This window comes from Watersipora subatra, chromosome 2 (genome assembly GCF_963576615.1).
Source record: "Watersipora subatra chromosome 2, tzWatSuba1.1, whole genome shotgun sequence".
In the NCBI taxonomy this organism is placed as follows: Eukaryota; Metazoa; Bryozoa; class Gymnolaemata; order Cheilostomatida; family Watersiporidae; genus Watersipora; species Watersipora subatra.
In genome coordinates this window covers 38,524,253-38,591,473 of record NC_088709.1, presented here as the reverse complement: position 1 = coordinate 38,591,473, position 67,221 = coordinate 38,524,253, and the positions used below count along the sequence as shown (strand labels likewise).

Here is a 67,221-nt window from a genome sequence, read left to right as displayed (position 1 = left end):
CTGGGAGGGAGCTGAGTCTATTTTCCATAGTATCAGGTTGCTAAAACAGAAATGTCGGCTAATAGAAATTAGCTGTCATATCTTATCGGGATAATGACACCCGAGTAGACATAAATGAGATGAGACTATTGGTTTCTAGGTACATGTAGAACAAGTACAGAGAGAGGTAAGAGCAGGTGCTCTGGGGAATTATACCTATAGCTGACTTACCAAACAGTCAAATGATGCAATAGCTGTCATTAAAATAGGTTTATGATATTGCGCTAGCAATGCTAGCTGGTGGAAACAGGAACTCAAAGTAATCAATAATGACACTGCATGTAATCATATGATTGCTGTCTAACTACTTTGATCATAGCATAGCCTTAGATAGACGGGGAAGTCTGAACAGTACATTGAAATGCCCTAAGGCTGAGGAGCATGCTTAATCCACGTAAACCAGTACTAGTGTGCTGAAGCCATTCAGGAAACTCTTTTGTTGATCGTAGCGGCGACACTACTTGACACAATTGTATGGGCTGCAAAATACATGCTATTTTGTGCATTTGGACTTGTGTGCGCGTTGAGTTACCGTGTGATATGCATTTCGATAGACATGCACAGGTTGCGACTTAACGCAAACAGTCTAGTAAAAGAATAAGGAATTCTTCGTGAGAGATAGCGTTGCACTTCTGTCTCGTTTAGCAGCATACTTTCGACATAAGAACGGCTGACGCGTAGAAAATGTTTAAAATGGAACAGCTTACACGACGTTTTTTTGTGCAACATTCGCGAATGCCGTTTTCATCGTTCACAAGCGTAAAACATTCGTTAAAAATTTGGCAGTAGCAAAGTCGCTTGACTCGCTGGTTTTGTCATTTCCACGTCGCGGACCATGCAAACTCGCTGATTAACCGTGTCTTGGAAACATAGTGAATGTCCGGCATATCAACTTCAGTTGTCAAATTGCTCAGGAGTGATTTGACAACGGGATTGGCAGCCGTCTCTCACTTGCCAACACGACTTGTTTAAAAAATATCTCACAATTAGATGACGGAGTAAATCGTCTATATGATGCATAAGCCTATGCTTAGTGTTTCAAAGGAGTTGACCTCAAGTGGAGGGTGATTGTCAGTGAAGGTAGATGTGAACTGTGAGAGCTCCTGCTCCAAGTTACTGGAGGGTGTACCTCCTTAGAAGATCTTATCAAGCTGATCATGTGCACCGCAAACGCCCTCAAACAAGAGTCTAAGAATAGTCTCTACTATTTGTTCTGGAAGGTTCCGGGAATGTTGCTATCCCCTGTTTCAACATCATTAAAGTGTTTGGAAGAGATAACATGATTAATCTTGACTGAGCCCACTTTCAGAATGCTAAACATGCAGGTCTATAAACTAAAACAATGATAAACTCTAGAATGCCAACAAGGTAAAATGTTGCTCTAATTAATGGTTACTACTTACACTATATACACTACCTACACTATATACACTACCTACACTATATACACTACCTACACTATATACACTACCCACACTATATACACTACCTACACTATATACACTACCTACACTATATACACTACCTACACTATATACACTACCTACACTATATACAATACCTACACTATATACACTACCTACACTATATACACTACCTACACTATATACACTACCTACACTATATACACTACCTACACTATATACACTACCTACACTATATACACTACCTACACTATATACACTACCTACACTATATACAATACCTACACTATATACACTACCTACACTATATACACTACCTACACTATATACACTACCTACACTATATACACTACCTACACTATATACACTATATACACTACCTACACTATATACACTACCTACACTATATACACTACCTACACTATATACACTACCCACACTATATACACTACCTACACTATATACACTACCTACACTATATACACTACCTACACTATATACACTACCTACACTATATACAATACCTACACTATATACACTACCTACACTATATACACTACCTACACTATATACACTACCTACACTATATACAATACCTACACTATATACACTACCTACACTATATACACTACCTACACTATATACACTACCTACACTATATACACTACCTACACTATATACACTACCTACACTATATACACTACCTACACTATATACACTATATACACTACCTACACTATATACACTACCTACACTATATACACTACCTACACTATATACACTACCTACACTATATACACTACCTACACTATATACACTACCTACACTATATACACTACCTACACTATATACACTACCTACACTATATACACTACCTACACTATATACACTACCTACACTATATACACTACCTACACTATATTTCAGATTGTCAAGTGTTTTAATTATTAGAGGTATGTTATCTCTGTGTCCATGACGACTACCCATACAGCCTTATCATCCATCAAGGTCAATACTAAAAACTGAACCATAAATGTTTACAACATTCACCATATCTCAAAGTAGTATTTGCACAGAAAGTATTTATGATGCTCCAGTCAGCTATATCCAACAAACATTCCTCCAATCAGTGTTATCAATCGAACTCAATGTGTCGCATTCCTCCAATCAGTGTTATCAATCAAACTCAATGTGCTTTTATGTAATAGCACTAGAAATCGATGTCATTTCAGCATTTGACTTGCTGCATCTACTCAGACGCAGCCACCTTGTTACTGACTCAAGGAGCGTGGGACACAGGTAGGCTACTCATTAAATGCGTGTGCAATCATCACCCGGGCCGAGCTACTTTGAAGTGAAAGGTAAGGTTGTTTAACTCTTGGCTAATTTTGTTAAACCATAACTGTCACGTACAACTTTTATCGTAGTTTCTAGGTAAATCAGACACGCCGATTCCGATTTTGTATTCAAAATAAAGATTGGTCCGCTAACCTTCAGTCATTTAGGTTTTTTACAGCATTTCACTATCCGTTTCGAAAACAACAGAATCGGCATTACAAGCTCCGCCCATAAGTATGTGACGAAACCTAGCTTTGTCAGGAACGGAAGTTAGGAATGTTTAGTCCGATTTAGAATAATAGAGATGGGTGTCTTAAAACCCATTATTATCTAAATCCAGCCTATAAAATAATCGCAGTCTTTGATGAAAGGTATATAAACTATTTAAAATTGCTCGTAGCTTGTTACATGATGTTTAAATAGACTGAATGCCGAGAAAAATGAGCTCAAAAAGCGCGGTTTTATCACGAGCTAGCGTTGTTATCGCGCTTTTTTAAATATGCAATGTTAAAAAGCTTATCTACCTTTCAAAAAAGACTGAGATTATTTTTAAGGCTGAACTTAGATATTAATATATTTTAAAACACCCATCTCTATTTTTCTAAGGTGATCTAAACATCTCTACGTAACTTCTGTTTCTAAAAAGCTAGGTTACGTCACGTATTTATGGGCGGAGCTTGTTGTGCCGATCGTGTTGTTTTCGAGACCGATATTAAAACGCTGTAAAAAAGCCTTCGTTACACTGAAAGTTAGTGGACTAATCTTTATTTTGAGTACAAAATCAGAATCAGCGTGTCTGATTTACCTAGTAAATACAATAAAAGTTGTAAGTAACAGTTATGGTTTAAGTTATGGTTAATGCTGACAGCACGATGTGTATTAATCATCTCTACTCATCTCTACTATTGTAGAACTATATAATTAGTATTTGAGGTTTATCACCTTCCATTCAAAATATATGATTCCATTTTACAATTGACTGACACATGAAAATTCTTTAGGATCACGCTCGGACTATAGGACCCTCTGTCTGCATGTTTAGATCCTTGAATCTATAGGACCCTCTGTCTGCGTTTTTAGATCCTTGAATCTATAGCAACCTCTGTCTGCATGTTTAGATCCTTGAATCTATAGCACCCTCTATCTGCATGTTTAGATCCTTGAATCTATAGCAACCTCTGTCTGCATGTTTAGACCCTTGAATCTATAGGACCCTCTGTCTGCATGTTTAGATCCTTGAATCTATAGCAACCTCTGTATGTTTAGATGCTTCGCCAGTGGCCTTCGTCAATATTAATTTGAGGCCAGTTTCATTCATGCAAATCCTACCCCTGTGAAAGACCATTAATATGTAATTCCAACATACTTTACAACCATAGCGTGTGATTTTCTTCCTATCAGAGTGAAATACTCATTATTCTTATTAACTGGCCCGCTAACTAAAAGCAACAATCTGTGAGAAACATGCAAACCTTTGTGTTGAGTATAGTTGACTATTTGTTTAGGTTCAGAGACAAATGCAGCATTTTTATGAAAGTGATGTACTAGCAATTCTGGGCCTTATGCAATTAATATGACCTGAAATAAAAGGGCTAGATAAAAGGAAAACGCCGCCATAGTCAACCACCGACGAAGCGGAAAGAATGTGGATCAGACAGTATTGACCCGGTAATTAGCCTTTGTTTGTTCTGGCATCAGACTAATTTACTGACACCCTTCAGGCTTCAAGCAATCGATTACTCCAACTATGGATGTTATATAATTAGCCTGTGAAAATATAGAGAGAGATCCAGTTGAAACCTTTCTACACAGTCGAACAGGAAGGATTTATAGTTTAGCTTTCACACACCACATGTCAGTTGTGCACCAGTTTACAAATCTCACCTCATAAATCTCATTATATAAAGAGTATAAGCACATGCTCTGCACGCATGTGATAGATGTCTATGTATATATGAGTATAAACACATGCTCTGCACGCATGCGATAGATGTCTATGTATATATGAGTATAAACACATGCTCTGCACGCATGTAATAGATGTCTATGTATATATGAGTATAAACACTAACTGCCAGCAATTGTCAAATTGTTAACCTTGACTGTAGCCAAGTGACTCAAACTTGCTCGGATTTGTCTCTCCCTTCCCAAACCATGCACCCGAGTTGGTTAGCAATTAAGATTTCCACAAGGCAGCGTTGATTATACCAAAGCCATGCAATTGTTGAACAAGCATGCAAAAGCAGCAAACGAAACAAGTTGTTACTCTTAAAAAGGCCTTGGAGCGCAGTCTACATTTATCTGCGTTTAATTGTGGTTATGATGGCGAATCTATTTTGGCATTTTGTTGAATTGTTTGTTTTAAAGAAGCTCGCATATAGGTAATTTAGTTGAGTGCTGAGCTTACTCAATACCTCACTTATCCACACTTGACTTATTGGAAGAAATTAAAGCCATGAATTATTTGCTGCAGGAAAGTTTAGGAGTTGTTATTGAGAAGGCAATTTCAAGTTAATATTGTTTTCTTAACTTACATGGCGGAGCATGTAAGTTAAGAAAACAATGGCGGAGCTATAAGATTTATTATTTTATAATTATTTTTCAATTTTTTCAATACTGACACAATGGGCTGTTGTTGAACTTGTTTGGTGGAGGCCATTACGTTTGCTTATTGAGATCAATGTTTTCACCCTGAAAGATCTGCAAAGCAACAAACAACCACTCTACACACATATAACATGCTGATAACAACCAATCCACACACACATAACATGCTGATAACAATCAATCCATACACATATAACATGCTAATAACAACCAATCCACACACATATAACATGCTGATAACAACCAATCCACACACACACATAACATGCTGATAACAACCAATCCACACACATATAACATGCTGATAACAACCAATCCACACACATATAACACGCTGATAACAACCAATCCACACACATATAACATGCTGATAACAACCAATCCACACACATATAACATGCTGATAACAACCAATCCACACACATATAACATGCTGATAACAACCAATCCACACACATATAACATGCTGATAAAACATGCCAACATTTCACTTATCATGTTTGATTGGAGATATTCAGCACTTATATTCCTGTTCTCAAGGCTAGCTTTTCCTAACCCGTTTTAGCCTTTGAATCTAGTCAAGATGCATGTGATGCAAGCGGGCTAGTGCTTGTAGCCTTCTCTGTAATAGTTGACTGTAAAATTAAAAATATGATTAGAAGAGAAACTAACGTTCAGTGAATATTAGCTTGTGATCTATTCAACCATATTTATCACTTTAATTTGTTACTCCGTAATTTAACTTTGAATGTTTTTTTATTTTTAAGTTTAAAAGCTATTTTTAAGTTTTTATAAACTTGAATGAACGTACAGTAGATGCTCCTACAAAGTAAAAAATCCGACTCAGAAACGTTTACGTTATAAGGATTTTATGTTATATGAACAGTAAAATCCATGTAAATTGCCAAATCCGCTCCAAGACCTTTTCAAACTCAGCCCTTTGGGCGTACAAAAAGAAAAAGACTAGACTAAACTTGTTCATTTGTTTGCTGTATCGTAACTGTAATAATAGGTTTGCTGTATCGTAACTGTAATAATAGGTTTGCTGTATCGTAACTGTAATAATATCAGTTTGCATCGACAACTTGTCTTATCTTTTTAATAAATTTTATAGGTTTTATAAACTATGATTGCCACAATTTTTTAGTAAGGTGATGGGGATTTAGGACGTTCGCTTACAACGAATTGTTCATTTTTTCTAGACAGCAAAGTCTATTCTGGAAATAAAACTAATAACAAATATTTTATGCGTCTACAATAAATAAATAAAGCTAACCAAAAATATATTTGACTCAAAAAAGAGCGGTGTCTACCTGTTCTTTTTCTATCTGTATCTAGGAGTCAAGCTTAGGATAATCTGTATCTAGGAGTCAAGCTTAGGATAATCTGTATCTAGGAGTCAAGCTTAGGATAAAAAATAACTTTTGTCTGTACTCCCAACTTGTCACATTTCAGAGTAGACCGACACTGTATACCTGCCCCGATCGATCGCCTTTAAGTATTTATTAATAATTGTGCAGCTATCCTATTCTCTGTTTTGTTGACACATCTGACGATCTATCCCGACAAACTAAAATGTCATGGAAGTTGAATATAATAAATATAGCGATATATGTACATCGTTTTTTTCACAGGTGGGGCGAGATATGCTGCCATTCAAACCGAATTTGGGGAGTTACCCCTACTTGTCACTTTGTTATATGGAATTTTTTACGTAGTACAAAGCAAAAACTTTGCGTAAATTCTTTACGGTATTTGGAATTTACATTGTAGGGGTACACGTTATAAGAGCCTCTACTGTATACGTGAGAGCGTGTGTGTACATGTGTGAGTGCGTGTGCATGCGTGAGTGCGTGTGCATGCGTGCGTAAGTGTGTGTGAATGCGTGAGTATGTGTGCATGCATGGGTGTGTGTGTGTGTGCGCATGCGTGTGTGGGTGTACATGCGTGCACACGCACTCACTCATACGTGTGGGTGTGTACATTTGTGTAGTTTGCAATGGAGAAGACAACTCTCAAGTGAATAATTGTTTCCTCAGTTTGCGTACTGCAGCTTTACTAACCCCAGAGTATATTTCTGTAACTGATAGCCTGCTGCAGTTTCTCACAGCATCATAAACATAGGAATACTTTAGGTAGGCTAGGACAGGGTCAGACTTTATTGCATCATAAAATGTCTGGTTTATACCCACATTCACAGGCTTTATTTGCTGCGGGATGAGCCAGATCATGAACTGATTATGTTTGTGTTGAAATCATTGCGTGTCTAGTCTATGGCAAAGTTAGAGAAGTTTAGAAAAGGTCAAAAAGGTGCTGCTGTTCCATCACGGTGCTGCTTGGGGTGAGAAGGAGACACCCCTTACACAGTCTGATTAGACATACATGTATGTACCAACAGGTCCTCTGCAAACTCTACATTCACAAATCAGCAGCAAGAGAACATAGTGGCCACAGAGTAATAACAAGTCACATATAGTAAAGCTGCTACCACAGCAAACTCTTTGCTGAGACAGTATCAAATTCGATTTCCAAATAAATACTGTACTGACATTGTATTAGTGAGCTGAAAGATTGGTTGATATGATTTTGTGAAACAATATATAATCTTTAGCTATAGGTGACTAAATCTTCAGGTATAGGTGACTAAATCTTCAGCTGTAGGTGACTAAATCTTCAGCTGTAGGTGACTAAATCTTTAGTATAGGTGACTAAATCTTTAGCTATAGGTGACTAAATCTTCAGCTATAGGTGACTAAATCTTCAGCTATAGGTGACTAAATCTTCAGCTGTAGGGAACTAAATCTTCGGCTGTAGGTGACTAAATCTTCAGCTATAGGTGACTAAATCTTCAGCTATAGGTGACTAAATCTTCAGCTATAGGTGACTAAATCTTCAGCTGTAGGGGACTAAATCTTCAGCGGTAGGTGACTAAATCTTCAGCTATTATATATATATATATATAATAGGTGACGAAATCTTCAGCTATAGGTGAGTAAATCTTCAGCTGTAGGTGACTAAATCTTCAGCTATAGGTGACTAAATCTTCAGCTATAGGTGAGTAAATCTTCAGCTGTAGGTGACTAAATCTTCAGCTGTAGGTGACTAAATCTTCAGCTGTAGGTGACTAAATCTTCAGCTGTAGGTGACTAAATCTTCAGCTGTAGGTGACTAAATCTTCAGCTATAGGTGACTAAATCTTCAGCTGTAGGTGACTAAATCTTCAGCTGTAGGTGACTAAATCTTCAGCTGCGAGTGACTACTAGTATTACTTCTTCATTGACCTAATTTTATCAACCCAATCAGCTGACCAGTGGAATGCTGTTGCAACTAATTTAGAATAATTTATTGATGTCAATAATGAATCATTTCCTGGTATTGCATATCTTCTAATAATTGTTAGGTTATCTTGGTCCTGTTACGGCTGGTAAATGAAAAAACCATTAGCAGAACCGCCCTGCAAATCAAGTTACTCTTATCCAAGGTTGTTTTTATGCTGAATGATGCAAGTACAGATCATGAAATGTTAGCGCTGTAAAAATGTTGAACATTTCTGTCTTGGATGGTTAGTGTCGCATGCGTTTATACTAATTCTATAAAACTGCTGTAAAATGTAAATGATGCTGTTGCCCTGCTTCATGTATATTTAGGAAAAGAAGAGTATATATATTGTAATCTTGTGCCAACCAGGAACAGTCAAAACTTAACTTACACATGAGTTTTCTAACGTACAATGTAAAATAGTTGATCTTACATGCAGAGCAATTTACAACATACAATATTCGAGGTTTTATGACGTGATGAGCATGACGAAATTTAGAGCACAATGCGTCAAGAAACAATTTGTTTGTTTTCATTTTGTGTTCAGGGGTTTACTGTATTAGAGCTATGGTGAGGTCTTGTTCTCCATGACAGAATTCGGAGTAGTATTGCAGGAGTTCGGCAGCCTCCCAGGTCAAAGGTTGAAATCTCAAGGTCGGTTATCACAATAGACATGCCAACCATGCAGCCTCTGACCTGAGGTGCCATGTTAATGCCTGGTAGGCCTTCATAATGTATGCTTTGTGACTCTGTCCATTGGTTAAGCACCGAAGACTATCATATATTCTTTATGGCAATGTTCACATGCACATTTCTGTCAGCTTCCTGTCAGATCGACCAATGAATGACAAGTAATGTGACTCATTTGTAACCAATCTGCCATGGTAATGATGACAAGTTCACAAAAAGCTTTCGATGTAGCCCTTAATGAAAATTATTGATTTAAGGTATGATATCGTAACAGGTATGAATTATGTACAGCTACTAATATAGTTTATTGAAAATATAGAGAAAAGAAAATTAAAATAAATTTTAAAGAAGTGTTTGATGTGACATGTAATTTTGAAAATGTGACGTTCTTGATATTTATAATCTCATCTGCCAACTTACTAATATGGAAAGTCATCAGGTATGACTACAGAACAAAGTTTATAAAAATATATGAATAATATGATATATTTATTGTTCGGTGTAATCATCCATCCCGTTTTACGTATGCACTCCCATAAGCCCTGGCTTCCCTTGATGAAATGGCTTGTCCATCTAGCCGTGAATTGAAACTCCGAGCGGGTTACCTTTTTTCTTCTAGTAGGGGATTAGCTAACGTTACGCTTTGTATTGGTTTACTATTGATTCAGATGGTTAGAGGGCTGCATTTCGCTAGTGGCTAGTTAGAAGGATACGAAGTAAGTGCTACATGTACAGCAAAACTAAAAGCCGCTATCGACTGTTTGTTCGACTACCGGTATGCTACTGTAACAGACAGACGTATTCTAGTCTTGTTAGCTTTTGTCGATTGAACTGTTAAAATTGAGAAATACTTTAATGCTCTCTGGCAGCAACGATATGGGGGGGGGGGGGTATGTATATCATTGCTGGCAGTTTAAACGCATTAGAAATCTTGTTTCTTGAAAGGGATTTCAACTTGCTAAGTATTCTTTAACATTTTGGTCTAACATGTGAAACATTCTAGTCGGTAGGTTTATTAATGCTTTGGCTCTTGATATTTTGCCAGATCTCAGCTATCTATGATTTTAAGCTGATATTATTCACGCTGCATAAACACGCATTAGATTAACTCTTTCGGCAATATCGGCAAATATTCGATACGACAATGAACTTTATACTTGAAGTGATACATATAAAGCTGACGCTTAAATGGAGAAACACTTTGATCTTGCTAGCGAGGGGGTATTGAATGCAATTTGTGCCAGTTGTTGCTGCTTTTTAATCTTTGTAATCTAACTGCTCAGCTATGAAGGACTATTGTTTGACTATACTATATTAGCTAGCAATGCCAGTACATCTAGTGTAGTTGCTAGTACTTAGCTGCTAGTACATCACTGAAAGTGACGAGCTTTCCTAAAGTTAGTTTAGAACAATATGTTAAATAATTTGTTCATTTCATTTCTACTAGTCAAGGTTGTAAGATGAAAGAGAAGTGAGAAAGGAAGGAAAGTGATTGGCATAATTTGTGGAATATTGGATTACTAGCTTCATGCCTGCTTCACTAGACACTCTGGATTGTGAATCGTTAAACTCTAGCCTCAGCTCACCCCCATCTCCGGGTAGCCCTGTGTCACCCACACATAGTCTTCACAAGCTAGATAGAAAAGGCTCAGTTCGGCCATACGAGAGCAAGGATGCATATCTTCATGCAATGAAAGAAGACCTCGCGGTTTGGTTCAATGATCTCTACAACACTTCGCTCACAGCTGACAATCTACTACCTAGCCTCCAAGATGGTACATTCCTTTGTCATCATGCAAACAACGTCAAGTCTTATATCGAAGCTTCTAGCCATAAACAGCCTTCAAATATTCCAGACATACTTTACAGGTAAGTTTGCCAAAAGCAAATGGGGTGGCTTGCTCTGTGCCAGATCAAAGGCTGTTTCACACTATATCACCATGTCGGAATTGTCCTCTCAGCTATTATTCGTCCACTAATCGCACCGTAAACCGATGACATCATCGAGGCAACGCGGGCACATCAGGGAAAGATTACATCGTCAAACTTTCTCGATAGTTCGCCGAGCAATGACGACCACAGGTGTCCTTTAGCTGGATACTGCCGAAGCCGAGGCTGGGCCGTAGTCTACACAACCAAAAAATCAACAAAGGTCCACGTAGTTATGAGCAAAAACAAGGATCCTCCCAAATATCTCACCAATCCGATGAGCAGCACACACAAAAACCAAACCACTCGACAGAGCTACCCATCATGTCAAAATATTCCAAGTTTCAAGTCATGTCTTGAACAACTCACCTTATGGTTTCTCAAAACTTGTACCAAAGTCCCTATTAATTTGAGACTGTCCGATTGCTGTTTTAGAAATGGTCGCCGCTAGCCTAACCTAACGTCCTAATTCAACATCTCACTAACTATCAGGGCATTGCTAAAAGAGGGAACCACAAAGTTCGGTAGCACTCAGCAATGCCCCGATAGTTATTTGTGTGTGTAGACTACGGCCCGGCCTCGGCTTGGGCAATATCCCGCTAAAGGACACCTGTGATGATGACAGCCTGTGCAATGTGAACCACGTAGGCTATGGTGACAGCCTGTGCAATGTGCACCACTTAGGCAATGGTGATTGGCTGTCGTGGATTGCTTTATCTATTTTTTTTATGACAGTCGCTGCGGGACTAGTATTTCATCATTTCCACGATCAGATTGTATAATGAGAATGCTATGGCCATGGATCACTCCTGATGTAATCGCGGATGGATTTGTGATAGTGTGAACATAGACAATCGTCAAAGTATTTTGGGATTAACACCGACATACGGCGGGCTAGTGTGAACGAGCCTTCTGAACCAAAACATCCTAGCAGAGAAATGTTTCGGTTAAGAAGTACGCCTGAGAGGCCATGTAACAAAATTTTGACAAAATATCTATTATCGAAGGACTATGCCATAAGCATTAATTTAGTCCGTTGTGTCTCGTTAACTTGGAGTTATCTCTTGCATACCGTTTCAGCATTAAGTTAACCTATTAACTTCACTACCGCAGACTCGTGAACCAATACAATAATATATTACAATAGGACACTTTTATTTCGCTAGAATTTAGTTTCGTGAGTAGCACACAGAGTAAAATTTTGCTGCAACTTAATTTTGCGGCTCTGATGAGTGTGAAAATATAGTGATGTGAAAATAAATGCAGTAGAACAAACATTACATTCCTCAGGTCCAGTTCGCTAATAAGAAAAAAGTTCAATTTGGGACTAGTTCGTATTTGTAAACCGCAGGTTGAAATGTGTGTGTGAGATCGATAATTCAATTTGATTACCTGCTGCCATTTGTTTCTTGGACTATTAATGACGTCTAGATCCCTCCCACCGTGACTTTCACATGTCTTTCACACTCAAGTCCCAAGAAGAAGAAAATAGATAACAGCCAACTTCACAACCAAAACAGTATAACATGGTTGGACCTGGTGAGGGTTGATATTGTTTTTGGTTGGTAATAGAATTAATCACTACAATAATTATTATTCCATTTTACGACTTCACCTACCAGGCTTTCATCCTCATCAGTTACAAATTCGGTAACTAAACTTGCCATGCTGCTCAGTCGGTGTATTAGCTATAATGAGTTTACCAGAAATTTCCCATTGAGCCCAACCACACACGAAACTTGCCTGCATTTCTAATATGAAGATTTTATTGTGGATATCAATGAATAAAGCTATTTAACTTCGCGTTTTTGCTCGTTCGTTATTATAGTTTAGTTTCGCTCATGAAATTTTCGTGAGAGGATGACTCCGCGAAAATGCGAAAGTTAGATGACGCGAATACATAAATGTCCTAGGGTACTAGCATAAACCTAATGCATTTGTTATAAGGCAAGCTTTCGGATATCGTAACTCGGAAACGTGAAAATATTTATAAAGATAATGGGCCATCTCTTGCTCTGATGCATTGCCCCGATGATGATCGAATAGACCCAGGAATGGTCTTTGGTATGAATAGAATAGAGCGAGGAATGGTCTGAATAGATTGTTGTGGACTCTTGTGTGCCCCATTAAAGGCACAAACTATCATATTTTACCTCAATTTTAGAGGAATACTCTATTGAATCCGTATGCCTCATGCGTGCTTCTTGCGTAAAACTGTAGGAATACGAAGGCACCATAAGAATGAGATATGATTCTATAACGTGCTTAGAAGTGCTGAGCTTTTGTATAATAAATATTGAAAAGTTGCAAATAGCGAACTAGGGTGATCAATACCTTTTTTGACTCCATAAAGCGGTGTTGAATAACATGTTGTCGGAGAAGTTGGTTGAACCATTTATGTGGCAGTGAAATTTCATATGACGAGGAGACAACTTGCTCTATACTAAACATTTACTGATACTCATGGTCTGTCTGGTGTATAGCTTGGTTCACTGATGCTCATGGCCTGTCTGGTGTATAGCTTGGTTCACTGATACTCATTGTCTGTCTGGTGTACAGCTTGGTTCATTGATGCGCATGGCCTGTCTGGTGTACAGCTTGGTTCACTGATGCTCGTGGCCTGTCTGGTGTATAGCTTGGTTCACTGATGCTCATTGTCTGTCTGGTGTATAGCTTGGTTCACTGATACTCATTGTCTGTCTGGTGTATAGCTTGGTTCACTGATGCTCATGGTCTGTCTGGTGTATTGCTTGGTTCACTGATGCTCAAGGTCTGTCTGGTGTACAGCTTGGTTCACTGATGCTCATGGTCTGTCTGGTGTATTGCTTGGTTCATTGATGCTCATGGTCTGTCTGGTGTACAGCTTGGTTCACTGATGCTCAAGGTCTGTCTGGTGTATAGCTTGGTTCACTGATGCTCATGGCCTGTCTGGTGTATAGCTTGGTTCACTGATGCTCATGGCCTGTCTGGTGTACAGCTTGGTTCACTGATGCTCAAGGTCTGTCTGGTGTACAGCTTGGTTCACTGATGCTCATGGTCTGTCAGGTGTACAGCTTGGTTCACTGATGCTCATGGTCTGTCTGGTGTATAGCTTGGTTCACTGATGCTCGTGGCCTGTCTGGTGTATAGCTTGGTTCACTGATGCTCATGGTCTGTCTGGTGTACAGCTTGGTTCACTGATGCTCATGGTCTGTCTGGTGTATAGCTTGGTTCACTGATGCTCATGGTCTGTCTGGTGTATTGCTTGGTTCATTGATGTGCATGGCCTGTCTGGTGTACAGCTTGGTTCACTGATGCTCGTGGCCTGTCTGGTGTATAGCTTGGTTCACTGATGCTCATTGTCTGTCTGGTGTATAGCTTGGTTCACTGATACTCATTGTCTGTCTGGTGTATAGCTTGGTTCACTGATGCTCATGGTCTGTCTGGTGTATTGCTTGGTTCACTGATGCTCAAGGTCTGTCTGGTGTACAGCTTGGTTCACTGATGCTCATGGTCTGTCTGGTGTATAGCTTGGTTCACTGATGCTCATGGTCTGTCTGGTGTATTGCTTGGTTCATTGATGCGCATGGCCTGTCTGGTGTACAGCTTGGTTCACTGATGCTCGTGGCCTGTCTGGTGTATAGCTTGGTTCACTGATGCTCATGGCCTGTCTGGTGTATAGCTTGGTTCACTGATGCTCATGGTCTGTCTGGTGTACAGCTTGGTTCACTGATGCTCATGGTCTGTCTGGTGTATAGGTTGGTTCACTGATGCTCATTGTCTGTCTGATGTATAGCTTGGTTCACTGATGCTCATGGCCTGCCTGGTGTATAGCTTGGTTCACTGATTGATGCTCATTGTCTGTCTGATGTATAGCTTGGTTCACTGATGCTCATGGCCTGCCTGGTGTATAGCTTGGTTCACTGATGCTCATGGCCTGTCTGGTGTATAGCTTGGTTCACTGATGCTCATGGTCTGTCTGGTGTATAGCTTGGTTCACTGATGCTCATGGTCTGTCTGATGTACAGCTTGGTTCACTGATGCTCATTGTCTGTCTGGTGTATAGCTTGGTTCATTGATGCGCATGGCCTGTCTGGTGTACAGCTTGGTTCACTGATGCTCGTGGCCTGTCTGGTGTATAGTTTGGTTCACTGATGCTCATGGCCTGTCTGGTGTATAGCTTGGTTCACTGATGCTCATGGTCTGTCTGGTGTATAGCTTGGTTCACTGATGCTCATGGTTTGTCTGGTGTATAGCTTGGTTCACTGATGCTCAAGGTCTGTCTGGTGTATAGCTTGGTTCACTGATGCTCAAGGTCTGTCTGGTGTATAGCTTGGTTCACTGATGCTCATGGTCTGTCTGGTGTATAGCTTGGTTCACTGATGCTCGTGGCCTGTCTGGTGTATAGCTTGGTTCACTGATGCTCAAGGTCTGTCTGGTGTATAGCTTGGTTCACTGATGCTCATGGTCTGTCTGATGTACAGCTTGGTTCACTGATGCTCATTGTCTGTCTGGTGTATAGCTTGGTTCATTGATGCGTATGGCCTGTCTGGTGTATAGCTTGGTTCACTGATGCTCACGGTCCATCTGGTGTATAGCTTGGTTCACTGATGCTCATGGTCTGTCTGGTGTATAGCTTGGTTCACTGATGCTCGTGGCCTGTCTGGTGTATAGCTTGGTTCACTGATGCTCATGGCCTGTCTGGTGTATAGCTTGGTTCACTGATGCTCATGGTCTGTCTGATGTACAGCTTGGTTCACTGATGCTCATTGTCTGTCTGGTGTACAGCTTGGTTCACTGATGCTCATTGTCTGTCTGGTGTATAGCTTGGTTCACTGATGCTCATGGTCTGTCTGGTGTATAGCTTGGCTCACTGATGCTCATGGCCTGCCTGGTGTATAGCTTGGTTCAGTCTGACTCATGTACAATCGTCAAGAGACGCATATAATCAATGAAAAAAGTCATGCTCCTTTTCTATTCTTTTCAATGATGTCATCATAAGGTATAAAGGTTACCTACGCACAACTTTCACATGACGATCTTTGACCAGACTTGCTCTAGGTTTCACTGCAACAGCTCACAAAAAGTCGTGAATAAATTTTCCTATTTTTAGTAGCTAAGGGCTTTTCATGTTCTTTTCAAACTGGTTCTTTGAGAACACGCGCTGTACAAACACAGTGCTTGGCGGACTTTACTATGTGGGAACTATTAAATTTGCAACAAAATAACTACAAACCGTAGTAACATACCCTATGGCTCAACCATAACATGCATTTATCTATGAACACTGCATTTCCATAGCGCCTACAATTGCTATCAAGTGGTAAAGGTCGCTCCATTTGAAGATTCCATGTACCATGCATTGAACATGCTAATGCACGCTTATCTAGGTCAAAATGGCAAGATTTGATTCACTCCATTTTGTTACACATATTCACTACAATTCCTCTAAACTAAAATTATTAACCAACGTAACAATTTACTATTAACATTCCCCAAACACACAAATCAAATTTTCATAAAATATGTATCATGCAGTATGAACAGAGTAGTAAACGTTATTTTGCATGGAATCATGTTCTTATTGGTAGTAATGGTCAAAGTGCCCAAAACTACGAAAGTATGAAATGTTCGCAGAACGTCTTAGGCAATTGAAACTATTAGTGCTAGAACTAAGGCTAAACACATCAGTTTGTTAATGGGGTTCCTCAAGGACAGCATTTTTCTAGTCGTTATTGTTGCTAAGCCCCGTACAGGGTGATCCCGCAATTCATCATTTTGAATTAAACTAAGGCTCAAAACAATGAAAAACAAACAGATATTTGTAATATATGAAAACAATATGTTGTTGGAAGGGGAGTAGCATTTTCATACGATAGCAACATAAAAACAACTAATTTTATTATCTTTGTATTTGTCCTGCCTTTTTGCCTCATCAAAACGTGCTTCCTTGTGGGTGAGTTGAATGCGCAGATCATTTTCAGGATTGATAGAATTACGATACTTACTTTTGATAAATTTATAAAAAAATATGACAATCCAGATTCACATAGGCACGTTGTTGCGACGGTAGATACACTGTTCTATTTTCTTTTTATTCTTGCACCCTTGCGAACCACAGCTTACAACCCATGGTAAGCCGTGCTCTATGACCAGATAGCATATAGACTGTCTTGACAAACTGTTGTTTTTGGGGAGTTGTCCTCGTCGAGCGGAGCGAGCAAAACAACGGCTTGTCGCAATACACACTGCGCCTGATGCATCAGCTGCACTGAAAGGGAGTTGTTCTCTTCCGTTTATGCGGCTTTGCTGCGATGTTATGTCGGTCGCTCCATTGGTAATCATAACGGATTTAGCCCAAAGATTTATGTAGAAAAAATTACGATAAAAGCGTTTTACCGGAGACCATTCTCTGCTGTAAACTTTAGTAGAACTTGAGAACTTAGGCAACAACAGCAATTAAACATGTTGTCATTTGTGCGCTCAGTCAGTTTTATTTCTATTTTTGTATCAGTCAGTTTTACTTTTTCTTATTTATTATATTTTTAATTTATTTTATTCTTAAGTTCTACTCTTAAGTTCTATGCTATCTGGTCATTGAGCACGGCTCACCATTGGTTGTAAGTTGTGGTTCGCAAGGGTGCAAGAACAAAAAGAAGGTAGAACAGTGTATCTAGCGTCGAAACAACGTGCCTATGTGAATCTAGATTGTCATATTTTTTTATAAATTTATCAAAAGTAAGTGTTGTAACTCTATCAATCCTGAAAATGATCTGCGCATTCAACTCACCCACAAGGAAAGGTTTAAAAAAGGTAGACAATTGTATGCTATAAGTTAATAATTAACGACCCAGTTAGCGACGCACGTGTTAGCGACGCAAACACGTGAAACTCGATCTAAAAAGGACGATGGAAGTATTGAACATGTTTAAAATTGAATAGCTGGCTCGGTATTTTAGTTCTGATAGTGTAGCCTAGTGGAGTTCTGATGATTGTCACAATCAATCTTCTCAAGTAAGCTGTCACTAAAATCATGGCAACCACTACATCTATAACAAAATGATTAATCATTTTTTATGTAACCGAATCATTATTAGTACGATTTCGTAGACACTTTTCTACTGATCACTTGCTATTATGGGTTCATAAAGATCAAAAAATGTAGCGGGCAAATAAAGGTGGTGTTCAATTAAAGGGTGGCGTTGTATTTTTCAACCTTTCTATAGTGGCGTTCTATTAGAGGTCTGCCGTTCAAATAAAGATGGCATTCACATGAAGGTTTTACTGTAGTTATTCTCCGCACTCTGTTGATCTCTCATGGCACACAAGATTGCCTGGTTACTAGCAATATTAGTAAAACAAACCAATTGTCAACAAAAGTGAATTATACAATAAAAGACAGTCGTATTTTATGCAATTTCCACATAGGACAAAAGAGATAGGTGAAAAGAGATATCTAGGTAAAAACTACATGTATCAGTATTTTAAGGGCAGACAACTTTTTTTTACTTGTTAGTCATGTAAAACTAGCTTTATTTTAGCTTGTGATATCTTGGGGTAGTTTTATTTTAGTAGTAGGCATTGCTGAGATATCTCATTCACAGTCCATTCTTTTGCAAACACTGCTTCCAAATTATCTCAGGCTACTCCATTGAGACGTTAACGTCTCCTACATATCTGTAGACACATTCTACTGGCTAGAAATATTTAGAGTTGCGAAAATTGGTGATGTGTTTTAGAAATTCTTTTAAATTGATTAACATTCCTAGGTCATTCCTATGTCAGATCTAGCCAACCTAGCCTCTGGTTTAATTACAGGACTGGGGTGAAGGCTGGCAGTTTTCAGGCTAGAGATAACCTTGCCAACTTCATAGCCTGGGTGCGGCATCATCTTGGAGTAAATGATGTGCTACTTTTCGAGTCAGATGATCTTGTCATGATGAAGAATGAGAAGAATGTCATTTTGTGTATCCTGGAGGTAAGAGTATGGAGTTGTCTTTCCTACCAGCTCTATGTTTCCATTGACTTGTGTAAGAGTATTGAGCTGTCTTTCCTACCAGCTCTATGTTTCCATTGACTTGTGTAAGAGTATTGAGCTGTCTTTCGTACCAGCTGTATGTTTCCATTGACTTGTGTAAGAGTATTGAGCTGTCTTTCCTACCAGCTCTATGTTTCCATTGACTTGTGTAAGAGTATTGAGCTGTCTTTCCTACCAGCTCTATGTTTCCATTGACTTGTGTAAGAGTATTGAGCTGTCTTTCGTACCAGCTCTATGTTTCCATTGACTGTTTGATGTTTGGTAGGTAGTTGTTGACAGGAAACTAGTAGAATACCTATTACTAAGTTCCTATACAGAGATAGTGTAGTGACACCTGGGTGCACCAGTGCCAAAGGGCACGCTGGGCCAACAAGCAGACGATCATGTTTTATAGGGTGTCATAGTAGAGGCATGGTTGTGTGATGCCTTGTGTCAATGCATGTCTGCATATGAAGCGCCAGAAAAGAAAGACCTATATGTGCACACAAGTGCGACACCATTGGTCGTTAAGACTGTTTCCTTGACCCAAAGATGGCGTATCCTACGGGTGTTTCGCTTCCCAACCAGCTACTCTAAATATGATAGAATGAGAGCGATACTGCCGTTTCTATGATGACATTGCATCGCCACACGGGGGGTGTGTTGCTCCGCTAGCACCGTAAAGTAACTTGGTGTAGGCCTGTGTGAACATGGGCGGAAAGCCACGATATGCACAGAAATGCTTGGTTAAACCCTGTTACCCAGCGTGCACGATGTGAACCATCTGCCGTGCGAGCACCCAATGTGGAAACAGGTTTAATTAGCAAATACTCTCGCATGCGTTAGTCTTGTTAATAAGATTTCTGCTCCTATCTTGGTGCTAATCTACCTGAAAGGGTGATTCACAGGCTATTATACACATTGACAGTTTTTCCTGAAGGTCCTTGTCGAGTTGAAAAGAAAATTGATGGGTCCTGTGATAGGAACTATGAGATCTGATAATAGTATAGATGCCTTTTATATCCGAGCCATATTTCCTGGAAGGAAAACCGTGTAACAATTATAACTAGATATATGTGTATTTAGCTTCATCATTGGCCATCATGCAGTTCCCTTTTATTAGCTGTTTTGCTGACCTAGTGGCAGCTGACTCAGCCTACGTGTAGGCCTATAACATCCGACTATTGACGTCAGCTACTAATGGCCGCCGTCCCTTAGGAGTAACAATTATTAATGCTTTTCTGGTCTTGTCGCTCTGTGATCTTCCACGCTAGATACATGGCTATGCATACCCTTTGCATCGCTACACTAACACATGCGCGAGAGATGAACCCATCGCATAGTTCAGTATCCTTGTTCATTGTGATTTCTTAAAAGAATAATAGCATTATTTGTAATAACAAAACCCGATGAAGGAAAATAGCAACAGCTACTTTCAATTAAATCGTTGAGGGGTAACATCTGCACATTGAGTTCATCTGCACAATTCAAACAACTTTCTAGCATATTTAGCGATTTGTAAATTCTTGAACTAAAGTGTTTACTGGAACTCAACATTTTTTAAGAATTTTCAGTTTCAAATAATTAGTTTTAAGGCTTCCGTCACTACCTAGTATAACATCCTTTGTATCTGTAGGAATACAAGTTTATAATTGGACAAGTCGGGAGGATTGTTTGTATCTGCCAGTAGAAGTATCAGACTGGCTAAGAGCCGCTATGATTATGCCTTTATGTACACATGTTAATGGAGCTTATCTCCGTCTTCGCATCTCCGTCTGTCAAAGCGATACATAGTCCTGCAGCCTGTCACGAATGATAATGTAAGCGTTTGAGGGCGCAAGACCAGAGGTTTAAAGAGATGTACCCCCTGTGACACTAGTACACTAGTTGTAACAGCCCTGGCCTTTTAATTGCCGATATGTCCAAAAGGCAAGCATGTACTAGATGCTTTGTTAACCAATATTCTTTATCCATGAATGAATGAAAGGCAGCAGGTCTAGCATTTAGAAAGCATTAGTCATCAGCTGTGTGATACGAGTATCTATGATTCAATCTGCCATCAGCTAGAATATCACACCTGACTGCGTCATTTCCTGATCCTGATAAATCCGTGAATCATTGTGCTCAAGACTGGCTCCCTCCCATATAGACTTCCAGCGCCGGCGAAACGCTTGTCTGACTATCGTGATGGAATGGGAACTGATGCTGTTTCGTGTACCGTTGCTGGCGGTGGCGGAAGTGTTGAACGCTGTTCAACTTTTTGCAAGCGAGCTGCGAATGAAACCTTCCCAAAATGCATTGATCGGGCGGAGGCTGCTGCAGTATCGCTGTCAAATTGGGAACCTTGTTAAGTTGCTTATAAACTTCTGTTTTCTGATGCAAACGGCCATGTTCTGAATAGCCCTAAATTTTCTAAGTAGCTTGCCCGTGTGATCACCACTGACACAGCTTTTGTTAACATAAGCTGTCGGGCCTCGTACTGCATGTTCACAAGCTGCCGAGCCTCGTACTGCATGTTCACAAGCTGCCGAGCCTCGTACTGCATGTTTCGCCATGTGAAATTGCTGCCAGACCGACATTGGAATGAAATATAGCAGTGAGAAATGTGAAAGTATAGCTCCTCATCCATAGCCGTGGTTCCTTACTCTGAGTCTTATTGCTAGGTGGCAAGGAGGGGTGCTCGCTATGGCATGCTCGCACCAATGCTTGTTCAACTTGAGCAGGAGATAGATGAGATGGAGGAGAAGATAAAGAGAGTAGAAGGAAGACGTAATAGTCAAGGATTCATGCACACTGATGCTGCCACAGTCAGTGACACTGACAGCGACAAGGCTAGCCTAGATGAATGGGTAACATCTCTATCTTAGTTTCTTAAAGAATCAGAATCAAATTGCATTACTTGATGCCTCAGTGAACTCCTTCGATAATATGTGGGAGATTGCTCTCTCTCCCTCGGGAATCTTCCTCTTTATAGAATTAGGCTATTCAACTGTCTTAGTGTTCGTGAGATTAGATTCTTCCTCAGATTCGCTAGCAAGTAATTTGTTCATGCCATGAGGTTCAGCTGAGGGTAACCAGAGTTCAACTGTAGTATGTTCATGGTAAAGCCTGGTTTCCATACAACAGCGCAAGGTGCGCAAGACGTCGTACGTAGGCCAGCTGTAATGTGGAAACCTCATCACACGACGAACGCACGTCGAACACGCGATGATCGCAAGGATTTAACCGAATGGATCCTTGCGACGGGTGCGTGCAATGATGTATCCCACAATACAGGGATCGACCTTTCCAACCTATCCCACAATGCAAACGGAGGGATGTTTTAGTCTGTTCTAGTTTACATCACAAAAAAATCGGTCTTCCGTACTAAAGAGTGAGCGGAAATTACCCACCATGTCCGATGCAAGCATGGCGCCTGTGCGTGCTATGGAAATACTGCATCGCAGCCGACGCAATGCATTGCGCACAGTCACTGCGCCGCGCACGATCATTACGCTGCTATGTGGAAACCAGGCTTTAGAGTGTGATGTTCAGTTCAGGGTAACCAGAGTTCAACCATAGGATGTTCATGGTAAGAGTAATCCGCCTTTCTTAGAGATGCTCAAGCTAGTCTGCACGCTGAGTCGTCCCCTCGTGCTGCATTACTGCGTTGTACATCTAGGACCAGACAGCCTAGGTAATAACTCAGGAATTAGAATGCATGTTTCCATTGCGCATGATATGGAATGGGAGTTGTGCGCACATTTAGTTACTATGCGATAAGTATTTCAATGGATATTTGCATGTTGTGGATTAACGTGGGCGCTTTGTTGAAAAAATAAGGAACTCTATACCAGAGGCTATAACTCCGCACTCCTGTCTGGCGAAATTGAAATGAGATGACTGTAGTTGAAAAATATTTAAAATAGAATGGCGTACGCGGCATTTTCTTACGCATAACTCACGAGGGATGCTTCTGGCAGGCGTGAAATATTCGACAGAAGTTTGCGAGTGACAAAACTCGCTGCACTTCCAGGTTTCTACCGTTTCCATCTCGCAGATGAGGCTGACATGCGAGTTATCAGTACCATGGAAACATAGGGAATGTGATGAGAGCGGTAACACTACTAAGCACTATACATACATATGCCTCTCGAGCTGGTGTATAGATGACAAAGGCTATCAGCCTATCACTCATCACTGTCATTTAAAGCGTGTTGGGAAAACCAGGGATTAATGAATATGATTTTAAGATCTGCTTGCTAGCGCTTTTCCATAGAAAAGTCAAGATAGTGTGAAACTGTGAAACTGTGAAACTACTCCGTTCATAGAGTGTTGTAATGCTCGTCTAGCCTGTGAAGTAAACAAATGACCTTCATATAGAATGGGCAGGTGTGCCACCTCACCGCACATTTTAATACACTGTTTCCATGCCGAGGTTAGTCCCCTAGTTTGCATGTGAATGTACATTGAACCATTTATCGCATGGTAATTCAACGTGTGCACAACTCCCAATCCATATCATCCTCACGACGGAAACAAACATTATGTTTCCAGGATGCGCAGTACTTCGGGGTTGCGCTCTCTCCGAATCATGGAAACGGCGTCTTCGCACTGAAATCACTGCGCAGTGATCAGTGCGAAGCCAGTGCAAATTCGCAGCAAGGAAATGGCAGTTGCGCAGTGGTTGCGCATAGCTCTCTTGCTGTGGAGGCAGATTCATCGAGGGCCATAAACTAGTACAAAAGTTATCCCGCTAATCTTGTTTTTTTTCTATTCTTCCGATTTTCTTTCACTTAAATTTAATTACGGTCTGCACCCATGAGGATCATGAGGTGATTACATTCCTGGACCTTGTTATCGATGCCAACAGTAACAGGAAAGTCCTACAGTAACCTTTAATTAATATATTACTTAAAAATACCTATTAGAAATATATTACTTTGTAAAAATTGTAAAACCCTGTGAATGTGTATTGTAAATACAAGTATTATGACGACAGGAGCATAAAAAGACCGTTTCTGAAGTTCGGTATCTATGATCAATGTATGTCTCCATCCGGCGATTCGATTTATCCAATTTCTCTTTTCTGGCTAATTTGTTGAAAATCACTGCGCAGCGTGTAAACATACAATTCCCTCGACTTTAGAGGGGGCTGCATCGCAGTACTGCGCATCATGGAAACATAGTGATAGAGTATAGTGTAGTTGCCTAGGTAGGAGGTTTTCAAACAGCCTGCCAGTAGCCAGAGCAATACAGATCTTATCTCTATTATGCTCCCTTCAATGGCACCAAAATATTAACTGCAAACTGCATTAAACACTGATCGACTGATCGCTGTAACGCATACCTGAGGTGGTCACATAAATAGCTTATTATCTTACAATACAATACTACTCCTACCCTACCGGCTATTGCCTGCTAGATAATCATCTAGCAGGCAATTGTTCATTGCCATTTGGACTATCCCTTCAAACCTACCCATTTATACCGAGAGTGTGATTGTTTAACTGAGGCGGCTGTCCTCTAGAAGATATGAGTAGGAATGGAGGGACATTCCATTAACTGGCAGCACTCTGGTTTATTCTCTCAACTGATTCTACTTCAGCTTTGTAGCTTTTTGTGCTGCGCTTTTTTATTGCTTTTCCAAAAAGAAAACCCACATTTGTGTGCTGCGCCACAAAATGAAATCCAGCGTATTTGTAAGCCCAGTGCTCTCAAATATAATGTTTCTAATGCAAAGCCCTTTTGATGCGAAGAGAAATCCTCATCACCTCTTGTTGTTGCCCTATATTACCCTCTCAACAGGACATCATATTTTACCCTCTTGATGATGTGATTGCGTCAAATTTCAGTCGAGTTTAATAGAAAGTATCGATTTTTTTCTATCAGTTGAGATGTTGCTTGTTGTTTTAGGCGATCTCATTGTCAAGATATTTGAAGATTAACATCGACAAAAATTGACGCGGTAAAACGCTAAAAAAAAAGATGGGCCCAGACTTACCCGAAATGATGTATATAGTGAGACAACCTGTCTCTATCTCTCGTATTCACATCAGCTATTGCAATAAAAGTCTAGTCCTACGCGGCTATATTGGCATATATTTTATTTTGTATTTGCTGATGTTGGCTAGAATAAAATATTAAATTTAGCTACAGATACATTATTATGAATGTTTCAGACGCCTCAAATAAGCGAAATTAAAAATTTGTGATATTAGTTTCTTCTAAATTTTGTGTAAACATTCGAGTACCGACTACGATTAATTAATAATTAGGTTGTCGAGTTAACTTATTTCATCGGGGCCTTTGTATCAGTGAAGTTTTCGGGTGCTACCCACACCGGAACCTAGTTACTAAATAATATAAGCAAGCCGCATCTTTGAAAAGCATACGTTCAAATTTATGGCGAAACTAACTGCATTCCTTAAACAGTCATGTATAGTCAAAATTATCTAGTCATTATTAGTATCAATTTGTAGAAAAGAATTTACTGGTAACATTTGAATAGTTAATTCCAGTACAAAACAAATGGTTTTATGAGTTGACCGAAATAGTGAACGCAAAACAACGTAAATTTCTTTGAAATCAGTTAACCCACCGATTCTGGCAGAGGGGTAATAAAGCCATTGTTGCACCTGGTTGGCGGTTTGTGGACTCACCTGTCTACCTGTTTTCACTTAAGTGTGTGGAGCATAAAATTTTCTTTGCTCTAAATATTTGGTTCGTTGGAATTGAGACAAGTTATGGAAAAGTACCTGTCAATACAGCTCTGATTACACTTCATACATTCATCTATCAAACAAGATTTCAGCACAGGTGGCAACGAGGCTATGATGTATTCAATGTTCTGCAAATCGTGTTTTGCAAAACAACATCTTCAACATTATTATTTTATTATATAATTTTAACAAGCCATAAAATTTCATCTCAGCAAATGGTTTTTAAACAAAGCTGCCAAAGAAAATTTGAAGCAAATATTATAGCTAGGTGAAACGATAAAAAAGTTATGAAACAATGATTGGTGACAGCAAAAAGTTAGAATTTTATTAATTAGTAAATGTATTCATGAGTAGTAAAACTATTTATTACCTTTAGTTTAGTATGCATATATAGGAGACTCAAAGTTAAAAGTAAATTTACCCCCATTCTTATATCTTACGCCTGTCAGCTCTAATCATAAGCTGTCTGCCTTAATCTTTAACCACCTGATGCTCAGAAAATTCTGAGTCACCTTCGCTGGAACTGGAAGCATTGTTACAATTCTGTTGTTCAGTAAATTCAGTAAAGAACGCTGTCGATGCGCGATCTAGTAATTGAGTAAAATCCCTAATGATGAGAATCTTCGAGATCACAGACAACGCATTTTAAATCCTTAAAGGTTGACTTGCAACAAAATTCACATTACAGTTATTTGGTATCATAAGATTCACCATGTCTTACTCTGTTGTGTTGTAGGTGCAAAATATATGGGAATGTGAGAAGCTCTTAAAAGCTAAAAAACGAACAGTTAATCGTAGCCACACGAGGCCGCCGTAGTTTGGATTGGCTCAAATGGAACATAGTTGTTACAGGATGGTTTCTGTTTACACTTTCATGCAACCTCATTCGTCGAAATATTTTCACAAATATACTTCACGCATTCAATAAAACCATGTCTATTATTCTTACGCGTCTGTTTTATCGTCATTGTAAAGCTGTCACTTTTAGCACTGATATCTTATAACTTACCATAAAAAATCGTTAAACTTTTTAACCTTAGCTCGAAGGAGTACATATCATTGTCTGGTGAACATTTTTTAACCTTAGCTCAATGGAATACATATGATTGTCTCATATTCATGGCGAGCCTGTTGGTCACCTGTGATAATCGAAAAGTGCTGCAAAAATTATTTGCGAAGTATTGGGTCACGTGATCAGATTACGACTTGACGATTGAATAACGCCGAAACAAAACTGTAAAGTAGCGAGCATCTATATTTGATACGAGGTCTTCGGTAAAACCCGAAGTGTGTGTCATAAACTAGTGCTACGATGAGTTTTATATTGAGCTATTTATTGGCCTTTCACTTCACATGAGAACATCACGTGACAAGACGATAACCAAACTGTAATGACTACGTCAGAGAAATAAACAGATTCCTATCTACGGCGGCTTTTCGTTTTTGAGCTTTTAAGAGCTTGTAATCACATTTCCACGTATTTGGCACCTACAACACAACAGAGTAAGACATGGTGAATCTTTTGATACCAAATAACTGTAATGTGAATTTTGTTGCAAGTCAACCTTTAACATTTATTATGACCTATATAGAAATTTCATGCTGATGACTGGCTAAAAAGAAAATTTTATTTGTATCGCTCGTAGACTACTTTTATATACGTTCACTATACGCGTTACGGATATGGTTACGAATCTGAGTGTTTCAAAAATGATCTCATTCAAACGCTTATATCTCTAGACAGGGTTAGTCTGCAAAGACAAAAATGACATCAAATTGTAGCTGATGATTTATTGGTCTTAATTTCATTTGATCCACCTTTTTGACTCATTCATATCTTTAAGAAAACATACCATATGTTACCCTCTTGACAGACCATCATATGTTACCCTCTTAACAGATCATCATATGTTACCCTCTTAACAGACCATCATATGTTACCCTCTTAACAGATCATCATATGTTACCCTCTTAACAGACCATCATATGTTACCCTCTTAACAGATCATCATATGTTACCCTCTTAACAGACCATCATATGTTACCCTCTTAACAGATCATCATATGTTACCCTCTTAACAGACCATCATATGTTACCCTCTTAACAGATCATCATATGTTACCCTCTTAACAGACCATCATATGTTACCCTCTTAACAGATCATCATATGTTACCCTCTTAACAGACCATCATATGTTACCCTCTTAACAGATCATCATATGTTACCCTCTTAACAGACCATCATATGTTACCCTCTTAACAGACCATCATATGTTACCCTCTTAACAGATCATCATATGTTACCCTCTTAACAGACCATCATATGTTACCCTCTTAACAGATCATCATATGTTACCCTCTTAACAGACCATCATATGTTACCCTCTTAACTGACCATCATATGTTACCCTCTTAACTGAACATCATATGTTACCCTCTTAACAGAACATAATATGTTACCCTTCTAACAGAACATCATGTTACCCTCTTAACAGGACGTACCGTATGTTACTCCCTAAACATAACATACCCTATGCTACCATTTCAAAAGAACAGACTCAATGTTACCTTCTCAACGTTGGTCGCACACTCTTATCTAGCAGTTTTCTCCATTCTTACTCTGTCTTGTTAGTATTAGTTTTTGTTAGTAGTCTTAGTTCGGGTGTTAACGAGTTCCTATTCTTCACCAGGTTCAAAGTGTCGTTCGCCGATGCACCTGCCCCAAACAGTTTCCTCTCATCAACGTGTCCAGAGGGAAATACAGGATTGGATACACACAGAATATAGTTTTCGTGAGGGTAAGGTTTCTCATACAGCACATACATGTAGTTGTATTACGGTATGAATAATAAAAAGGGTAAACATACTGCGGATGACTGTAATGACAATATCAGTAGTTCAATTGACATCATCGTAGAAAGTGTTCGCACATGCTGCTAGTACCTTCACTGCGTTTCTATGCTTCGAATGGTTTCGGAGTTCCCTGCTGCCGATAACTTCGAATGAGTTTGGAGTTGCCCCCTCTCCATGAATATACACCCTAAAATTTGAGCGATTCATGGTTGAACTATATAGAACTTTCCAAGATTTGCGATGTATTCCTTAAAACACGTTAAAGTAGACTTGCTTTTGGATCATGGTCACTTTTCAATTCATGGGTAGTCAACTGGTTGCACTACAATTAGTTGCACTACAACTAGTTGCACTACAACTAGTTGCATTATTCCATCATCCTCATACGAGCCCATCTTTAGCATGTAAATGTAAAGAAATAGTAGTGTGTGACAGTAGCCCATTTTCATAGCACCGACCCTCGTGGTTGTGTGCTGAAGTATGCTAAAAACCTTTTGCCTTTACTGGGGAGGGCTGATAACTCCACTTAGCTTCACTACTGGAGAGGGCTGATAACTCCACTACTGGGGAGGGCTAATAACTCCACTCAGCAGTGAGTGTTTCTATGATGTCCAAGTACTTTCACAACGGACGCTTTCGCACTAATTTAGTGAAGCGAAATGGCGTCGAATGCATTCAGATTTTACTGTTTCAATGATTCTGAGTGGAAGCAACTCCGAGCCCACTTGAACTATGGAAATTCAGTGATTGTGGATTCAGCATTGCCAATGTTTTTACTTAGTCAAGGTTTTAACTCTCTTACTTTCACACGAGTCGATCGCACCTTTAGCTGCACTTTTACTAGAAATATGGGTCTTGCGCCTTTAGGAAGCAGTATTCTATTTTATTGAACAACGAATTGCTTCAAACTACTTAAAATTTACGCTGTATATTCCATACAATGATAGTATAGTGACACCTGAGTGAAGGTACAGTGACACCTAGGTGAAAGTATAGTGACACCTGGGTACGCCAAAGGCCAGAGCCAAAGCGCTATGCTGGGCTGACAAGCATATACAGCATAGCGCAGCGTACAGATCATGTTTCCATCAGGCTCTATGGTAGAGTGATTGTGTACGATGCCATATGTCAAGGTTGTATTTTTTATGCGCATGGACAAGTGCGACGCATGGTTGCTTTGGCCGTTTTCATGGCACAAAGATGGCGCATCACATGAGTCTTTTGCTTCCAAACAGTGACACCGAATAATGATAGAATTAGAGTGACACGGCTATTGTCATGATGGCATTGCAGTACCATATGGGGGTGTGTCGCTACGTTATGACTGTAAACTTAGTAAAGTTCCAATTTATTGTTATGAACGTCCAATAGCATAGGAATTGTCTTGTTTAGATGTATTCCATCTTTGTGATTATTTTATAATGTGATTCTTTCCTTTAATAATTAGTGAAAATACAATACAAATTTGTTATCAATTGCTTAATTGAAACTGTTCAGAAAGAAAAACAGAAGGAACATCTAATTGATTACTGGCAAACGAAAACATTTCTTTACACATAAATTCGTGGTAAATATGGTAAAAAGTGAACTCGATAAAATTTTCAGACACTCACTCTATTCATAGATTTAATATTCAAACTGTTTGTTAGGTCTTAAGAAATAATGTTAGTAGAAGATTGACGGAGGAATCAAAGTAAGCAGAGTCTCTAGCCAAAAGCATCCGTTTTTATAGAATTAAAGGCATACGCCTCAAACTTCACCAAACTCTTTTGATTTCTAATTCTAGGGTTGTTTAAATAAGAATGCTACTTGCTATGGTCAAGCTTGGTCATGTGTCGTTGAACTTTTATCAAAATGAGCTAGTCATCCCACGACCAAACACGAGCGAAGCGATTGATTGGGAGATTTATGATAAATTCACATGTGCACACAACTCCCGAAAATTATTCATCAACAATGAGATGAACCTTGTCTCAAAATTTCATCAACAAATTTAACCATCGTTTTGTTGAGTCGTTAAAGTATAATTATGATACAAAACACATTTAAGCCTATTTAAATATGTTACCAAGTCTTTGTAAACCGTCGACATGTTCTTAAAACTTACCCATCTGATCGGATTATACACAAATAGACAGATTTATTTGGACGAAAATCGTTATTAAAACTTGCTAAGCCTCACTTTTATCAAAGTTAAGACCAGAAATTAGGGACAGAGAATAGAATGATTTAGTCGTGCGCATTTCACAGAAAAGTAACGTGCACATTTCACCAGTCTATAGCATTGTCGAATTGCTGAAGGTTTCTGTAATTAACGTAGGAGTACAGAAATCGTTTCATTTTTGCCGATTTTAAAGTAACTGACATTTTAGACACATTTGAGTACTTTGGTATTCTAACTGATGTCCAATGCAGTGTAAGTAAAGGAAATGATGATATTTTTTTCTAACGATTCTTATGAGGTTATTACGATATTTAATTATAAGTTTGGATATTCATCTTGATACTTCTTGATATTGTTAGCTATGATGTCTTGAAATGTAAACAAAATAGTGCATTGGTTTTATATTATTACTATATTAATAATATTGGTTATTCTAATAATATCAGTGCATTTTACTTCTAATATTGGCCAATATTGCATTTCTCCTATTGCAGGGGGAGAGATATAAACATATAATCTTTTCCTTTCATTATATCTGTTTGTTGTATATAATAACACCCACACCCAGTACATTACAGCTACCATTGCAGTTATCCTATTGCACTGCAGTGCCATTTGACTGCTAATATTGCATTTCTCAACCATCAGTACCCTTTCTTTTTTCCAATATCACTTTGGTCGTGGGCTGTACGACAGTGGAATTTCTAGTTATTGTATGACCTGTTATACTGTTAGAAAGGTGTGCTGCCAGCAGTATGGTTCTACAATAATTAGTGCTCTTGTACAAGACTACTTTCTCTCGAATTAGCCTCTTCTACTCATTGGACCACGATTGGAAGGCTCATTTAAAGTATGTATAGCAATGGATGATCCTATAAGGATATCCATTGCAACCTGACTACAAAATAATAAAATACCAAATAACTGAGGTGAATGACAGTGTCTAGGACACAAATAGGCTGCTTTTCTACTGTACGCTTCACTTTCCTGCTGGATCATCAAATCATTAGCCAGTGTCGTGGCATGATATTGGTTCTCTTTCTACATGCCCCTCAATAAGCTAATCATCTGTTTGCTGTGTACATTTGATGCAAAATTTCCCTCAACACTGAGATCTGCAGAAAAAATGTTTTATGTAAATGTACGTCATGGGGTGAGGTCATCGTATCATTCAACATTAATTGCCTTTGAATGCTTGATTGGTATTCATCTCTGCCGCTGTAACTCACAGGGGAATCAAGTTTGGTTGTGACTAAATAATCAGCATATACTGGTACGCTGTAGCTGATAGGCTCTTCTCTGATCACAGATTCTGCGCAAGCACGTAATGATCCGGGTGGGCGGAGGGTGGGACACGCTAGAGCACTACATGGACAAACACGATCCCTGTCGCTGCCTAAGTAAGTAGTGTCCCCGCTGCCTCTCTGAATATGACTAGTGTCACTTTTGTTGCTGCGTCAGGATATCAATGTGATGCTATAGTCAATATATTCATAATGAGTATAAAAATATCTTACACATGCTGCCCCAGTTACTGCTGTTTACTGCGATGTGATTGCGTCAAATTTGAGTTGATTTTAAAAGAAAGCATTTTTTTTTGTCTATCAGTTGATATGTTGTTTGTTGTGTTAGACGTTCTCATTGTCAAGATATTTGAAGATTAAATAGAAAAAAATGGATCGCAATCAAAACGCTCAGGCCAAAAAAACATGCCCAGACTTGCCCAAAATGATGTGACGAGTGATACAACCTGTCTCTGTATCTCGTATTCACATTGGCTATTGCGATAAAAGTCTAGTCCTACGCAGCTCTATTGGCATATATTTTATTTTGTATTTGCTGATGTTGGCTAGAATAAAATTTTTAATCCAGCTCCAAATACATTATTATGAATGTCTCAATGCCTCAAATAAGCGAAATTAAAAACTTGTCATATTAGCTTCTTCTAAATGTTGTGTAAAAATTTGAGCACCGACTGCAATTCTGCCGGTCTACGGTAATTAGGTCGTCGAGTTAACTTATTTCAACGCGGCCTTTGGGTCAGCTAAGTTCTCAGTTGCTACCACACCGGAAACTAGCTAATAAACAAAATAAGCACGCCGTCATCTTTGAAAAAAATATGTTTGAATATATGGCAAAACCAACTGCATCCCAAAAAGTCATGTATAGTCAACGTTATACGATTATACGTTATATATATACGTTATACGTTATATATATACGTTATACAATTATACGTTATATATATACGTTATACGATTATACGTTATATATATACGTTATACGATTATACGTTATATATATTTTAACGCCTACACCGGAAACTAGCTATTAAATAAAGAAAGCGCGCTGCCATTCTTGCACCTGTTTGGCGGTTTGTGGGCTCACCTGTTTTCACTCAGCAGGGTGGAGCATAAAATTTTTTGAACATAATATTTGGTTCGTTGGAATTGAGTCCATCTATCAAAAAAGATTTCAGCACAGATGGCAACAGGGCTATGATGTATTCAATAGCCTATGTTCTATATTCATTATTCAATAGCCTATGTTCTATATTCATTATTCAATAGCCTATGTTCTATATTCATTATTCAATAGCCTATGTTCTATATTCATTATTCAATAGCCTATGTTCTATATTCATTATTCAATAGCCTATGTTCTATATTCATTATTCAATAGCCTATGTTCTATATTCATTATTCAATAGCCTATGTTCTATATTCATTATTCAATAGCCTATGTTCTATATTTATTATTCAATCAATTATGTTCAATATTTTATTATATAATTTTTACAAGCCAAAAAATTTTCATCGCAGCATAAAGTTTTTATTAAAACCATCTATCTAAGTCGTGGCCGTTCACATAGTTTCAGCTCATATAATAGGATAAATTAATCTACTGCAGCAAACTCAAACAAAACATATTATGGTTTGTGCGGCACACATTCGTGTCTCTCCTTCCCATTTATGGTAGTTTCCAGACTGACATGACTGCTCCCCTAGTGAACCACATAAGTATCCTGTAACAATAAAACAAATGTAATAAATGTCATTCATATATATGTCGTTCTAACACGTATCTACTGAAAGCTTTCAATTTGAGAGTTAGATAGATTGTGAGGGTAATTTTCAAAATTAATAAATGTTTAACAAAAGCATAAACACGCAAAGCCAACAATTCGAAGCTTTGTTTCTGAGAGTTGAAGAGGAGCATAATGATTGATCAGTCAATGTCCCTCACGTTCTACAAGTGAGCAATGAACATAAATTCTAATCATAAATCTAATTTACTAGCTAAAAATGCCAAAGAAAATTTTAAGCAAATGTTATAGCTAGGTGATACAATAAAATTTGTGAAACAATTAAGAAGCTATGAAACGATGATTCGTGATAGCAAAAAGTTATAATTTTACTTATTAGTAGATGTATTTATGAGTACTAAAATGATTACCGTTAGTTTAGAATGTATGTAAAGAATACTCAAGGTTAAAGATATATTTACTTCCATTCTCCTATCTTTCTCTGCAGCATAACGCTGTTGATGCCTGTCAGCTCTAACCATAACCTGTCTGCCCAATTTTTAATCCCCTGACGCTCAGAAAACTTTGAGTCACCTTCGCTGGAACTGAGCATCGTTACAATTCCGTTGTTCGTCAATAAAATGTGTTGGTGCAGTAATTCAGTAAATTAACGATGTCAATTAAATCAGTAAATTAAATATCGATGTCGATGCACGTAGCTACTAGAATCTACTACTAGTCAATGCGCGTAACTAACTAGTAATAGAGTAAAATCCTAACAACGAGAATCTTCGAAATCACAGACAACCCGTTTTACGGGTGATATATTTAATATGACCTACATGTATATAAAAATTTCGTGCTGATGATTGGCTAATGAAGAGATCTTATAATTATCGCTTGTGGACTCTTTTCACATGTATCACTCGTTACGTCACAAATAAAGCACTCGCTGGAATCTGAGCGTTTTAAAAGATGGCCTCATTTAAACGCATATATCTCCGGACAGGGTTAGTCTATAAACATATAAAGACAAAAATGATATCAAATTGTAGCTGATGTTTTAGCCTTTTATTGGTCTTAGTTTTATTAAATCGACCTTTTTGATGCAATCATATCTTTAAAATAGTTCAGCCAATGTCTGAGCTTACATTTTGGTTTAATAGAGCCTGCAGGTGATACAAACTCTCTCAAAAGGTCAGCCAGACACAAGACTTCAATAGACGTGGACACACGACACGCTGTGTAAGTTTTTTTTACCTTTGAAGGTTTAGTTCCCATTGCTCTGAGGCTCCTATACTCACAAATGTCAACTCACTTATATTAGTTCTTGCCAATTCTCTTATATTCATTCATGTCAACTCTCTTATATTTATTCATGTCAACTCTCTTATACTCATCCATGTCAACTCACTTATACTTATTATTGTCAACTCTCTTATATTTATTCATGTCTATTCTCTAATATTTATTCATGTCTATTCCCTTATATTTATTCGTGTCAACTCTCTTATATTTATTCGTGTCAACTCTCTTATATTTATTCATGTCAATTCTCTTATACTTATTCATATCAACTCTCTTATACTTATTCATGTCAACTTTCTTATATTCATGTCAACTCTTTTATACTCATCCATGTCAACTCTCTTATACTCATCCAAGTCAATTTTCTTATACTTATTCATGTCAACTCACTTATACTCATTCATGTCAACTCACTTATACTTATTCATGTCAACTCTCTTATATTTATTCATGTCAACTCTCTTATAGCCATTCATGTCAACTCACTTATACTTATTCATGTCAATTCTCTTATATTCATTCATGTCTATTCTCTTATATTTATTCATGTCTATTCTCTTATATTTATTCGTGTCAACTCTCTTATATTTATTCGTGTCAACTCTCTTATATTTATTCATGTCAACTCTCTTATATTTATTCATGTCAACTCTCTTATACTTATTCATATCAACTCTCTTATACTTATTCATGTCAACTTTCTTATATTCATGTCAACTCTCTTATACTCATCCAAGTCAATTTTCTTATACTTATTCATGTCAACTCACTTATACTCATTCATGTCAACTCACTTATACTTATTCATGTCAACTCTCTTATATTTATTCATGTCAACTCGCTTATATTCATTTATGTCAACTCACTTATATTCATTCAAGTCAACTCTCTTATACTTATTCATGTCAACTCTCTTATACTTATTCATGTCAACTCTCTTATATTCATTTATGTAACTCTCTTATATCCATTCATGTCAACTCTCTTATACTTATTCATTTCAAGTCACTTATACTCATTATTGTCAACTCTCTTATATTCATTCATGTCAACTCTCTTATACTTATTCATGTCAACTCACTCATATTCATCCATGTCAACTTTCCTTCCTATTCAACTCGTCTATTTTTGCAATTTTAGAGTGAAATCTTCCATGGGGAGCCAAAACAGATCTCACAGTGTCTCTGCACTGAATATTCCTGATGATTTGCAAGCACCTTCAAATACAGTTAACAAGTAGGTCAAGTATTAGACTCATCTCTATTTACTTTCTATCTTTGTTCTACTATGTATGCCATGGTAAAAGCCAGAATTTTCAAAAGAAACTTAGTAGTCATTTTATGTGTTGACCATCTAATATACGAGAAAAATTTTAGCAGTAGCTCTAAATTATAGGCATTGTCTGATCGCAGTAGGTATCGAGATTGATTTTCTGACATGAATTGAATTCTTCAAGCGTTTGAGGCAAATGTAAATGGTTTATGATAAATACTCAAAGCATTTGCTCTTTTATAATAATTATACAATGCTTACACTCAAAGGCAGGACTGTTCATTCTACTAAAATAGTTTATTAACGTTGGCATCTGGAAGGAGATACAGTGCACTTTCGCCATGCGATTTTAATCTGTTCCGGGGCTGGCATAGTATAGCATATTAGGGGTTTAGAAACCCATAGTAATTATATAATGCAAACATCCCCTGGTAAAAATCATCAAAATGTTTTATAATACATGTACATGTATATACATGTACATATTGAAAATTGGTACATGTGTACTAATTTGTACACGTACAAGCTAGTACATATGTACTAATTAGTACATGTGTACCAATATGTACATGTGTACCAATATGTACATGTATATACATGTACATCTTGAAAATTAGTAACAAAATAGTTTGCTAACTTTAGTAACCATTTTTTTAAACTTCAAGTTTTTCATCGCTAGAATTTTGTCACTGATCTGTTTCCATCTGCTTTTCTGTATAACTTTTAGCCAACCTCATTAAAACCTTTTTCAACGTTATTCTATAAGAAAGCCTGAGGGATGCTGTACTAGGAATGAAAGGGATTTTGTTAGCGGATTAAGAAAAGTTGTCTGGTCCCCTGACCCTCTGTTCGAAAAATACTACATACAACTTTTTACGCGAGGAATGCAGAACTCGGAGAAATCAGTTATCGTATCTCTTTCAGGCTTTGTGAGAAAAAGTTTTCAGCGAATAACATATCGACATGTTTGTTATTCCGACGTAATAAGCACACCGACAGCCAAATTTGAATTTCGAAAAAAAATTTTGTTGAATTCGTATGGCAAAATAGGATTTGTATGGTGAGGACGAAACATCATCGTGTTCCATTTGGGTTCCCTCGCGACCCGAGGGCGTACATACTGTAACAGCAATTGGACTCGTTCAAATTTCATTGGTTTGTATAAAATGGTTTATGCAGTGGCTAGCCAGAGACCAACTCATATGTAGGTGCTCCCATAGCATGAATCATTATCATTGCCTGCCTGAGTCAACAAACCACCTCAAAATGATAATTTGTACTTGACATAAAATCCTTTGGGAGACGTGCTCTTTTGTCTATCTAGATGCTGAATGTACAACGTCTACTGCGTATTTGACTGCTATCTTGCAGTTCCGACTCATACACAGCTATGAATCATACACAGCTATGACTATCGACAGTTATGACTCATGCACAGCTATGATTATCTACAGTTATGACTCATGCACAGCTATGATTATCTACAGTTATGAGTCATACACAGCTATGACTATCTACAGTTATGACTCATACACAGCTATGACTCATACACAGTTATGACTCGTATGTATTTATGACTCATATCCAGTTGGTGTGGGCTCCAACCTGCTTGAGAGCTCATCAGGATAGCAAGGAAAAAAGTGAATGCATTCATTTGCGAGGTTGTTGTATAGCCTCAGATGTCTCCTACCTGGTCTGACATGGCATACCTTTGTATATGATATGATAGCTGAATCCGTACCCACGTAGGCCTCTGCTCATAAAACTATGCACTGATAAACTAGTTGCTGGAATCACTGCTGTGGTTCATTGCTGTCTATGCAGTGTTTTATGTCCGCTGTCTAATCCGTTGAAGTTATTTTGTGTCAAGGTCAGGATCTACAGACTTGCTCTCTAGTGACTTGTTGATAACTCGTGATGACAGTGGCCGGCATTCCATTGATGACTCGAGCAGAGGTCAAGATTTGCAACGCTCTACAAAGTTTCAGCATGGCAAGTCAGCTGGCAGTCAGGTAGGATGTAAATCTAGCATGTGAATATAAGTGTTAGAGAAGTCAGCTGGCAGCAGTCAGGTAGGATGTAAATCTAGCATGTGAATATAAGTGTTATAAGTGAATATAAGTGTTATAAGTGAATATAAGTGTATATTAGAGAGACAAAAGCTCACAGGATGGTTTCAAGCGAAACAGATACATTCTGTGCTTTGATCAGTTGTGAGTCACCTTTCAGGTGTCGGTCACTTTCGCAACGTTGAAGTTGAAATTAACTGCTTATTTACACATTTCTAATCTGACTGAATATTTAAAATTCGCCAGCATAAGTTTTTTCAATCAGTCTAGAAATTTGTTATTTCATCACTGTCAGATTTTTAATCAAAATATAGTATGAACTTAATTTGCCATCAAACATTGACTTTTTGATGAGTTGGTTTCTTTACCGAATTGAATTTAATTTATGTTCACTCTAGGTATCTCTGTACATAGAATAAATTGTTGCAAAGACAGACAACTCCGACAACAGACAAACTCCTAGAAATTTGGTATTTCATCACTGTCAGATTTTTAATCAAAATATAGTATGAACTTAATTTGCCATCAAACATTGACTTTTTGATGAGTTGGTTTCTTTACTGAATTGAATTTAATTTATGTTCACTCTAGGTATCTCTGTACATAGAATAGATTGTTGCAAAGACAGACAACTCCTAATCACTGCAACCTTTATAAAGACTTTTGAATCACTGCACAGTTATATACTTTAGAGGTCTACCTACAGAAATGTTAGAAGTTATGTGCACCTGTATGGCAAGAGAGTATCATGTAAATTTTGTAACTGACAAGCTAAAGTCAACCCGTATGACTGTCAGTAATAACTAAACACTCAGCAGTTGCTGTCGAGTGCTGTCACGTTGTATTTGTCTTAAATAAAAGAGCTCGAACCGCTGACCCTTTTTGTTGCTAGTGAAGCAGCTCATCTAGCCTGTGGCCCTAGTGACCATATTATCTCAGATATAACAGGAATTAGATTTGTAGAGACTAGTGGAATTATTACTTCCTACCAGATAATAACCCTTCAGTTGTATGAGCTTTAAAAACCTATTGGATAAAAAGCTCTGTGAGCGGCTGCCATTGGCAGTCGCCTTGTTGAGTGGCCTGTGGTCTTCAATCTATTAGCAATCTATTGGCGGGTTTTCTGTGGCATAGCGCATGAGCCTGCATTTGATGTTTACAGAAACGAGTCAAACCTCGACGGAGTAGTCTGAGTGGGAGTCCAGTCAAGGACATGGTCTCACGTTCCTCCAGTCCATCACACGATCTCGTTAAAAAGTGGAAACAAACCTTCAAAGTTCAAGCGTCTTCGACTCCAATCAAAGAAGACAATAATAATAATAATCGTAAACACTCGTATAGCAATTCAGTCTCCATGGCATCGCAGAGAACTAGATCCCATTCTCGCGCAAGGACACTGTCACAAGATTCTGGCAAGGCTAGATCAAGGTCATACTCTCGAGCCGCAACTCCTTCTCCGAGCAGATTTATTAAAGAGAACAAAGAAACGCTGAAGGTGTCTATTTTAGCCTCACCAAGAAAGGACAAGCGCCATGCACAGTCTACCCAGCCCACACGCATTCCAGTCCCTTTGTATAATTCCAATGCAGCCATAAACAATGGCATGATATCCTCAACTAGTACTTGTAACTCTATGGATAGCCTTAAGACCATATGATCTTCTTACGCGCAACGATAATTGTAACATATAGCTTAGCTAAATTTTTGCAGATTTTTCAAAATTCTTATTTAACTACAATGTTATTTTTTGTATTTATTTTCAATATTAATTTCTTAGACATTTGCTTTTCGTTTTATGTGTTTTAATTGTTTGCTGAATTTGTGCTTCATAGACAATCCGATGTTAATTAAAAAAAATTTATTTTTCATAAATTTCATTTAAAGCTTTGAAATCCTTGCAAAGTATTTGTGCAGAAATATTATTGTATCGGTGGCAACTGTCAAGGCTGCACAGTGCTAGCTTTCTATCAGTCATATATAGCAAACACTTGTTTTGCATATTATTACTTATTATTATCCTGCTTGAGCAATGTATAACATACTCTGTAGTTATCTTCTCTTGTTTATGGTAATTACATTCAGTGCATCCGTATGTATAATCCTCTTCATTTAAATACACACTATTCTGCTGAGATTGCTTACTTAAGCCCAATGGACTTCCATCCTAAAACTGTTAGCATTAACAACAGCCATAACCTTATGACTACCCCACCATTGGGGAGGCTGTGAGACATTTATTTATTAGCTGTTCACATACTACTGAACGCCTGACATTGCATGGATAAGGAAAAAAGTTTTTGTCCAGAAAACCAACATTTATTTACCATCTAGCATTTAAATGGTGTCTGTTTCTGTATGTAAGTTAAGTTAAAGTAATATAAGTTATAATATCAAGTTTATGCTAAATATATATATATATATATATATTTATAGCATTTTGGGGGAGTTTAGGCATATTTTTCTTCTAGTACACTGACAGTCCCATGCGTCATAAAAAATTGGCATGTGTAATAATTATGTCTACAAGTATTTCATTGTATGGCAAGGTGGCCGTGCGATGTAGTGGATAACGCACTTGTTTGCAAAACTGGGGCTTTCGAGCTCAATTACTGGGCAGCAGTTTTTCATTTCAGTTTTGTGCGTATTTTAATCGCAATAACTAGACATATGCCAAACCTTTTGATTTATATATATATAGACATGTACACGCATATATACACATATATATATCCTGTCAAAACCACAATTAGCGGAGGCTCTTTGTAAATGAATTTTGCAATGATCTTTTTAGGGAGACAACTCCTAATACTTTACAGCTTTCCAAATATATGGATAACTTAACCCTATGAGACTAGCAACACATGTTATTCGTGAACCGATTATTCAAGAGTTGTTTTCTTACGGGTCATTCAAGTAATCAATCGCAAATTGTAAAGTCAAAGTTTTAGTAGCAATATTTGAGACGGCGTTATTACTACAGGATATCATCCTTCATCAAAATATTCATCAATCAGACCTTTCACTATTTTCAATATTAAAATTAATTAGTTGGTCAATTATCAGTTGGTTATTATCATCCTTACAGCATGAATGATTCCTTTTATTAACAGCTAAATAGTTTGCTGTTGAGTGGTCGACAACTTTTCATATTTCACGACCATTGGAAGCAAGGATGAAAAGTAGTTGCTTTGTGAAAATGATTCAAATCTTGTGTCAGTTTTAAAGGTTTACTTGCAACAAAAATCACATTACAGTTATTTGGTATCATAAGATTCACCATGTCTTACTCTGTTGTGTAGTAGGTGCAAAATATGTGAAAATGTGATTACAAGCTCTTAAAAGCTAAAAAACGAAAAGTTAATCGCAGCCATCACGAAAACGCCATGGATTAGAATCCCTTTCCAAAACGGCTCAAATAGGACGTAGTCGTACAAGATGGCTTCTGGTTACACTTTCATGCAACCTCAGTTGTCGAAATGCTTTTACAAATATACTTCACACATTCAATAAAACCATGTCTATTGTTCTTACGCGTCTGTTTTATCGTCATTGTAATGCTGTCACTTTTAGCACTGATATCTCAAAACCTACCGTAAAAATTTGTTTAATTTTTTAACCTTAGCTCAAAGAAGTGCATATCATCCTCTAATAAACATGATAAGCCTGTTGGACACCTGGGACAGTCGGAAAATGCTACAGAAATTGTTCGCGCTGTTTGGCAGAGGGTATGGGTCACATGATCAGATTATGACTAGATGATTAGACCAAACCGAAACAAAACTGTAAAGTAGCGAGCATCTATATTTTATATAGGCTTTCGGTAAAACCCGAAGTGTTTGTCATAAACTAGTGTTACGAAAAGTTTTATACTGAGCCTTTTATTGGTCTTTCAATTTAGTGACAACATCACGTGTCAAAACAATAACCGAATTGCTTGAGTACATCAGAGAAATAAATTGATTCAACCTACGGTGTTTTCGTGATGGCTGCGATCAACTGTTTGTTTTTTAGCTTTTAAGAGCTTGTAATCATATTTCGACTTATTTGGCACTTACAACATAGCAGAGTAAAACAAGGTGAATCTTTTGATACCAAATAACTGTAGTAGGCTAATGTGAATTTTGTTGCGAGTCAACATTTATCAATGGCTCAGGAAAGTTACTCTCATAAAATAAATTTATGTCAAACAATAGTATTAATTAGTTTCCATTTTGCAATCGTTCTGAAAGAAACACAGTGTACAACAATAGATTGTCATTTTTTACTTAATTATTACATGTATCTGTATTGACACACAAATGAGCTTATAGTTATACTTTTTTCACAATTTTGGCAATCATTTCATTTTAAACCGAAATGTTTTCCAAACTATGCCAAGTAGTTTAAAAAAAACTATTTTTTGTGTTTGGTATGATGTCTAAAACGTTAGAGCATGGCTGTACATACTAAAATGTTTTTTTAGGTATTTGAGACATTGCTACTACACTGCTATTACATTACATAGTTGCAGGGCAAATTACAATGACAATTTAAATCATGGAAACCATCTCTAAATCATTCAATGAGTTCACCCAAAGGTTTTTAAAAACAGACAACTCCAGAGATTGTGATCACTGCCTATTGACTGCCGAAACCAGTCATTAGAAGAGTGCAATTTAAACACCAGCAGATAAACCACCATATGATACCAACAGATAAACCACCATATGACACCAGCAGATAAACCACCATATGACACCAACAGATAAACCACCATATGACACCAACAGATAAACCACCATATCTCATCAACAAATAAACCACCATATGACACCAACAGATAAACCACCATATGACACCAGCAGATAAACCACCGTATGACATCAACAGATAAACCACCATATGACACCAGCAGATAAACCACCATATGACACCAACAGATAAACTACCATATGACACCAACCGTTTCTGACGTTAACATACAAATTTTGATAAAGAAGAATTCTTTGGTATCCAATGACATCATTAATTTTGTAGAGGAATTTGCATCATTCCCATAGGCCTATCCATGCATGCAGTTGGCATGAATAAAAATATTGCAATGAGCTCTGATGAGGATGATGTTGTTGAAAATGTGGCCAATAACAGAAGTGTAAATAGGCCTGGCCATCAATGGTTTGTGACTTTCACCGATGTAGCCCGTGAGACTGAATCAGATGATGGATCACAGTCTGATTGCGTAGTCTTAGCTCCAGCGTAAGTTGTCACTGACCCAATAGCAATGCACTCCACTTTGACCCTTCTGAATGGCTTTTACTATGTTCAATCCAGTCTATACCTAGAACATATTCCACTCTCCTGATGAACATAAAATTCTATGTTTGCTGTATTATTACAGAAAACATGTTTACTATGCGTGTGCAAGTATGAAATGAAAGCTACAAATAGCGCAATATTTTTAAAGCTTCATAGAAAAATCTACTATCAGCAAATTGTAGAAATTTGAATAATGAAATATTGGAACAATTTCTTTTGCGCTTACAATATTTGTTTCCACATTTGTTTATATAATTTGTTTACACATTTTAGTATCTTAAATATGTAAACAACAAACTCAAATATGTTTGGTTACCTGACTTTTAATAAAAATTACAATAGTTGTATTTACAACTTCTGTAACTGATAATAAAAAACTGTAGCCTAGGCTCTTGTAATTAGTTTTCAGTCGAACCAGATTACGGGGTGTCAGCGGTTCCAATATCTCTACGCAATTATTGTGCCAGATTACTGATAACCAATAAGCAATACAAGCACAACGTTCAGAGAACAAAAAATGTATCTTTATCAAATGTTGTTTACATGTACATGTATTTACATATTGCTACATATAAGTGAAATTAGCTATTTTACAGTAACATTCAAAAATAATTTTTATTGATTGGATTGTGATCCTACATGTATTTCGTGACAAACAGTTGAAATCTTTATACAAGTTTTGCAAGTGTAAAGTCACTATTAGTACACACTGGCAACTAAAGGTAACGAAACCTAATTCACTTTGGAGTTGACTACCAAAGACCTAAATAATCTAGAAAAAAGCTAGCTGTTGGTGGTTTTGATTTCTTTGTTGTAGTTGATTACTACAAACATTTGATTATCTTAAATAGTTATATCTATTTTCAAATGATTTTATTCATTTTTCCCGATTTTAATTTCCTCCTAGAGATATTAAAATTGTCATCTCAGTTTGATAATCATTGACTTGAATAATTATTTTAGAAAACGAAAACTAAAGGATGACCAATCACAATCAATAAGTTCAACCACTGAACATGGTTCAAGTAAAAAACGCTTTTATGGTGGCAGAAGTAAGAGTTCTGTCAGTAGCGCAAGTGAATCTATATTGAATGGTCCTTGGGCTAGGCTTCCGCAGGTAAGTTTTTTGACAAATAACTTTGTATCAGCCAAAGGTCAGGTCAACCTTGATCATACGTCACATATCCTTACAAAACTAAGTCGCACTTGCAAACAACTGACTGAAACATCCCATATAATGAATGCCCTCTTTTATATTTCTCCTACTTGCATCCTACTTTTCAAGATTAATATATTCTTTGCTCAACTTCAGCCCATTGTTGTGCAAATAATGAGCTATCTCAACAACAAATCTAAACTGAACATGGCGCTCACCTGCAAAGCCTGGTCACAACTCCTTTCATCCGCCCGCCTATGGAGGAACCTCATTCTGGAGTTGTCTTCTTTTCAAACAATAAGTAAATCAACAGTGCAATTTTCAAAAGTAAGTCAAGATTTGATAATGTACCGCATGTTCAATAATGTAACTTGATATCTATGTCTATGATCATATTTGCTATAGTTACCCTAAATCCTAGTCAGCAAATGCCTCAGAATTTTTGACAAGTAAAATAATTGCACAGCCTTAAGATTTGATTTACTACAGGCACATGCCAAACATTTAATGAGAGTTATCATCACTTGGAGAAGACCAGCATACGTCCTCAGCACTACGATGAATAATGGACTCCATAAGATATTTGGACATTTAAAGGTAACGCTAGACAAAATTTAAAAGTTAACTTGACAACGTGATAACAATTTTAGCAATATAAAAGATATGTTTGTGATGAAATTAAGGCAATACTTGGATCAAAACAACGACCTATCAATATTTACTATAACAAAAGCCATGCCTGTCCATCCATCTGAAGTCATGCATTGCACAAGACTCAAACATGATTATTCAGATTGCCAGGCAAGCATGCTACCTTCTGCATCTCTCAACCACCTTTCCAAATCTAAAAATAATTGTGCCTATGATTATTATTTATGCGTACTAGTAATAATAAATATAATAGTCAAGACATAAGTAGGTCGCATTTCAGTTGATGAAATATTTAGAATAGAATACTTATTGGTTGCTTTTAGTTAGTGTCTAATCAGTTTGTACACATGTGCGGGACATCATGTCTCCTCTGTGACTCATCAGTAGTGCAGGACATCATGTCTCCCATGTGACTCATCAGTAGTGCAGGACATCATGTCTTCTCTGTGACTCATCAGTAACGCAGGACATCATGCCTCCTCTGTGACTCATCAGTTGTGCAGGACATCATGTCTCCTCTGTGACTCATCAGTAGCGCAGGACATCATGTCTCCTCTGTGACTCATCAGTAGTGCAGGACATTGTGCCTCCTCTGTGACTCATCAGTTGTGCAGGACATCATGTCTCCTCTGTGACTCATCAGTAGTGCAGGACATCATGTCTCCTCTGTTACTCATCAGTAGTGCAGGACATCATGTATGCTCTGTGACTCATCAGTAATGCAGGACATCATGTCTCCTCTGTGACTCATCAATAGTGCAGGACATCATTTCTCTTCTGTGACTCATCAGTAGCGCAGGACATCATGTCTCTTCTGTGACTCATCAGTAGTGCAGGACATCATGTCTCCTCTGTTACTCATCAGTAGTGCAGGACATCATGTATGCTCTGTGACTCATCAGTAATGCAGGACATCATGTCTCCTCTGTGACTCATCAGTAGTGCAGGACATCATGTCTCCTCTGTGACTCATCAGTAGCGATTCTGTATCCCGCGGCAGCGCTGTCTGTTTACTATTGGTCATTCGCTCAGTTCCTCTCCTGTTTAATCTAACAAAATGCTGACAAAGACACGAGTAGCCAAGTTTATTTAAAATCGGCATCACCAAGTGTGATACTCCGCTTAAATTTAAAAAGTTACACAGATCTCTTGTGGAGTCAACAGGCGTAATCAAATATGGCTCCAATTAGGCTTCTGGTACTTATGTTAAAACATTGGCATCAACTTTATGTAGGCAACAAATCTAAGATCAACACGTACAAAGTCAGGTTGACTTTATTTTATGTAACAAAAACGAGCCGTCATGTTTGTTTTGTTTTCTTTTGTCTCATGATCTAATTTGCTTTGAACGGGATTGACTGGTGATAATAAAATTCATATCAATTTTATTATATATTCACGTATACATATTACTTTATAGACAATAATTTCATTTCAAATAGAATTATTTGTCAAATTATGATTGCCCTCAATAATAAAACAGAAAAGAGAAAAAATGGTAATGGTGCATCTTAGGTCGGCCCAACGCGGATACAACGCATGCGCAACGGACATACAAGGCACTTGCAACACACAAAAATTGTGGATACAATGCCAACACAAGCAATTAACAACGCATGCGCCACAATGTGACACTTTTAACACATTAATATTATTAATATGTAGTAATAATATTATATTATTATTCAATATTATATTTATAGTCTGCTAATAAAACAGGTCTAAAACATTACACAAAGTATTCTATTTATTTTCTATTGACCGTTGTATGTGCATTGTGATGATAGTGTATGCGCGTTGTATCCACAATGTTTGTGCGTTGCAAGTGTCTTGTATGTCCGTTGCGCATGCGCTATATGCGCAGTGTACCAACCTAAGATGCACCGTTACCGAAAAACTAGCAACAATGTTAAGTAGAAACTGTTTGTATATGACTTTGCAAGCAACTAACAAACTTTTATTGCTCTGCCTGCAGATGTACTCTCAACTAAAGGTATTCAGGATGCACTACATGGAACTTGACCGCTACTGGCGATATGAAAAGAGACGAGAAAAGCTTGTCAATTCTTTAGCTCAATTCCTATCAGCACAGAGAAAACTCAAAGCCTTTGTAATGAACAATGCGCAGGTGAAAACTTATCCATTTTAAACTTTAATTGAGTGATGAATATTATTAATTTGCTACAAATTTGTGTGCCACAAACTCGGTGCTCTGTTTGCTGGTTTGAAAAGAAACTGCTGGCATTATCTGCAACACTGATTCAACTGATTGAATCTTTTGGAATTGAATATTACTAAGTTTCTTTACAGCAATAGATAGCGTAGCAACACACCACCATACAGAGATAGCGTAGCAACACACCACCATACAGAGATAGGGTAGCAACACACCACCATACAGAGATAGGGTAGCAACACACCACCATACAGAGATAGGGTAGCAACACACCACCATACAGAGATAGGGTAGCAACACACCACCATACAGAGATAGGGTAGCAACACACCACCATACAGAGATAGGGTAGCAACACACCACCATACAGAGATAGCGTAGCAACACACCACCATACAGAGATAGGGTAGCAACACAGCACCATACAGAGATAGGGTAGCAACACAGCACCATACAGAGATAGCGAAGCAACACACCACCATACAGAGATAGGGTAGCAACACACCACCATACAGAGATAGGGTAGCAACACAGCACCATACAGAGATAGGGTAGCAACACACCACTTTACAGAGATAGGGTAGCAACGCACCACCATACAGAGATAGGGTAGCAACACACCACTATACAGAGATAGGGTAGCAACACACCACCATACAGAGATAGGGTAGCAACACACCACCATACAGAGATAGCGAAGCAACACACCACCATACAGAGATAGCGAAGCAACACACCACCATACAGAGATAGGGTAGCAACACACCATCATACAGAGATAGGGTAGCAACACAGCACCATACAGAGATAGCGAAGCAACACACCACCATACAGAGATAGCGTAGCAACACACCACCATATAGAGATAGGGTAGCAACACACCACCATACAGAGATAGGGTAGCAACACACCACTATACAGAGATAGCGAAGCAACACACCACCATACAGAGATAGGGTAGCAACACACCACCATACAGAGATAGCGTAGCAACGCACCATCATACAGAGATAGCGAAGCAACACACCATCATACAGAGATAGCGTAGCAACACACCACCATACAGAGATAGCGTAGCAACACACCACCATACAGAGATAGGGTAGCAACACACCACTTTACAGAGATAGCGTAGCAACACACCACTTTACAGAGATAGCGTAGCAACGCACCGCCATACAGAGATAGGGTAGCAACACACCACTATACAGAGATAGGGTAGCAACACACCACCATACAGAGATAGGGTAGCAACACACCACCATACAGAGATAGCGAAGCAACACACCATCATACAGAGATAGGGTAGCAACACAGCACCATACAGAGATAGCGAAGCAACACAGCACCATACAGAGATAGCGAAGCAACACACCACCATACAGAGATAGGGTAGCAACACACCACCATATAGAGATAGCGTAGCAACACACCATCATACAGAGATAGGGTAGCAACACAGCACCATACAGAGATAGCGAAGCAACACACCACCATACAGAGATAGGGTAGCAACACACCACCATATAGAGATAGCGTAGCAACACACCACCATATAGAGATAGGGTAGCAACACACCACCATACAGAGATAGGGTAGCAACACACCACTATACAGAGATAGCGAAGCAACACACCACCATACAGAGATAGGGTAGCAACACACCACCATACAGAGATAGCGTAGCAACGCACCACCATACAGAGATAGCGTAGCAACGCACCACCATACAGAGATAGGGTAGCAACACACCACTATACAGAGATAGGGTAGCAACACACCACTATACAGAGATAGGGTAGCAACACACCACCATACAGAGATAGGGTAGCAACACACCATCATACAGAGATAGGGTAGCAACACACCACCATACAGAGATAGGGTAGCAACACACCACCATACAGAGATAGGGTAGCAACACACCACCATACAGAGATAGGGTAGCAACACACCACCATACAGAGATAGGGTAGTAACACACCACCATACAGAGATAGGGTAGCAACACAGCACCATACAGAGATAGCGTAGCAACACACCACCATACACAGTTAGGGTAGCGACACACCAGCATATGACGCTCAAATGTCATCATAGAAACAGCCAGTGCATTCTCATTCTGTCATGATTCAGTGTTGCCATTTGGAAGCAAACACCCATGTGTTGCGCCATCTTTGAGCCATAGAAACAACCTTAGTAACCAACGGAGTCTTTATTTTCTGTTGCGCCATATGCAGACATGCTTTGACATAAGGCATCACACAACCATACCTGCGCTTCTGCACAGGTGCACCCAGGTGTCACTACACTATCACTGCATGAAAACTTAGTATATAAGTTTTTGACAAACTGTCTCAATGCTAATTTCCTTCAACTGTTTGCCTCTCAAACTATACTGTATGCTATTTACAGTTAACCACTGTAAACATCTATTCATATTTATGTGGTTCTTTGTTGTATACATGACTGAAAGTTTTGTGTTGTTGACTACAGTGATAGCACATCTATAGAATCTATTGCCCCATTTATCGCTGTCCCATTCTGGTGCCTATGCTTTGCTACAACAATGTTGTTACTTAGACTTTCATGGCTGCTTATGCGATGTATTTCTGTAGACAGAAGTAACTCAAGGCTGTCATATTCTAGAAAGTGCTGCTAAATATTCTAGTAACCAGATAGAGCTGCTGAACTTGGAAGATTTTTTCCAGAGTCGTGTGGCAGCTTTCAGAGTGCCGCGCTACATCACAGCCATTAATCGCTTCACATGCCTTAAACGTAAGATTTACTTTTTAAACTCTGTTATTAACTTATTAAACTCGACATCTTAAACCTCTGGCATTTTCTGTTTACAATTTCCTCCAACTTCTCAAAAACTTTTAAACTACTGTCAAGTCTTGTCAAATCCTGTCAAGCCTTGTCAAATCCTGTCAAGTCTTGTCAAATCCTGTCAAGTCTTGTCAAATCCTGTCAACTCTTGTCAAATCTTGTCAACTCTTGTCAAATCTTGTCAACTCTTGTCAAATCTTGTCAAATCTTGTTAGATCTTGTCAAGTCCTGTCAAATCCTGTCAAGTCTTATCAACACTTTTTATTTTTTTACATTTAGGATATTTGAATGAGACTTTGGCAGCAACCTTTTTTGTAAGGACATGACATCAGCATATTGTAGACTAGTTTTTACTTGTAAGTACATGACACCAACTTCTTGTATTCTAATATATACTTTTAAGTACATGACATCAACCTACTGTGGAATAATATATACCTGTAAGTACATGGTTTAAGCCTACCTATTTCTGCCTGTGATTGGCTGTTCTACATTAAAGCTTTGCAGCAGTTGTCATTGTATATTGAATATTTATTATCATTAATAGTTCATATTGATCATTTATCACCAGTGACACTGAACATTGATCATTTATTACCAGTGACACTGTACATCGATTATTTATAATCATTGACATTGTATATTGATTATTTATTACCAGTGACATTTAAATATTGATTATTTATTACCAGTGACATTGTATATTGATTATTTATTACCAGTGACATTGTATATTGATTATTTATTACCAGTGACATTTTATATTGATTATTTATTACTAGTGACATTGTATATCAAGTAGTCATCATTCATCAATAGTTTCCCTTTCAATTCTGAAGTAAAATATTGATCACATCTCATGTTTTTAGAATTCTTTTTGAATTACAACTATTTGAATGAAGATATAATTGATCAGCTGGCCGCCTACGCCAAGCTTCACATACTATCAATTAAGGTATACAAAAATGACCCCCATTACCACAGAATATCGACTATTTCTTGGGCCAAGCTAAAAAGGGCCTGCCCACATCTTGAAGTAAACTTTGAGTTTGATCAAATACCTGCTTATCATGATATCAGACCAATATTAGTAGCTCCTCTACCGCTTCACGGCCTCTACATCTGGTCAGGTTATGAAGAAAATGAGGAAGACTGGAGAATTTGTGATTCTCTCAAACATATCAGTAAAAACTTTTCAAAAACTTTAGGTAGGTAAAGCCATTATGGCCTTGGTTGATTAAAAGTTTTCTGTTAATAGGTACAGATAGCCATCATTAGAATTTATGCATGGTGCTATTTAGATAACTGTTAAATTCTCTCTTAGTAGGTAAAGATAGCCATCTCCAGGTAAAGATATTAATCTCTAAGAATCAATCAAAGTTTACATCTACAGCTTCTTGTTCAGCCAGATTCCAAGCTCAAACTTGCAGCCCCTTCAGTCTTAGGTTCACAATTGAGATCAGTTTAAACCCACAGCAGCTAGCTTTCTACATACAGTCGTGATCCACAGTCTTTCTAACTTTGCTGTCATATTCAGACATTTGACAATATTTTAAAGATTATTTTCGTTTATCACCCAAACAGACTTTCTAGCTTTAGTACTCATGTCTCATAGGATGTTTGCTTCATCCTTTAGTACTCATGTCTCATAGGATATCTGCTTCATCCTTTAGTACTCATGTCTCATAGGATGTCTGCTTCATCCTTTAGTACTCATGTCTCATAAGATGTCTGCTTCATCCTTTAGTACTCATGTCTCATAGGATGTCTGCTTCATCCTTTAGTACTCATTTCTCATAGGGTGTCCGCTTCATCCTTTAGTACTCATGTCTCATAGGATGTCCGCTTCATCCTTTAGTACTCATGTCTCATAGGGTGTCCGCTTCATCCTTTAGTACTCATGTCTCATAGGATGTCCGCTTCATCCTTTAGTACTCATGTCTCATAGGATGTCCGCTCCATCCTTTAGTACTTATGTCTCATAGGATGTCTGCTTCATCCTTTAGTACTCATGTCTCATAGGATGTCCGCTTCATCCTTTAGTACTCATGTCTCATAGGATGTATGCTTCATCCTTTTTGCCTCTGTCATAAGTTTATTCTATTTCTTGATTTTATTAAATTCATGTAGACTTTTTAAACACTAATTCTATTGAATAGACATGTTTTATGAGTGCACCTCATACCGGCCTGTTGAATGACTAATGGTGTAGAATGTTGTTCCATTTTGCATCTTTCCTCCCAAAATTCCTTTTGACTGTTTTACATTAATGAACACTGGATACTACAATTAATATAACAGTAACTAGTTATATGTTTTTTTTATGTATTTATTTTTGGTAACAACATATCTTAAAGACAGAAAGGTAGGACAACTCCAATTAGATTACTATTACATGTGTACGTTATAGAGTCATTCACACTAGAGATAGAGAATGAGAGTGAAAGTATTGATGAATCACTAATAAGCATGCTGTGTAGCTGCCCTGCACTGTATCACATTGATGTTAATGCTATCATCAACACAGACACTGTAGAAAATATTTGCAAGTTACAAGAAGATGGAAAGATCAGTAAGTGTTCTTCAAATGTCTAAAAACATACAGACCCAGACCACGAATGCTTACTAATATACTAGAACCTACTTGTATAATATTAATTACCAGTGTGGATGACCTACTTGTATGATATTAGTTATCAGTGTGGATGACCTACTCGTATGATATTAGTTATCAGTGTGGATGACCTACTCGTATGATATTTGTTATCAGTGTGGATGACCTACTCGTATGATATTAGCTATCAGTGTGGATGATCTACTCGTATGATATTAGTTAACAGTGTGGATGACCTACTCGTATGCTATTAGTTATCAGTGTGGATGACCTACTCGTATGCTATTAGTTATCAGTGTGGATGACCTACTCGTATGATATTAGTTATCAGTGTGGATGACCTACTCGTATGATATTAGTTATCAGTGTGGATGACCTACTTGTATGATATTAGTTAACAGTGTGGATGACCTACTCGTATAATATTAGTTAACAGTGTGGATGACCTACTCGTATGCCATTAGTTATCAGTGTGGATGACCTACTTGTATGATATTAGTTAACAGTGGGGATGACCTACTCGTATGCTATTAGTTATTAGTGTGGATGACCTACTCGTATGCTATTAGTTAACAGTGTGGATGACCTACTCGTATGATATTAGTTAACAGTGTAGATAACCTACTCGTATGATATTAGTTAACAGTTTGGATGACCTACTCGTATGCTATTAGTTATCAGTGCGGATGACCTATTTGTATAATATTAGTTACCAGTGTGGATGACCTACTCGTATGTTATTAGTCATCAGTGCGGATGACTTACTCGTATGTTATCAGTTATCAGTGTGGATGATCTGCTCGTATGATATTAGTTATCAGTGTGGATGACCTACTCGTATGTTATTAGTTATCAGTGTGGATGACCTACTCGTATGTTATCAGTGTGGATGATCTGGTCGTATGATATTAGTTCTCAGTGTGGATGACCTACTCGTATGATATTAGTTATCAGTGTGAATGACCTACTTGTATGATATTAGAAGTGTAGATGACCTTAGTGTGACGTTGACTAATAGACTATTGCCCACTTGGGTAATTTTTGTTGTTGTTTGAAAATATATCTCTTTACAGAAGCGCCATTGTATTATTTTGTGTGACTCATAAAACCTGATATGTTTGATAATATGACCTTGTACAAAGGGTATTGCAGGTTTAAATGAAAGTCAGATGAAGACCTCAATGGAAGAACGATCAATGTCACATTTTTTCAAAATTCTAGATTTATGTTCTCTTAATAGTTCTGGCCACAAAGTTTAGCTTCTGTGATAAAGTTTCAGCAAAAATGATCAAGGTCCAGAGATATTCCTGCTTAAAATAAACTAGCTTTTTGCAAAAACGATCAATGTCCAACTAAAAATAAACGGCTACCCAGCAACAACAATCATTTTCCAGTCATGTGATTACTTTCAGCCAATAGTAATGCATACATGTTTGGGAATTTCCAACTTATAACGATCGTTTTTTCTTTCGGACGTTTGAACTATTTGGTGTTATAATGGCTTTCGTAAGTACCTCTCAAGTTAGAAAACAGAGAATTACGTATGTTGATGAAATTATTGTTAATTCAGATTCAGATTTTCGTGATTACACAGACAATTTAAGTAGCAACACTGACTTCAATGGTGGTGAAATTCATAGTTGTGTAGGAATAAAGAACATTGTTGAGTATCGCTTTAGCTTCGTAGCGATCGTAGCTTTACATAGCTTTAACATCGCACAGAGTGTAGATACATTGAATTTTTTATAGCACTAATTGTTAACAAGTGTAGAAAAATAAAATATATAATAAAAATGTGATGGAAGTTGAAAAGATTTGTATACGTATCATGAAGCAAAATCCACAACTATTGGCAAAATGGCTGGCAGTAGGACAATAAGTAAATTTGTACACGGATGGCAGTGAAAAGGTTAATAAGTTGACACAATTGACAGAGGCAGTGGGAGTGAAGAGAAATATCTGAATAGTACCAAGAAGCAAAAAAAGAAGTGTGTGCAAAAATGTGTAGTGCAATGCAAAACAAAATATTGCAGTTTTTCTAGGACACAGTAAAAAAGTTGTTGCTGTAGTGTTGTGACCTGTTTATCTTTGTTTGGTTGAAATTTGGATAGTTGAAACCTCTTATTTTACTGCAATATAGCATTTAAAATAAGAATATTATAATATTGTAGCATTATTACCTAATAAAACATAATGCGTAGAAAGTTGTCAATGATTTTCAAAGTAAATTGATCAATGTCCATGTAATGGTGTTAACTTAGGCCATGTTTTGCCACCCCAAATTACGTCTACCGCCTCTTTGTTAATCACATTTTCAGGTAACATCCTTATTAACCAATAGCTAAAAAGTTTCTATGATATAAGTTGTAATTCTTTCTAAAAAAAAGTTTGTAAACTTTAAAATGGCTATATCTCAATTTTGAGCAATTGTGACATTGATCGTTCTTCCGTTGAGGTCTTCAGATGCTTTGATCAAGACAAAAGTTAATCAAAATTGGGACTTTCAATCAGATTAAACTCATTAAAACTTACTAAAGTAGTTTCAAGTGTTTCTTGTAAAAGCTTTTGATTTTGCGTTTATGACACCGCATGCCAATACTTTTTTATTGATGGATTTTTTGTGGCACCATATGTAAAATATATGTTCTACAAATGAAAGGTTACAATGATAGTCCTATTATTTAGATCTCCAATCAATGTATATAACGATCACTGGCGCACCGGACACGCATGTGCAAGATCAACTTGACCTGATAGCAGCAAGGTATGCCAATCTCACCCACGACTATAGACTCGACTTCCAGTTCACTGCTGATGTCATCATACCCTCGGCGGTTGACTATGCAGCAAGAAATGAAACACACGATGAGGTGATTGTAGTAATCTGAAGTCTAAGGCATCCCGCGAAATATCTAATTAGCAAAGACAAGATATAACTGACATACGGCTTTTATCAATAGACTAATGAATTTTCTTTCATGTCCGTTTCCTTTAAAAATGTCTGCCTGTAGTGAATCTGTACGGATCAGGTACTAATAAAAACCTATTCTGAACTTTTGTCTATGTATGTGTTGAGATATTGGCCAGCTCTTTATGGAGTTGGAACTACCTGGAATTGATTTCCCTCAAATGTATTTGATGTGTCTTCGATTCTGAGGCAACAGTAGCCCTTAGTCAATTCTAGAACAACCCAAAATGGCTTCATTAGTTCTGGTGGTTTTTACAAATGTGAAACAATCCAAGAATTTTCAATTGTAACAGAAGCCTGCTATAGAAGCCAGCTCTATATTTGTTTATGGATGTACTACATATTAACTGGCACATGCTCACAGTGTAGTTAACAGTATTGCTAACTTCAAACAGCTTAAACAGCAGATTCCAGTGTAGTGAACCACATTGTTAACTTTATATGGATCAAACAGCTGATTCTTGAGAAGTAAACATTGTTAGCTCTAAATATATCACACAGCAGATTCCAGCAATGCGAACCACATTGCTACCTTCTTCGGTAATACATGCAACTACAATAATGCAATATATGCAAATGTAACCACAAATACAATGACAAAACAATCAACCCCAGCACAAGTAGAAAGGGTGGACTAGAAACTCTCAGAACCAAAAACAACATCTTTAAAAGCGCTGTGTGATATACCACTGATGCACCATCGTATTCATGCACCATCTAAAGGGCAATGATAAACAAACTTATCTATCGGCTAACCACTGCAACAGGATAGATATTATAGCGTGTCTAGGCCTGTTCTTGCCTGCTAGACAAAATATTTCTTGGTCGAGAAAGTGAACCGGATTCGGTGAAACCAGAAATCGCTTCAACATTTGCATAAAGCTCGATGGAATAATTGGCAAATGTACCAATCTCTAATACTGGCTCAAATGTCATTTAGGTTGACAAGGTTCGCGCTCGGCCACTTCTCCTCCTTGTTAATTGTATGCTCGGAAGAAATGTAAACAACCAAAAATTACTGAATCTAGCTGAATAGAAAGTAGTCTGATCATTAGTGGACAAGTTGACAAAGGGCACTAGAAAACCTATGCGCTAGATCACTCCTAGCGAAAGAGCTCGGTTGATACAACATGGACACTATCACTCTATGTGAACCTCGCATGTCTCAGTATGACAGTATGGTAGAAGATGAATGCACTCTCTTGTGAAGTGGAAGGCAGAAGAATAAGAGAAGCAAATTAAAGTTGGGTTTGCTATTAAAAGTTGCATCACACAATGCCTAGAACAAGATCTGGTGCCCAGCTCTGATTTCATTGTTACAATGAGGCTAACACTTCAGGTAAAAGGTGCGTTGCTGTTGTAAGGGCTTATGCTTCCACTATGGCAAACTCTAATTAACAGTGGTCATTGGGACCACAAGAGACGGGTAAATGCAACGCAAATGGTCAACTTCTCCTAAGTTTCTGCTCAGAGTATGGGCTGATCATCATCACTAAGCTGGCTGCAACTGCAGTTAAAGCACAGGAACCTTTTAGACACTATTACCAGACAATCAGATATAAATGATGTGTTTAATAGGAGTCGTGAGAGGCACTGATTGTGTCACGGATCATAACATGGCGCATGCAAAGCCTGTGTTCAATGTGACACCTTAAAGTAAAAAAGTAAAGGAAAGCCGATGCCCAAATTGAATGTGAACAGGTTGAAAAACCCAAGTGCTGTCAAGTTTAAAAAACCATGGATGAGAACACGGATTGCCAATATAGAAGAAGTATGGGAGATGCTGAAGACAAAGACCTATGAAACAGCATAATGAGCTTTTGGGAAAACCGACGCAGAAACATCAAAATTGATTCGATGAAAATTATGGTAAGCTTAACACCCTGAATAATGAACAGCACAAGGCTGAAGCCTGTGAACTACAATGTACGACCCGTGCCAACACTGTCCTTCTAGCAAAAGCTAGAAACTAAATGCAACAATACACCCATAAAATTAAATCTCAATAGTGAGAAAAAAAGAAGAGGCAGTTCAACAGGTTGCAGACACAAATGTCATAAAGACTTTACAATGAACTGAGAAAGGTTTATAGATCTCAAAGAAGAGGAACAACTTGACTCCTTATCCAGGCCGAGACGTGACTTGTCTGTTGAAAGACAAAGATAAGACAATGACAAGCTTTGCCCAACACTTTGATTAGATAGTAAATGTGCTTAAAACTATAGACAAAAATGCACTTGAAAAACAAAGAGACAAAGACATAGAGCTGGACTATATCCCAAGTTTCGATAAACTCCAAATGGCAATCCAGTTCACAAAAGACCATCAAGCACCTGGTAGCCATGGCATTCATGCAGAAGTTTGGAAGCATGGTGGCCTACGACCACAAGAAATATGAATTCCAAAAAAACTGAAGCACCATAAACAAACTTCAGTCTTCGTCAAATCCAGGAAAAATGAACCAAACAAAACTTCGAGTTCTACACAGTATTCATAGAATCTACAAAAGCTTTTGATAATGTTGCATGATATAGGCCTTGAGTGTGCTGCAAAAACTGAGATGCACAGTGAAGGTAACCAACCTGATTTAAGGACTCTACTGGAAATGGCATAAGTGAAAGAAAGACATCGTCGTACTATCAAAAAGTTGGCTATGGGAACCGTCCAAGGATTCAATTTCCATAGATTACTCTAGTTTACTGTTTTGTAGTAATACGGTGACGTATACTTAAGTTTAAGATTTACTGAAACTGTAATCACAACTTATACAACGTTGGCGATATGTTTATGTAAAGAAGAAACGGAGAACGTTTTATCATCTTGAAATACTTCTGGAAAAAACCCCACTTCAGAACAAATAAACATTAAAAACAGCTGGTAATAATGAAAAAACATTTCACAAACTCAGAAGAAAATTATGTTGTAGAAAGTAAACTCTGACTAGCCACTTGCAAGAGGGTCCAGCGTACAAGTTGTTTTACACCTAATGAGTAATAGCTCTCATGCACAATTGCAATTGTTGCAAGCAAGGTGACTGGTGAATAACTATGACTCTTTATTACACAAGCTCTATAAGCATGAAAAAACAGAACAATCGGATTCAATACAATCAAGCGTAATGCTGAAATGAGTTAAAAATAATAAATACTCAACAGTTCCACTTGTAAATGTAAGGATGTCAAGATATACAAGTGCACACAAAGCTGCACAGAGGTAAATTAATGTTACCAAGCTGTTCTTAATGATGATTGAGAACGGAACGAAATTCTCAGTCTCGTAGTTTTGTAGTTCGTAGTCCGTACTCCTTGCTTTGTGCTTGATCTTCAACGGAACACTGTAGCACCTTCGCTTATATAGCAAGGGCTGAGTGATAATCGATGAGCCATACACAAAAGCTGGCTTTTGATTTACAGAGCTAATCTAAGAATAACTGAACTCTTATGACGATTAAAGTAGCTTACTATAGTAAACCCAACACAGTTATCGGCGTTAGCTGTTTCGTTTATTCTTTCGCCCACTAAATTTCACAAACGGTTGTAACGGAACCGAAATAGTAGTACTATACTCTATGATCTTACTTTGATGGAACAACTTTTCACACAAGTAAATACGCTTCACGAACGAAACAACATATCTCGCGTAAACTCCTTGGCTAATTTTGCTTATGCAAGGACTCGCGTGCAAAATCTCATTTCTGCATTTAGAGCAATCCCACTATTATAATTATATTGTTTAAGCGTATACACATTAGTGTTGAATTTGGTTTGTCGTTCTACTCTATTTTGACTATGTTTATCTTTGTCTGAAGTTTATGAACTGATTGATTAGTAATGGTTCAGACACTAGTGAAAGTGCTAAGCTCAGGCCTGCCAACCCTGTAGTGGGGAAAGGAGTGAGGGTCTATTTTGGGGGCAATGAAAACGCGAGAATTTGATAGGTGGGGTAAATTTTTATAACGTATAAAACACCACAGCGAAATATATTATAACTCCATATGGCTACCTGAAGATTGGGACAAAAACACAGGTGTGCTTGGGTAAAAGGGGCAATTGCGTGACACGGGCGTGAGATGCGCGAGGCATGGGGCAATTGCATGTTTCTCACGCCCAATGCGTGAGAGTTGGCAGGTCTGGGGCCCGCCCAAGCTGTAAGTAATACCACCAAAGTATCTTTATTTCTACAAGCCCAACATTTTAAATATACAAATTAACGAAGTGTTACAACAATAGCCAATGAAGTTTGTTGCAAATGAAATGGCTGAATGAGGTTGGTAGCCATATTTTTTTTTTATAATTAACCACAAATTCTTAGCTTATAAACTCATTCTTGAGTTTACTGGCCCGTATGGCTTGTTCGTCAAGCCATGGTGGCGGTTTTTTACCAAATACAAATTTTGATGTTGCCTTCTCACATGTTTGAATCTTGTTAAGAAAAGTTTTTGTGATATTTTTTAACCGTAAATCGATTAAGCTGTTCAATCAAACGAGGTTCAAATTGACATCTGAAAATGCTGTTACGATAAATTATGGACGGTTAGGCGACAGTCAATAGGGTAACAGACACTTAGGTGACACTTTCGGTTCGAAAGGCGACAACTTCAGACAGAAGGGCGACACAGCGGACAAACAGGCGACAATTCTGGACTTTGAGGCGACATTTCTGAGGGCAGCATTAATTCAAAATATTAAGTCCTGTTAAGTTGTTGTGAATTCGTAGTGAACACTAACAAGACGCCAAATTTATTGAACCCCAGATCGGAAATCTTGCATTAGTACATTTTTCACGCATTGCTCCAGCTTATTTCCTTGGCATCTATTACCTGCTTATATCCTCATTAATCTGATTACATTATTCTTTTACATACAGTAGAATTTCATATTGTAGTAATGAATGTACCAAATATTCATTTAATTGAGATGGTTATTATTAAAAAGAAACTGCTGAGATTAATCTGTCTTTAATCGCCCAACTATTCTTCGGTTCATCCTTTTCCATAAATTTAACTCTAGAGTTTGTCAACTCTACACGCTCAGAAGTCATTTAAGCAGTCACTACCATTTTTTCACTTCCGTCCTTGAATGCTTGGCAAGTTGCTTCTCAGTGTGGCAAGAGTCTGAGATTCCTTACCGCCTAATATATGACATATAGAGGTACCAACTTTTTTAACCCCTTTGAAGTGATACATTCTTGAGTCACTAGCATACCGCTGTTGATGAGTCATTATACTATCTTTGGCTCATGTATCATGTATTAGAACCCTCAGTAGTAACTCTCTAACTAATGTATATTCTTGTTCTAATTGCAGTATGAAAATAAATACATGCATCTGAGTTAAGCTTGATACATTTTACTAAATTTGTTTTCTGATATATTTATACAAAGAGTAAAGCTGATTTTTATCATATATAATTTTCAAAAATACGTATATCAATAGTTTGCAGCATTAATATTTTTTTACAATAACTTTATTTTGATTGTTACTATGTAGATAAACCCATCTAGCGATAGAACTTCTCTCTCCTATCTAGAATGACGATATCAGGTTCACGGTTATAAATTGGCAGCTGAATATTACTTTCTACTAATTCTAAAACTTACATGAAAAGATAATATGAATTACAGGAGTATAATTATACACAGTGACTCGCAGGTACTCGAATGCACTTGCACTTCCAATCATACACAAAAATAATAGCAGGAAATTCCCTGCACCACTCTTTAATAAAGTTGTCATTAAATTTCAAGCCGATGGCTGTCTATGTAATATCTTCCAATCTTTTCTGAAGTCTGTTCGTTGTTAAAATAGTCGTGTATAAAAAAGATTCGTAGTGCGTGTTAAAATGCAAAATATAGTATATGATGTGGCACATGGCAGTATTAACCTGCAGCTGAGTATATATCACAAAGGTCTTTGAAGTGTTGATCACTCCTCATTGTCTCAAACTACAAGTTGTGTGTGCCATCGGGATCTGTGACAAGGGTGATTCGGTCAAATATCTCAAGTGACTCTAAGGGTGACATGGCATCAGAACTGGTTGATTTCTACGCTTTGGAATGGATCATTTCTCCATAAGCTTTCTGTGATGCTGTTTAGTCTTCTTGCGACAAGCTGCAGAAGTTAGTAAAATATGGATATATCTTAGACATCTATTTCAGAAAAAGCCTTCATTCTTCATACTCAAATAAAATCTCAACAAACATAGATCAGTGTGAATCGCAATTTAGCCTATTGAGTCTGCATTATAATGACATTGGATTATTATTATAATTGCAAAAAAAACAAGGATAAGGAAATCATCCTTTCCACAAGTAAATGAGAAATCACAATAATAGGGAATTGTCTTTTCATCTCACACTAAGAGCAAACTTCTCTCCCAGGCTACTGTAAATTTCAACGATCTAAACCATAAAACTATTTTTTCTTGAGGTGAGATAACTCTAAAGTTTCAACAATCAGAGACAAGAGTGTGAACAATTCAACCGAGAATGTGACTTTTTGAACCATTTTGAACAAACATGCTGATACAAAGATGTTTTAATTGCATAAGCTAGATGCATTTTTATAAAAATAGCCTTAATATTTTGTTAAATCTCTGGACTAGCATAATCAGAGAAATCCCACCAATGGCGTTTAAAAATACATGTTACTATTTCGATTTATAAAAAAGTCTGTAAAAAAACAACACTGTCAAGGCTACGTTTCTAAAATATACGTAAGGATTGCACACGACGACAGAATCTCATAGTTTGTCAGTACATTACATAGCCTTCAACCAAACAGCAAACCAATTTTTCGCTTTTCATTCTGGAATTGTCGCCGATTTGTCTACTGTGTTGCCTTTCCGTCTGAAGTTGTCGCCTTTCGACCTGAAAGTGTCGCTTAAGTGTCTGTCACCCTATTGACTGTTGCCCAAAAGTCCAGCTACCATTACGATAGATTCATGACTAAATTTGTGTGATGTAACTCCAGTTTTATAATTATAAAAATTAAGAAGTGATCGCTAATGTATAAATCCAATATTGATGTGTTCTCAATATAAGATGGTTATTAATATATATGTTGCCAATCAAAATGCTTAATGTTTCACTTAATCTGGTCCTTCTTGTGATAAAATGAAAAACATAACTCTTAAAATCACCCGTCCACTTCAAACTAGTTTTTTTATCTGAAAGATCAACAGTGAAATCCCCAAAATAGCTACTTCTGACGAAAAGCTAGAACATCTTTCGATATAGTCATTAACTTTTGTTGCCAAGCAGTGGTAGATGATGTGAAAAATGGAACAATGAAATGTTTTGAGATTGGCTGTTTGATCTCCATGATGATCTCGCTTATCATCTAATTGATTTGGGACCAAATCGTTAGATTAGGAAAACTACAAATTTGACATAACAGAGATCAGCTCCTACTTTACCCAGTCTCTCCTTGCCATTTGTATCCGGGGGCTTAAAATTTTTGTCAGGTTTTGGATTGTCCACGAGCGTTTCACTTATTCCCAAAACTAAGGGGCTATATGTATCAAATAACAGTTTTACATGATCAAATTTGTTTGTGATACCACATATGTTTAGATGAGGCATCAAAAGATTATTACGATTAGCTGTTAAGGTGTCAACACACTAGGCGATTTTATCGCGAGCGTCAGGAGGAGGGGGGAGATATCGCTAGCGTGTGCATAAACACACTTGAGCGATTCACTAGCAAGCGATATAATGGGCACGCCCACAAACTGCCAATAAAATTCCGTATCATTAGTTTCTTCGGAGTTGTTAATAAGTTTAGGTCAGTCAATATGGGGCCGTCGAGGCGACAACGTAAACAACTTACGCATTTGTTATTAAACCTATCTCACTTTCACGGATTGTACACTGCCTACACTACAAGGAGACATAAGAAAAACGATTATTGCATTTTTAACTGTAATAATTTTCACTATTTTTATACATATTTTATTTTGTAGTGGTTTTTTATATTTAAGCCTTGTGTATTAAATATTTACCGTTCTCAAGATGGTCAACCTGTGCAACGATTGATTCCAAATGTTGATTTTCAACTTGGATTTTTTGTAATTTTTGTTTGTTAAGGTGCACATGACTGGGAGTGCTATTATTAAATTTATGAACAATTCAGTGCTCGTTCTGAAGATGTTTCAATATTAACAAAATAGCAAATTGTCGCTGCTGTACGTTGGTGAACATCGATAAGAAATAATTACCCGCCATAAAATTGCATTCTGGTAAAATCCAACCAATCGAAATGCATCTCGCCAGCGATAAAGTTGTGCAGAGAAAGTCTAGCGTTATCGCTCTGGATGAGCACGCTGGGTGAATTCTAGCGCAGATTAGCGCCATGCAGAGCGATATCGCTCTAAATATCGCCTAGTGTGTTTATACCTTTAGGCATTTCATCCGATTCACCAAATTACTCATTGATATCATTTTTCAAAGTGGCAGATGACATTTACATTGTTTAATGAAAATCCACATTGTTCAAGAGCTGTGCAAAGTTGCCTTTCATCAATGAACTTGACTATGTTTATAAGTCCATGTTTCTTACATATTCTTCTTTGAACTTGACTATGTTTATAAGTCCATGTTTCTTACATATTCTTCTTATATAATCTTTCTGCACTGCTATTAGGAAAGTGAATTTTTAATAAAGTTCATGACATGCTCATCATCACTTTTCGATGGTACACCTCTTAACATAGCTGTGTTCTCATTTGTTGGGAGCGTTAGTAAGACTCGCTTGTGACTTTCCAAAAGTCTTATCTTTCCAGTTGTTGACTATTTCAAGTGCAGATTCGGAGTTCTGTAGTCGAATCAGCAGTTTTGGATGTTCTTTATTGTAATGTAGTTACATCTTGTAATTTTGTGGCTTATTAATGAACCATACAGTTGATTAGATTTTCTACAATGGAATCTGGGTTTAAGTTGGTATGGATGTGTGAGTTTTTTTTTCAATATTTATGAAAACATTTTTTGGTTTTGATCTGTTGAATGAGCTAGACGCGGTTATATGCTTAGACATCACTCGAGGCTGTCTAGCTGGTTTAGACAAGTCATGAGAGCGGCACCATGAAACTTTAATGGTGTGGGATTTTGATGGATCAGTGAGTGAGCTGTCCATGCTGTTACACTTATTTGTTAATAATGGAACTTTATTGACAAAGTATTTTTTCAGCTTTGCCATGCTTTTCCCAAGTTAGCGCCTAATGGATTGCGATATACATTCCAATTTATGTGATTGAACTTGAATTGTTGGGCTTTGACAAAACTTCTGTGAACTGCTTGTCGATTTGATTTGTCCATTGATCTATTCGTCCATTCCCCTAATTGATTTAGTGCAAAACCAAATCAATTTGAGTCTGATTATCAATAACGGTTTATTTTTGCAACTTTGTCTAATCTTTTGAATAATTTACTTTGAGGAACCAGCATTATTTGAGTTTTTATGTGAGGTAGTGTTTGGATGATATGTTCATTCCAAGATGCTCAATAAAGGCTTCTGGTGATATTGATAAGATGTCAGATAAAATATTGATAAAGTATCTTTCTCTCTTTGGAATCCTTCTCTGTAAAGAGGGATTGCTTATAGGGAGATTATATATATATATATATGTTATGTTTCTGCACAGAAGCAATTAAATAGAGTATTAGATTAGAGAAATGGTTTATTGCACACTCCAGAGACAACTGATTTGATAACAGAAAACCCAAGTATTTATATGTTTGGTCATAGAAAAGCTTTGTAAAAAGCTACAAGCATTATTAATAGCTATAATGAGACAGTACTATATAATATTAGCTTGTATAAAGCTTTAGCTAAAAAGCATAATGTTTGTTGGCAAAGTACCAGTAATACTTGGCACTTGCATGACAATATAACACATACATTCAATAGAATGTTATAATATAATATATATAGCACTTGAAGTCAATAGATAGTTATTATAGATATAACACGTACATTCAATAGAATGTCATAATATATATAGCACCTGAAGTCAATAGATAGTTACCATAGATATAAACGTACATTCAATAGAATGTTATAATATAATATATATAGCACTTGAAATCAATAGATAGTTATCATCCCACGAGCAAACGAGCGGAGTGAAGTGTGGGAGTTTTTATGGTAAATGCATGTGCACACAACTTACGAAAATTATTCATCAACAATGAGACGAACCCTCGTCAAGAAATTTCATCAACAAATTTAAGCATCGTTATGTAAAGTCGTTAAAGTATAATAACGATACAAAGCACATTTAAACCTATTTAAATAGGTTACCAAGTCTTTGTAAACCGTCGGTATTATCTTAAAACTTACCCATCTGATCGGATTATACACAAATAGACAGATTAAATTCAACGAAAATCGCCACAAGACACTTGAAAAGCGTGGTTTAATAAAAGTTAAGACCGAAAATTGAAACGCCGAGGGACAGATAATAGAACGATGAAGTCTTGCGCATTTCACGAAAAATTAACGTGTACGTTTCACCAGTCTATAGCATTGTCGAATTGCCGAAGGTTTTGGCAATTAACACAGGATTACAGAAATCGTTTCATTTTTGCCGATTTCAATTTTTTCATTTTCATTTGCGTACACATTTGAATACTTTCCCATTCTAACTGATGTCCAACGCAGTATAAGTAAAGCAAATGACGATGATATTTTTTAACGTTTCCTATGAGATTATTACAATAATTAATTATAAGTTTGGATGACTACAGAACAATGACTACGCAGTACAGACTTTCTAAAAATCTAACGCAGTGTAAGTAAAGG

General features: G+C 37.5%; 2 protein-coding genes across 2 annotated transcripts; both read left to right on the top strand.

Annotated features, from left to right (window-relative positions):
* The first annotated feature begins 10,112 nt into the window (after positions 1 to 10,112).
* On the top strand, positions 10,113 to 40,845 carry LOC137387454 (GAS2-like protein 1). The gene is made up of 10 exons (XM_068073882.1): positions 10,113 to 10,191; positions 10,864 to 11,285; positions 19,143 to 19,302; positions 22,005 to 22,190; positions 28,734 to 28,841; positions 32,370 to 32,460; positions 35,252 to 35,330; positions 36,534 to 36,629; positions 38,536 to 38,677; positions 39,897 to 40,845. The coding sequence occupies exons 2-10, from the start codon at positions 10,945 to 10,947 to the stop codon at positions 40,389 to 40,391; spliced, it is 1,698 nt and encodes a 565-aa protein (XP_067929983.1). The 5' UTR covers positions 10,113 to 10,191; positions 10,864 to 10,944; the 3' UTR covers positions 40,392 to 40,845.
* Positions 40,846 to 43,781: 2,936 nt separating this feature from the next.
* Positions 43,782 to 56,343, top strand: LOC137388190 (F-box only protein 39-like). The gene is made up of 8 exons (XM_068074694.1): positions 43,782 to 43,969; positions 44,993 to 45,146; positions 45,342 to 45,512; positions 47,812 to 47,964; positions 50,631 to 50,790; positions 51,711 to 52,049; positions 53,252 to 53,413; positions 56,141 to 56,343. Exons 1-8 carry the CDS (start codon positions 43,782 to 43,784, stop codon positions 56,341 to 56,343), a joined length of 1,530 nt encoding a protein of 509 aa, XP_067930795.1.
* Positions 56,344 to 67,221: the final 10,878 nt, after the last annotated feature.

Excerpts from the sequence above, each read along its gene's own strand:
- LOC137387454 (XM_068073882.1), top strand. The coding sequence starts at position 10,945 with ATGCCTGCTTCACTAGACACTCTGGATTGTGAATCGTTAAACTCTAGC. Across the intron at positions 36,630-38,535 it reads CCTTCAAATACAGTTAACAA|GTCAGGATCTACAGACTTGC; the intron begins GTAGGTCAAGTA and ends TTTTGTGTCAAG. Across the intron at positions 38,678-39,896 it reads GCAAGTCAGCTGGCAGTCAG|AAACGAGTCAAACCTCGACG; the intron begins GTAGGATGTAAA and ends TGATGTTTACAG.
- LOC137388190 (XM_068074694.1), top strand. The coding sequence starts at position 43,782 with ATGCATGCAGTTGGCATGAATAAAAATATTGCAATGAGCTCTGATGAG. Across the intron at positions 45,513-47,811 it reads CAACAGTGCAATTTTCAAAA|ATGTACTCTCAACTAAAGGT; the intron begins GTAAGTCAAGAT and ends CTCTGCCTGCAG. Across the intron at positions 50,791-51,710 it reads TCGCTTCACATGCCTTAAAC|AATTCTTTTTGAATTACAAC; the intron begins GTAAGATTTACT and ends TCATGTTTTTAG.